General features: G+C 43.8%; 1 protein-coding gene across 2 annotated transcripts; it reads left to right on the top strand.

Annotated features, from left to right (window-relative positions):
- The first annotated feature begins 36,503 nt into the window (after positions 1-36,503).
- CDC23 (cell division cycle 23) lies at positions 36,504-68,320 on the top strand. Of its 2 annotated transcripts, none has more exons than XM_044280625.1 (16): positions 36,504-36,641; positions 38,557-38,629; positions 39,812-39,949; positions 40,933-40,975; positions 59,686-59,791; positions 59,875-60,007; positions 60,463-60,640; positions 60,722-60,819; positions 60,911-60,992; positions 61,073-61,226; positions 61,700-61,819; positions 65,031-65,106; positions 65,776-65,837; positions 66,430-66,508; positions 66,595-66,711; positions 67,827-68,320. In XM_044280625.1, exons 1-16 carry the CDS (start codon positions 36,532-36,534, stop codon positions 68,001-68,003), a joined length of 1,746 nt encoding a protein of 581 aa, XP_044136560.1. In that variant the 5' UTR covers positions 36,504-36,531; the 3' UTR covers positions 68,004-68,320. The 2 variants fall into 2 exon arrangements, with proteins under 2 accessions (XP_044136560.1, XP_044136559.1); XM_044280624.1 differs by having other exon boundaries at positions 66,592-66,711.
- The last annotated feature ends 3,769 nt before the right edge of the window (positions 68,321-72,089 follow it).

The following is a 72,089-nucleotide window of genomic DNA, read 5'->3' as shown; positions in this document are numbered from 1 at the left end:
AAGTTATCAAATCCCTGATGTTTACTGACCAGGGTGCGGAGGACATCTGGCAGTGATGTCAGCAAGATAATTCCTGGCCAGCATTTCCCCACAGAAATCCCCTCACTGAAAAAAAAACTGAGGCCCCCATAAAATGTGTGTGCAAAACGTGGAATTAGAAAAGACACAATCCACCAATGTGAAACATGCCCCCACAAAACCCAGCCTGTGCATTCATACTTCCTTGGATTTTTTTTTTTCTTTACTTTATATCCACCCCTTTTGTCACACATACTGACCATTTTTTATTTATTTAACTGACCAGCCCCATAGCTCAAATAATATATACTAGATGGAGGGCCTCTTTCACCTTGCTTGCAAAGCTGGGTGAGAGGAAGGAATATAGGAGAGATGATTTGCCTCAGCATTTTTTTTTATTTTTTTTTTGCTGATGCTTTTGATAAGCTTTTTATGGGCCTATATTTTTTGGAATGGTGGGTAGGCTGGTAGTGGGAACGGCCATTCCCCCGACCCCCAATGGGGGATTTACAAGTTTCCCTTAGTCACCTTACTGTAAATTCTCACAATACCCCTAGATGAATATCCCTAAGGTTGTCACCTCACAAACTAAAAATTCTCACTATACCCCTAGATAAATACCATGAGGGGTGTCACTTTCCACAAACTAAAAGTTCCTGCTATACCCCTAGATGAATTCCTTGAGGGTGTAGTCTCCAAAATGGGGACACTTTATGATGGTTTCTTTTTGGGGTTCACCTCAGAGCCTCTGCAATTGTCAACTAGTGCTGTATAAATGACTGAAGTAGGCCTCACATTTGCTTGCCACTCTTTCATACCCGAGACTTGTCTCAGTTCCAGGCAACAGCTTAGGGCCACATGTAGGGGTCATTACTTCAGAAGACTTATTTGAGCAGATGTGCATCTCCCCCTCAGCTGTTTTTAGAAACATATCAACCATATATAAGCTGCTGATACATCAACGCTCCTCGTACCCTCCTCCATTCCGTCAGGCCTGGGAACAGGACTTGGGTATTCCTTTCGCCCCAGTCCAATGGAATAGAAGTTTTCATCTATCTCAAAAAGCACTGATCTCTACTAAAGACCAAGAAACGAGTTACAAAATTATATCCAGATGGTACAGAGTACCTGCTTTGCTCCATAAATGGTTCCCACAGTGTCAGATCGCTGCTGGAGATGTCACACGGGGGATGATCTATATCTGGTGGCATTGTATTATTCTACGTCCTTTTTGGGGTCATTATTTCAGAAGACTTAAAGGTAGGCAGACAATGTCATAGAGCAGCAGGAAATGCTAGCAGAATTCTTGGGTGTATAGGGAGAGGCATTACCAGTAGAAAGAGGGAGGTGCTCATGCCGCTCTACAGAGCACTGGTGAGACCTAATTTGGAGTATTGTGTGCAGTACTGGAGACCATATCTCCAGAAGGATATTGATACTTTGGAGAGAGTTCTGAGAAGAGCTACTAAACTGGTACATGGATTGCAGGATAAAACTTACCAGGAAAGATTAAAGGACCTTAACATGTATAGCTTGGAAGAAAGACGAGACAGAGGGGATATAAACTTTTAAATACATAAAGGGAATCAACAAGGTAAAAGAGGAGAGAATATTTAAAAGAAGAAAAACGGCTACAAGAGGACATAGTTTTAAATTAGGGGGGCAAAGGTTTAAAAGTAATATCCGGAAGTATTACTTTACTGAGAGAGTAGTGGATGCATGGAATAGCCTTCCTGCAGAAGTGGTAGTTGCAAATACAGTGGAGGAGTTTAAGCATGCATGGGATAGGCATAAGGCCATCCTTCATATAAGATAGGGCCAGGGGCTATTCATAGTATTCAGTATATTGGGCAGACTAGATGGGCCAAATGGTTCTTATCTACCGACACATTCCATGTTTCTATGTTTATAAAATTAGAAAACACTGTAATAATTAGAGAGCTAATTTTTCACAGTGGCATAAATTGGGCACAACATTGGGCACAGCACCCCTAGATAAATTGCTTGAGGGGCGCAGTTTCCAAAATGGGGTCACTTTTGGGGGATTTTCACTGTACAGGTATCTCTGGGTCTCTGTAAATGTGTCCTAAAAGCATTCCTGCTAAATCTGCTCTCCAACAGCCTAATAGCTCTCCTTCTCTTTTGAGCCTTGCTGTGTGTTTATACAGCAGTTTATGACCACATATGGGGTGTTGCCCTATTCAGGAGCTAATGTGTAACAAAATGTGGGGTGCATTTTGTCCTGTTACCCCTTGTGAAACAGCAAAATATGGGGCTAAAACAACATTTCATTTGAAAAAAAAATATTTTTCATTTTCACATCCGAGTGTTGATAAATTCTGGGAAACACCTGTGGGGTCAAAACAATCACCACACTCCTAGATAAATTCCTTGAGGGATGCAGTTTTCAAAATGGGGTCACTTTTTGGGGGGTTTCATAGTACAGGTACCTCCAAAAACCAAATGGTGCTCCTTCCTATCAGAAACCTGAAATGTAGCTATAAAGAAGCTTACGACCACATATGTGTGTTTCTGTAAACTGCAGAATTAGGGTAATCAATCTTAAGATTTATTTTGCAGTTAACCCTTGATGCGTTACAGGAACAAATCTGGCAAAAAAGTGAAATTTTAAAATCATCTATTTATCCCCAAGACTGTGACTGTGACTGTGACGAGGTGACATCCTCTGAGTCTGGAGGAAAGAAGGTTTGTACACATAGAAGAGGATTCTTTACGGTAAGAGCAGTGAGACTATGGAACTCTGCTGTCACGGAATGTATACAGGTAACAAGGCAAAGCAACATGTATAAACGACTCGCTGGATCCAAAAACTAAGGAACCAAGGGAGACCCCTGCAGAAGACCTGGCACTTTCCCTGGCTGCTCAGCCTATGCAAAGATCCGAATGGTGGAGGTTTGCATATCCACGAACCTTGACTATAAAGCCCTGAGCACCCTACAATAGTGAGGGGACACGACCACCGGCTCCCTACACAAGACACGGAGGGAGTCAGGGTCACCTGGGATCCAGCAAACAGATATTAACAGATAAAGGTACACTTAGCTTTGAAGCAAACAGGAGGACAGATCAGCGTGCACACACACTCCAGGAAGTAATATAAGCCGCCCAGAAAAGCATTCTGGGGAGGCATTTAAAGGGAAGCAATTAACACATGACAGCTGAGAGAGGCTGACGAGAGGAGGAGCTGAATACCACAACACAGAAATTCAAGGAGGAGGTTCTGAAAGGCCTCTGTCAGAGCTTCTCAGCTGTCTGGTTGTGACAGTACCCCTCCCTCTACGAGTGGACTCCGGACACTCAGAACCCACCTTCTCAGGATGGGACCTATGGAAAGCCCTGATGAGACGAGAGGCCTTAATGTCCGTCACTGGGACCCACATCCTCTCCTCAGGACCATACCCCTCCCACTGAACAAGGTACTGAAGAGAACCACGGACAAGACGAGAATCCACAATCCTAGATACCTGAAATTCAAGATTCCCATCAACCATAATCGGAGGAGGAGGCAAAGGCGAGGGTACAATGGGTTGAACATAAGGTTTCAATAAGGACTTATGAAAAACATTATGGATCTTCCAAGTCTGAGGAAGATCAAGACGGTATGCAACAGGATTGATGACAGACAGGATTTTGTAAGGCCCAATAAACCTAGGACCCAACTTCCAGGAGGGAACCTTCAATTTGATATTCTTGGTAGACAACCACACCAGATCACCAACATTCAGGTCCGGACCAAGCACACGTCTCTTATCAGCCACACGCTTATATCTCTCACTCATGCTCTTTAGATTATCTTGAATCTTTTGCCAAATAGATGACAAAGACGAGGAGAATCTGTCCTCATCAGGTAAACCAGAAGACCCCTCTCCCGAGAAAGTCCCAAACTGTGGATGAAACCCATATGCACCAAAAAATGGTGACTTATCAGAGGACTCCTGACAACGGTTATTTAAAGCAAACTCAGCAAGGGACAAAAAAGAACACCAATCCTCTTGATTCTCCGCCACAAAACAACGCAGATATGTCTCCAGATTCTGATTGACGCACTCTGTCTGGCCATTCGACTGCGGGTGGAAAGCAGAAGAGAATGACAACCGAACCCCCAAGCGAGAACAGAAAGCCTTCCAGAATCTGGAAACAAACTGCGTGCCCCTATCAGAGACTATGTCTGAAGGAATACCGTGCAATTTGACAATGTGATCAACAAATGCCTGCGCCAGCGTCTTAGCATTGGGCAAACCAGGAAAAGGGATGAAATGCACCATTTTGCTAAAACGGTCCACCACCACCAGAATCACAGTCTTCCCCGAGGAACGAGGCAGGTCCGTGATAAAGTCCATGGACAGATGTGTCCAAGGACGGGAAGGAATGGGTAAGGGAAGGAGAGGACCTGATGGCCGTGAATGAGGGACTTTGGCACGAGCGCAAGTCTCGCAGGCTGCCACAAAACCCTCAACCGACTTACGAAGCGCAGGCCACCAGAATCTCCTAGCGATGAGATCCAGTGTGGCTCTTACCCCCGGGTGCCCAGCAAGGACCGTATCGTGGTGTTCTTTAAAAATCTTGTGTCTTAAAGCGAGAGGCACAAACAACCTCCCAGGAGGACAAAGATCAGGAGCCTCTGACTGGGCTGCCTGCACCTCTGCCTCCAATTCAGGAAAAAGAGCAGAGACCACCACACCTTTAGCCAAAATGGGACCCGGGTCTTCAAAATTCCCGCCTCCCGGAAAACAACGTGACAGGGCATCTGCCTTCACATTCTTAACTCCAGGGCGGAACGTGACAACAAAATTAAACCTAGAAAAGAACAACGACCATCTGGCCTGTCTCGGGTTCAGACGCTTGGCTGACTCCAAGTAGGCCAGATTTTTATGGTCAGTAAATACGGTAATAGGGTGTCTGGCTCCCTCTAGCCAATGGCGCCATTCCTCAAAAGCCAACTTGATGGCCAACAATTCCCTATCTCCCACATCGTAATTTCTCTCTGCGGAGGAGAGTTTTCTTGAGAAAAAGGCACACGGTCGCCAATTGGCAGGAGAGGAACCCTGAGACAAGACCGCCCCCACACCCACCTCAGAAGCATCAACCTCAACAATGAAGGGTAACGAAACATCAGGTTGCACCAAGATGGGAGCGGAAGCAAAACTCTCCTTGATATCAGAAAAAGCCTTACGCGCCTCTACTGACCAAGAAGAAAAATCTACCCCCTTTCTGGTCATATCAGTGAGTGGTTTAACAATAGAAGAATAATTCAAAATGAACTTCCTGTAATAATTGGCAAAGCCCAAAAAACGCATCAGCGCCTTTTGATTCTCAGGAAGCTCCCACTCAAGCACAGCGCGGACCTTCTCGGGGTCCATGCGAAAACCAGAAGCGGAGAGAAGAAACCCCAGAAATTGAATTTCCGGAACCGCAAACACACATTTTTCCAGTTTCGCATATAATTTATTCTCCCGCAGGATGAGCAAGACCTGACGTAAATGTTCCTTATGAGTTTTGAAATCGGGAGAAAAAATCAAAATGTCATCCAAATACACCAATACAAATTTTCCCATCAAATGATAAAAAATGCTGTTCACGAAATGCTGAAAAACGGCTGGGGCATTCATCAAACCAAAAGGCATAACCAAATTTTCAAAATGGCCCTCAGGGGTATTGAAGGCCGTCTTCCATTCGTCCCCTTCTCTGACCCTGACCAGGTTGTATGCCCCTCTTAAATCTAATTTGGAAAAGACTTTAGCCCCAACAACCTGGTTAAATAGGTCCGGGATCAGAGGAAGCGGATAAGGGTCACGAATTGTGATATTGTTCAGCTCCCTGAAATCCAGACAAGGTCTTAAAGAACCATCTTTTTTCTTAACAAAGAAAAAACCGGCGGCAACAGGTGACTTCGAGGGTCGTATGTGTCCCTTTCTCAGACTCTCAGAGATATAAGTACGCATAGCGATCCTCTCAGGTTGGGAAAGATTGTATAAACGAGATTTAGGCAGCTTGGCGTCTGGGATGAGATTAATAGGGCAATCGTACTCCCTGTGCGGGGGCAAATCCTGAACCCCACTCTCAGAGAAGACATCCGAAAATTCAGAGAGAAAAGATGGTACAGTCTTAGTAGCAACCTCAGAAACAGATGTCGTGAGGCAATTCTCTCTGCAAAAGTCACTCCAACCATTTATTTGCCTTGCTTGCCAATCAATGGTGGGGTTATGTTTAGTGAGCCAGGGTAGCCCCAACACTAGAGGAGTCGGCAAACCGCTAAGGACGAAACATGACACATCCTCAACATGAGCATCACTCACAATTAAACGGATATTGTGAACTATGCCCTTTAATGACTTCTGAGAAAGTGGAGCGGAATCGATAGCAAACACAGGAATATCCTTTCTCAAAGCGCACACCTGGAAACCATGAGTTATCGCAAAGTGATTATCAATGAGATTGACCGCTGCTCCACTATCCACAAAAATCTCACAAAAAATGTTCTTGCTCTCTAGCGCCACCCTAGCCGGCAGGACAAAACGGGAACTACAAGCAAACGGAAAATCTTCAATCTCCGGCTCAATCCTGCCAATAGTAACAGACGGAACATTTTTCAAAGATTTTTTCCTCTTTGTTTCTTTATTATACCCAGAGAACTGCCTGAATCTCCTAGAGGGACAAATATTTGCCAAATGATTAATACCTCCACAACAAAAACAAACCCTCCCATGCGGGCTGAATCTTCTATTGTCAGAAGCAATCAACCCCAGCTGCATGGACTCCTGCTCAGAAGGGGCTGACAGCGACTGAGACCCCTGCGCAGAGAATGGGACCACTGCACAGTCCTGGGACCGAGTATGACAGGAAGGAGAGATCTCTCCTCTCTCTCTAAGACGCCTGTCAATACGAACGGCCTGAGACATAGCAGAGTCCAAAGAAATAGGCCTTTCATGAAAGGCAAATGCATCTTTCAATCCCTCTGAAAGACCATGGCAAAATTGACTTCGGAGTGCAGCATCATTCCAACCAGTATCAGCTGCCCAACTCCGAAATTCTGAGCAGTATATTTCTGCGGATTGTTTACCCTGGCATAGGAGACGTAGTCTAGACTCCGCCAGAGCAATACGATCCGGATCATCATATATCTGACCCAGGGCTAAAAAGAATTCATCCACTGAACGGAGGGGCCGTGCCCCCTTCGGCAGCGAAAAGGCCCAGGACTGAGCGTTACCCCTGAGCAGCGATATAATGATCCCCACCCTCCGTTCCTCATCACCAGAAGAATGGGGAAGAAGGCGAAAATGGAGTTTGCAAGCCTCTCTAAAACGCACAAAATTCTCACTACCCCCGGAGAACGTATCCGGGAGCGAGATCTTAGGCTCAGAACAAGCTCCATGAACGCAAGCTGAACCGGTCACTTGAAGCTGAGAAAAAGTCTTACGGAGGTCAGCTACCTCCAATGAAAGACCCTGGAAGCGTTCAGCCAAAAGTGAAACCGGATCCATGCTTAAGACGGTTTTGGCGGCTTATAATGTCACGGAATGTATACAGGTAACAAGGCAAAGCAACATGTATAAAAGACTCGCTGGATCCAAAAACTAAGGAACCAAGGGAGACCCCTGCAGAAGACCTGGCACTTTCCCTGGCTGCTCAGCCTATGCAAAGATCCGAATGGTGGAGGTTTGCATATCCACGAACCTTGACTATAAAGCCCTGAGCACCCTACAATAGTGAGGGGACACGACCACCGGCTCCCTACACAAGACACGGAGGGAGTCAGGGTCACCTGGGATCCAGCAAACAGATATTAACAGATAAAGGTACACTTAGCTTTGAAGCAAACAGGAGGACAGATCAGCGTGCACACACACTCCAGGAAGTAATATAAGCCGCCCAGAAAAGCATTCTGGGGAGGCATTTAAAGGGAAGCAATTAACACATGACAGCTGAGAGAGGCTGACAAGAGGAGGAGCTGAATACCACAACACAGAAATTCAAGGAGGAGGTTCTGAAAGGCCTCTGTCAGAGCTTCTCAGCTGTCTGGTTGTGACATCTGCCTGAGGAGGTGGTGATGGTGAGTTCACTAAAAGAGTTCAAGATGGGCCTGGATGTATTTCTGGAGGGCAATAATATTACGGGTTACAGTTATTAGATATGGGTTGTTGATCCAGGGAGTTATTCTCATTGCCTGATTGGAGTCGGGAAGGAATTTTTTCCCCTTAAGTGAGGAAAATTGGCTTCTACCTCACAGAGGTTTTTTACCTTTCTCTAGATCAACTTGCAGGATAACAGGCTGAACTGGATGGACAGATGTCTTTTTTCAGCCTTATAAACTATGTTACTATGTTAGCTCAATTTTTCTTCAATTCTTGAGGAACATCTAAAGGGTCAACAAAGTTTGAAAAATCATATTTGAATAACTTGAGGGGTGTAATTTATTAAATAGGGTCAATTATGGGTAGTTTCCATTATATGAGCCCCTCAAAGTCACTTCAGAACTGAAATGGTCCTTAAAAAGTGGGTTTTAGAAATTTTCTTAAACATTCTAAGCCTTCTAACATCCAAACATAAAATGTATCAAACATAAATTGTCATTTACAAAATGATGCCAACGTAAAGAAGACATGTGGTGACTATTAACTAATAGCTATGGTATTTGGTGAGGTATCACTGTCTATTTTAACAGCAAAGAAATTCATTTTTTTTTTGCAAATGTTTGTTAAATTTCAGATTTTTTAATAAATAAAACTATAACATGTCGACTTACAAGAAGTACAATGTGTCATGAAAAAACTATTTCAGAATAGCTTGGATACGTTACAGTGTTCCATCTGCTTAGTACTGTTTCAATGTTTGAGTGTATGTTACAATTTCATGTTAAAATCTAATAAAAAGAGATTTGACACAAAATTATTACCACATAAAGTGACACATGCCAGATTTGAAAAATAGGGCTTCGGCATTTGGTCCAAACTGGCTTTTGCTGAAAGGGGTTAAAAGGGTTACTGGCCATCAACCTGTTTTCCCAGAGACACAAATAGCCAATAAAAAGCAGAATAGGATTTTTTTTAACAAATTGGAGAGCTTACAGTGCTTATATTTACTGGCAGCTACTTATACCCAGTGCTATTTAAATTGTCATAATTTAGTTATCAGTTATAAATGAACGACAGACAGGGGTCCAATCTCTGGGTTCACAATTACCATGGCTGAGGGACCCTATGTCCCTATTGCGACCCAGAAAATTGCCTGTGTTCGGGAGCTCTCCACAGAAGTCAATTGGATCCTTAGAAACAACAGACAATAAGTGCTTTGCGGAGTTAATAATAATGAAGTGGACAGTGGCTCAACCGGCTTAGGGACCAATACGGGGCACAACCCCATGGCACACCTACCGTGTGTATACTAGTAATAGGATATACAGTCATGTGAAAAAATTAGGACACCCTTTGAAAGCATGTGGTTTTTTGTAACATTTTTAATAAAAGGTTATTTCATCTCCGTTTCAACAATACAGAGAGATTAAAGTAATCCAACTAAACAAAGAAAACTGAAGAAAAGTCTTTTCAAGATCTTCTGTAAATGTCATTCTACAAAAATGCCTATTCTAACTGAGGAAAAAGATAGGACACCCTTGCCCCTAATAGCGAGTGTTACCTCCTTTGGCTGAAATAACTGCAGTGAGACGGTTCTTGTAGCCATCTACCAGTCTTCGACATCGGTCTGAGGAAATTTTACCCCACTCCTCAATGCAGAACTTTTTCAGCTGTGAGATGTTTGAGGGGTTTCTTGCACGTACAGCCCTTTTCAAGTCACCCCACAGCATCTCAATGGGATTCAAATCTGGACTTTGACTTGGCCATTCCAGGACTCTCCATTTCTTCTTTTTCAGCCAATCTTTGGTTGATTTACTAGTATGTTTTGGGTCATTGTCATGTTGCATGGTCCAGTTCCGCTTCAGCTTTAATTTTCTAACTGATGGTCTCACATGTTCTTCAAGCACCTTCTGATACACAGTAGAATTCATCGTGGATTCTATGATGGTGAGCTGACCAGGTCCTGCTGCAGCAAAGCAGCCCCAAACCATGACACTTCCACCTCCATGCTTCACAGTTGGTATGAGGTTCTTTTCTTGGAATGCTGTGTTTGGTTTACGCCAAACATGTCCTGTGCTGTTGTGTCCAAATAATTCAATTTTGGACTCATCTGTCCAAAGAACATTATTCCAGAAGTCCTGGTCTTTGTCAACTTTATCTCTGGCAAATGTCAGTCTGGCCTCGATGTTTCTCTTGGAAAGCAAAGGTTTCCTCCTTGCATACCTCCCATGCAAGTTAAACTTGTACAGTCTCTTTCTGATTGTAGAGGCATGTACTTCTACATCAACAGTAGCCAGAGCCTGCTGTAGTTCTCGAGATGACACTTTAGGGTTTTTGGAGACCTCTTTTAGCATCTTGCGGTCTGCTCTTGGGGTGAACTTGCTGGGGCGACCAGTCCTGGGCATGTTGGCAGTTGTTTTGAAAGCCCTCCACTTGTAGACTATCTTCCGGACAGTGGAATGGCTGATTTCAAAATCTTTTGAGATCTTTTTAAATCCCTTCCCAGACTCATAGGCTCACATTTATTCCCTCACATGTATTCCCTCTTAAATTGGCTCAGATCTCACACAGGTATATCACACCAGGTGCACATAATTAGTAGATCGTTACTCTGCATGTTGAATGAGGCTTGCCCTATTTAAACCTCAGACATTTAGTTTGGTGTGCTCCTGACTGTTGAAGTGAGAGTGAGCACCATGGTGAGAGCAAAAGAGCTGTCAGAGGACTTCAGAAAAAAGATTGTAGCAGCCTATGAGTCTGGGAAGGGATTTAAAAAGATCTCAAAAGATTTTGAAATCAGCCATTCCACTGTCCGGAAGATAGTCTACAAGTGGAGGGCTTTCAAAACAACTGCCAACATGCCCAGGACTGGTCGCCCCAGCAAGTTCACCCCAAGAGCAGACCGCAAGATGCTAAAAGAGGTCTCCAAAAACCCTAAAGTGTCATCTCGAGAACTACAGCAGGCTCTGGCTACTGTTGATGTAGAAGTACATGCCTCTACAATCAGAAAGAGACTGTACAAGTTTAACTTGCATGGGAGGTATGCAAGGAGGAAACCTTTGCTTTCCAAGAGAAACATCGAGGCCAGACTGACATTTGCCAGAGATAAAGTTGACAAAGACCAGGACTTCTGGAATAATGTTCTTTGGACAGATGAGTCCAAAATTGAATTATTTGGACACAACAGCACAGGACATGTTTGGCGTAAACCAAACACAGCATTCCAAGAAAAGAACCTCATACCAACTGTGAAGCATGGAGGTGGAAGTGTCATGGTTTGGGGCTGCTTTGCTGCAGCAGGACCTGGTCAGCTCACCATCATAGAATCCACGATGAATTCTACTGTGTATCAGAAGGTGCTTGAAGAACATGTGAGACCATCAGTTAGAAAATTAAAGCTGAAGCGGAACTGGACCATGCAACATGACAATGACCCAAAACATACTAGTAAATCAACCAAAGATTGGCTGAAAAAGAAGAAATGGAGAGTCCTGGAATGGCCAAGTCAAAGTCCAGATTTGAATCCCATTGAGATGCTGTGGGGTGACTTGAAAAGGGCTGTACGTGCAAGAAACCCCTCAAACATCTCACAGCTGAAAAAGTTCTGCATTGAGGAGTGGGGTAAAATTTCCTCAGACCGATGTCGAAGACTGGTAGATGGCTACAAGAACCGTCTCACTGCAGTTATTTCAGCCAAAGGAGGTAACACTCGCTATTAGGGGCAAGGGTGTCCTATCTTTTTCCTCAGTTAGAATAGGCATTTTTGTAGAATGACATTTACAGAAGATCTTGAAAAGACTTTTCTTCAGTTTTCTTTGTTTAGTTGGATTACTTTAATCTCTCTGTATTGTTGAAACGGAGATGAAATAACCTTTTATTAAAAATGTTACAAAAAACCACATGCTTTCAAAGGGTGTCCTAATTTTTTCACATGACTGTAGAAATAATCAGGGGGCACTCAGATATCTGATAAATGTAGATCCAATATAAATGGATATACCGGTATTTAATTATAAATGTAAAGTACAAATGCATAAAATAATTTAGTCATGTTAAGTCTCTAAAAGCGTCCAATCAATTTTAAGTTGATCAACTATAAATGTAGTGGAAAAAATATATAATAAACACAGTAAAAAATAAAGAAAATAAAAAATGTGACATATAAAAAATAAAATCAATAGTCCTATGATCCAATAATCTGATGGTATGAGTAATGAGTGATTATGACACACTTAGCCACAGGGCACTACTTTACCAATCCTGCAGATGGTGGCGTCGTATGGATTGTGCCGTTTCCCACTTAATCCTAGGTAAGTAGATTGACTGATGCTTTTTCTTATTTTTTTAAGAGATACTTGGCTTCCATGCCGGGGCTGACACGTCGGAACTGTAGTTTGGTTGCTAGTACCATGTGCCTTGGTGATATCTGCACTGACTGAATCTGTGGTGACGGAGTACTGCGGACAGTTTTCCAGCACCTCGATCTCCCCTCCCGGGTAGGCCCCCAGTCCCAGTCCAACTTTTACGTCAAGCAAATCTTCCTTTTCTGTCAAGTAATGTCATCTGTACGGGAGAGAAATAAAAAATAAAAAAAACATACAATGAGAAAAAAATATATAAGATCTATGAATATAAAAGGATAATTTTTTTCAATATAGTGACATAAATAATATATTGTATAAAAAACATAAAAAATAAAAAATATATTTTTAAATATAATTTATGTTTAAGATCCTGTGCATATCCTTTCCAGAAAAACGCAACAGAAATGCAGTAGTAACGCTGATGCGATTTTTGGAACAATGGACTATATAGCATTAAAGGGCGCCGCTGCCTTCTCAAACAGCTGATCGGCGGGGGTCCCGGGTATCAGACCCCCGCTGACCAGAAGCTGATAATCTATCCAGAGGATAGATCATCAGTTTAAAGGGAGTCTGTCACCTCCATATGGCCATATACAGTGCTTACATGGCTCTGTAGCACACCTACACAGGATTGTAATGGTACCTTTGTCTTTAGACTTGCACCAGCAGGAAAAACTAAGTTTAATTCATATGCAAATGAGCACTCGCAAGTGCCCAGGGGCGGCGTTCAGTATGTAGGTGCCCAGGCTGCTCTGCCTTCTTTTCACTTTACTCCTCCCCAGCCTCTGCCTTTGCCCGCCCTCCAAGTCTCTTGCCTCATCGATAGATCCGGACTTGGGGGTGGGCAAAGGCAGAGGCTGGGGAGGAGTAAAGTAAAAAGAAGGCAGAGCAGCCTGGGCACCTACATACTGAACGCCGCCCCTGGGCACTTGTGAGTGCTAATTTGCATATGAATTAAACTTCGTTTTTCCTGCTGGTGAAAGTCTAAAGACAAAGACAAAGGTACTGTTACAATCCTGTATAGGTGTGCTACAGAGCCATGTAAGCACTGTATATGGCCATATGGAGGTGACAGACTCCCTTTAAACAAAGTGCAGAACCCCTTTAAGAAATAATAAGACACTGCAATTAGATAGGATGTTTTATCAGAAACAACCATTTTTTATACTCAGGCCCTGTAGAGATCCCCTGATAGCTTTAAGTCCCGTTCCTGGTGAAAAGCTTTTTTTGCTGGGGTGGGTAGGACTTGTCTGGCCAGACATTTCCCCCATGGCAGCCACTAACTGCAAAGGATATTTAGTATTACATGTCGGTAGATGACTAGCCATCCAGGTAAAGCATTGACAGTCCATCAGAGTAAAGGTTGCTTGTATGGAGTGGCTCCATTCTGGCATACAGAGGGGAGTCCTCAGTGCGGTACACCCCTCTAACACCCTAATAGGGCATATGACAGGAGTTATCTTCAAGAGACAACCCCCTTAACAAGATTGTTTCAAACATTATACCCCTCTGATAACAGACACAATAATAGACGCAACCACGAATAATAGACACTATTGTTGTGCAGTTATGTACATTAGAAGTCATGTGGACTTCTTCAGTTTGTGCTGTATAGATTTCATGTTGTTAACGTCTGTATGCTGTTATACAGATTTACACACCAGCATTGTAAATAGAAGTTGCTTAGTATATAAGATCTTTCCAATCCCTAAATTGGCTCTTAAAGAAAATATAATGGTCTACCAAATAATCCTGTGCTGGAAAGCAGCAGACAGGCCAATATGTGGTTAGCTTTAGGTCAGGACTAAAAGGGTCTTTGGTGGAGCAGCGAGAGCCTGTCGTCTTTCTAATGATGTTATTAAGCTGTTTTCAATCAGGCAGTTCTCCTCTCTTCTTCTCCTCTGTCTATTATGAACCATCCCTAAGGGCCTGAGCCTGAAGAACACTGAAGCAAATGATTGGAAAATCAAACGATGCTGTCCATTACTCACGTTAACGGACTTTTATAATGGAGTGTACCCCTCTTATGCACAACTCCTGTTTACTCTTATTAGGAAATTCAGTAGGTCAAGAGAGACATACTTCCGTCTTAATTTATTTCTGAAACATGAGTAAAACATATTAGATACCACAAAGAACATGTAGAAGTAATCCAAACATGTACAGAGCATAAATCTTTCAGTGCTATAATACTATTACAGCTTTAATGGGTCTACTCCAGGCTGTGAATGAAGATATTAGTTGTTGAGAGTACTTAGAATATCTTATTCAGCTATCTTGTAACTACTTCCAATCTGCATGAGTGAACATGGTCCATATGGAAAACATTCACTTTCCTTGCAAGTTCTCCAAGTTATGTAAAGTGTAACTGTTGGGTCCGTTCATTTTTTTTTTTAAGTGTAGGGGGCAGGGATGTTAAATATTTTTATAACATACTTTATAGGGGGAAGATGTTTTCTTTGTACTAGAAAACAGGATGTAGAGTGTAAGCAAAGCTCTAAAGGCGAATTTACACATGCTGAGGAGCAGCCAATTGCTGGGAAGCGTTCCCTCCCGACAGTCGGCTTCTTGTTCTGTGCGGGTGAAACGCTGCATTTACATGTAGCAATCCCCTCTACAGTATGAGGACGAGGGATCGCTATTGTGGTCGCTCATCCTCATACAGATGGATTGTCTCTGGGCAGCTGACCCCTGTTTAGACAGCACGATCTGCTGCCCAGAAACGATCATTTAGATGCCTGCATGAACGACAGGATCAAGTTTTGCTTGTTCATCGGGTGAGCACATTTAGAGAGGCAGATTGTCAGCAACGAGTGTTCACAGGAACGTTTGTTCCCAATAATCTGCCCAATTATTGCCCTGTCTAAATCCACCTTAACTGAGCATTGCAAAGAAGAGGTTATCTTTAGTGTTTTACTGAATGCTGGAGTTGCCTGTCATATAGGTACAGTGTCATATAGGTACAGTGATGGCCTGTGATAGTTAGGGCACACGTACATAATCAGGGACTTCGGCGGTATACATTTCAAAAGTATAACTAAAGAGAAATGTTTGTGGGACTTCATGCCATTATACCTTACACTTTTGAAGTAGGTCACAAAACGACAAATCCAGGTAGGCAACGTACGGTCAAACCTTAAGGCTTATTCAGACAACCATAAATTTGTGTCCACATCCATTCCACAATTTTGCAGAATGGGTGCGAACCCATTCATTTCACAGAGGTAGAAAAGATATGTAGAGCACACTGTGTGCGGTCCACATCAGTACTACCGTTTTGTGGCCCCGCAAAAAAGATAGAGCGTTTCCTCTTCTTGTACGCAATTGCAGACAAGACTAGGCATTTCTATCATAGGGCTTGCCGTTTCATTCTGCATAATGCAGAACGCACATGGCCGATATATGTTTTTTTTAGCGTATCCTTATTTGTGGACTGCAAAACAGATACAATCATCTGAAGGAGCCATTATGATGGGTTTACACGGGGTGAGAAGCAGCACTGGGGTTCTGGTTTAAATCTGACGAAGGGTAACATATGCGCGGAGTATGTACAGTATGTTCTCCCTGTGTTTGCATGGGTTTCCTCCCACACACTAAAAATGTACCAATAGCTTAATTTGGAAGTTAGATTGTAAACCCTAATGGGGACAGTGAGCATTGCCAATCTGTGTACAGTGCTGTAGAATATATTGGTGCTATGTAAATGAGTAAAATAATAAAGAAATTCATATTCATGAAGCCAAAATGTTTTTCTGTTTTTAATGAGAGCACTGCATTTGAATCAGCAAAATGTAAAGCTTTGGCACACTTTCTAGACAACGCTCCGAAAGTACATATGTTAGCTATTAGAACTATCAAAGAATAGCTAAAAAAGAAATTGAGTGCAAATGGGTTTTAGTCAGATTACAAAACTGAGCTCTACTTACATACTTCAGTTATTAATATAGTAAGGATAGCCGTGGGAGGTTTCTAAATAAAATTAGAAAATCTGTAAATCTACTTTCCCACAGTTAAACTCAAATGGTTTAGAGAAAAAGAATCCCCAGATGTAGGGTCTTTTTATACAAGTTTAAAAGATATTAACTATTGGGTACTGAAACATAATAGTGATATACAAATACTGTATCAACTCAGTCTCACATAATGAAATTTTGATACATCCCTTTGCCTAGAAACAGGGTCAAAATGGTCCACCACGGTACCAGAGGATTCTTCGGTGGGTGAGCCTTTAGGATCATATCCACTGGTGAGCGCAAAGAACCCCAATCCAACACTGCTGATAAATTTGGTGTTCCTATTATGTTTGTATTGTATTTTTTTTTCAGTTGCGTAAAGATTGAATCTAATTTAAGCTTTACTTAGCCAAAAATTGTATAGGGCATCTGTCAGCAGATTTGTACCTATGACACTGGCTGATCTGTGTTGGTCCCATGTTGATATGTGCCCGCATTGCTGAGAAAAATGAAGAAGACCGCTGCAATTTCATGTGGCGGTCTCGTCCACAGAATCATTATTTGCCGGCAGTAGAGTGTGATTAGAGGGCACAATCTGCTGGCGGAAAACAATGATTTTTGTGACTGCATAAAAGATGCGATTACCAGATGAATGAGCATTTTGCTTGTTCATCAGACAATCGACGGTACCTTTACACTGGCAGATCATCGCAAAAAGTGTTCCTACAAATGCTTGTTATCGATGATCTGCCCGATCCTCAGCCAATGTAATACAGCTCAAATGTGTATGGCCAACTTAAAAGGAAGCAGTCATGTTGTGCATGCAGTCTTACCCTTGCGCAGCATGCTATAGAACAGGAGGAGCTGAACAGATAAATATATAGATGTGTGGGAAAAGAGCAGGCATAACCTGTATTTAAGTCATGATAATCTCTGCTATTTCTGAGTTTACCATGTACCATAAACAAGACTGCATATACAGTACAGACCAAAAGTTTGGACACACCTTCTCATTCAAAGAGTTTTCTTTATTTTCATGACTATGAAGGCATCAAAACTATGAATTAACACATGTGGAATTATATACATAACAAACAAGTGTGAAACAACTGCAAATATGTCATATTCTAGGTTCTTCAAAGTAGCCACCTTTTGCTTTGATTACTGCTTTGCACACTCTTGGCATTCTCTTGATGAGCTTCAAGAGGTAGTCACCTGAAATGGTCTTCCAACAGTCTTGAAGGAGTTCCCAGAGATGCTTAGCACTTGTTGGCCCTTTTGCCTTCACTCTGCGGTCCAGCTTACCCCAAACCATCTCGATTGGGTTCAGGTCCGGTGACTGTGGAGGCCAGGTCATCTGGCACAGCACCCCATCACTCTCCTTCATGGTCAAATAGCCCTTACTTTCAAAGTTTTCCCAATCTTTCGGCTGACTGACTGACCTTCATTTCTTAAAGTAATGATGGCCACTCGTTTTTCTTTACTTAGCTGCTTTTTTCTTGCCATAATGCAAATTCTAACAGTCTATTCAGTAGGACTATCAGCTGTGTATCCACCTGACTTCTTCTCAACGCAACTGATGGTCCCAACCCCATTTATAAGGCAAGAAATCCCACTTATTAAACCTGACAGGGCACACCTGTGAAGTGAAAACCATTTCAGGTGACTACCTCTTGAAGCTCATCAAGAGAATGCCAAGAGTGTGCAAAGCAGTCTACTTTGAAGAACCTAGAATATGACATATTTTCAGTTTTTCACACTTGTTTGTTATGTATATAATTCCACATGTGTTAATTCATAGTTTTGATGCCTTCAGTGTGAATCTACAATTTTCATAGTCATGAAAATAAAGAAAACTCTTTGAATGAGAAGGTGTGTCCAAACTTTTGGTCTGTACTGTACATACGTAATTATATACATTTACGTCAGTGCTTTGCAACCTGTGACACTTCAGCTGCTGAGTATGCTATTGAAAGAACACACTGCACAATTGTCACGACTATGATTATGGTCGTGACTCCTTGGGACCCGCATGCATTTGCCCGCGGTCTGGTATTGTTGTTAACCACAGGTGAGGGCTAGTATCTTGCCTCACGTGTGGTTGCCGCTGGCAACTTGTGGTTGTTGGGCAGTGGAGCAGCCTGAGCTGGTTGCTGGGCGGCTCGCTGTCCATTCATGCGGTTGTCTTTGGCAACGTGTGTTTATGTGTGCACTTTCCCTGTCTGGTGTGCATGGGGTTTATTGTGTGTTATTCCCCTTTTAGTTGCTGTCTTCCCTTCCCTGGTGTGTGAAGGGTTAATTCCCTTCCTAGTCTGTGAGCACTGGGTGTGTCTGTGGCTACATGGGCTATTTAACCTCAGTTGAGACCTGAGGTCTGAGGGGTACTCCAGCCTTGTAGTAAGCTGGAGGCACTCTCCTGGTCCCATATACCATCTGCCAGTGAGGGCCACCCTTGTGGTCATAAATTGTGATACAATATTTTTATGTGATGTTAAGTTTATGTCTCTGTGGTGTCTGTTATTATTGCAGCTATGGTTCTGGGTCCCTGTGTGTTTATGTGTGCTGTGTCCTTTTATGTTTGTGTGTGGACAGCCAGCACTTATGTCCAGGGATCCAGTCAGTGTGTCTGTGACAGGTAGAGGTGGAAGTCTTTCACTCTCCTGCCATATCCATAGTCTGTTTATGGTTATATCCCATTGCAGCTCGGCCAGTTTAGACTCGTGTTTTTCCGCATCCAGGAGGAACAGGTGGTCTACCCAGCTCCTAGTTCAGGGATCGGCGGAGGGTGAGTAGGGATCCGAGGTTCCTGAGCATGGGCCCTCCTACCTTCAAGGTCGGCTCATGCAGCTAGGAGTCAGGGTCGGATTAGGGATGCGTTAGGAGGTGACCTGCTCCCTTATTCTGTTGTCCTGGCCGAGCAGCGACTAACATCACGTGGCATCGCACGGCTGAGGGTTTTCCCCGTCCTCAGCCGTGACAACAATATACAGTATAGACATGTACTGCGAAAAATGCCAGTTAGCTAAGCATGCTGGGTAACATAGTTCAGAGATGACAGCACTGCGGGGTGACATAACCGCCTGATGCATGTGTAGATGAGTCCATTAATTAATCAGGGTCGTAATACATTCTTTCAAAACATTTTCAATGCAAAATATTCTTTTGTTCTAAATTTCTACTTTTCTCTTTTAACAAACATTAAGAGCAGAGATGATTCAGTTCAAGAGATAGTTCTGTCCATGTTTCGATAAGAGACCAAATGTTAAAGAAACTGAAAACAAGCCACCAAAAAGAATTAACAGGATGAAGATCAAAGATGGAGAAAGATCCTACTATTGATGTTGCTGGGGATTATATTAGACACTGGAGCCAGAATATACAGCAATTACTTTTTAAAAGAAAGCTGTGAATCAATAAAACAATCTCATATGGGCAGTACACAAGTCCCAGGAGATTTTCTTAGGTCATAAAAAAATAACTTTTCCAAATGGTGTAAGAACTACATGACTCAAGTCTGAAGGACTACTAAACTGTCTTGTCCATGCTATGGAGTGTGAAGGTTTGGTACTTTGCCATGTGAAGCTTTGGCAGTGGCACACAGAATAAATAGAGAGATAGGGTGTATGCCCAACCTACTGCTTCATTAGGATGGAGGAACAAGACGCCTGTTCTCGGGAATGGAAGGTTGTCAGATTCCCATCAATCAGTTAGATAGCCATTATTCTGCAGGTTTATTCCGTTATTTTATGCACCTATATAGCGCTGATATATTCCGCAGCACTTTACAGATATTAGCATCAAGCTAATGAAGCTCACAATCTAAGTTTCCTATCAGTATATATTTGTAGTGTGAGAAAAAAACGTAGTACCCGGAGGCAAGCCAAGCAAGTACCGGGAGAACATACAAACTCTATGCAGATGTTGTTCTTGGTCGATTTCGAACCTAGGACACCTGCTAGGCACCAGTGCTAACCACTGAGCTACTGTGCAGATATGGGATAACTTCAATACATGGAACAACCATAGTCATATTTGCAGAACAAGAGTATACTAAGCATTTGAAAATTTCCAGGGATTTGTTATCCACAATAAATCTGCCCCATGTAAACACAGGCTTCAAACAGATCTGTCATCATACTATGCAGTCCTATATGGGGACAGGTCAGATGCTCTATTATACCAAATAGACACTATTAAACAATACATCAGGCTCATACTTGTGGTATATCGCTAGGGTCTATTAGCCAAAAGGCACAATCATTTTTGTGACGTTTGGGTGAATAGTGTATCTGACCTGTCTGCATACTATGCTGCCATTAAAGTGACCCTCCAGTTCAAGAAAAAAAAATCACATTGACTGGGGAAAGAACAAAACACTAACATGGTGACCATTTCATCTTTTTAGCTGCAGATCTGCTAATTCTCTGGCTTCTTTTCTGCCATCCAAGATGGCTGCAATATTTCTCAGCCTATCTGAAGCACACTGTAAGTTTTTAGTGCAGCGAGCCCTTAAGGAGCAGGAACAGAGGATAGTAGTAGCTTTGACCATAAGATGTGTCACAGTGGTTTCCCTCAGGGCTGGTGAAGTAAATGGAGGGTGCACCCTTTCTTCCCTTGGAGCAGACCCTGTAGTTGGCACTCCTGCCTGATGGTAGTTTGGGGTGCTCTTGATGTTGGTGGTTGTATGAGTGCCTGGCAGAAGGTTTAGTAGTGTAATGGGCAGGAAATGGTGTGGTAGGAGTCAGTAAACCAGGCCAGAGATAGAAGAATAAACAAGTATTTTTACTTGAGTGCAAAACAGCAGTCGTAGTACATCCAACAATAATCTGTACACAGTGTAAATCCTTTTTATTAAATGGAGAGGTATGGAGGCTGGCAAAGTTGCAAATAAGGGCAGTCTTGGTATTATTTTATTTAAGTCTCTTCTAGAATCTCTGGCTAGTAAAGGCAATCTGGCAATTGTGGGATACAGGTCTTTAGAGGCATGTCTGGCCAGAAAGTGGTTAAGTGTGATGGGTATCTTAGCTGTAATCCCTCACAAGCAGCAAAGTCTGTATTAGCTGAAATTGCCGTTTACCTTGCTGACTCCTATGCTTAAGCCATGCAGATTTAACGTTCTTGTCTCTCCTTCTCTCTCTCTTGCTCTTTCTGTAGCAGAAGTAGTAACTCTCTCAGAGAACAGTCTCTGGATCTGAGGCATAAGGAGCAGGAGCACAAGCCTTGCTTTCTCTCTCCTGACTCACTGGACGCTATCTACTAGTCTCCACCTTTACACAGAAAGTCAGACCAGTCAAATGCTGCCAAAAAGGGAGTATCAGGGTGATTAACCCTCTCCCTGCCAACCATACCATGTCATGCTGGCTGTATATTACCTGACATAACATTACAAACCAAACATTTGCAGATACTCCCTGTACTGGAGCACTGCAGTAGCCCAAGACACTTCCTACTTGTCCAGCCCTGTTCTTGGATTGGCCAGCACTGTTCACTTGACAAGCGCTAGCCAATACAGGCAAAGCAGGAAGTGTCTTGGGCTACCAAACACACGATATGTATCTGGAAGTCTGAGAAGTGGTGCAGCCATCCTGGATGACAGAAAATGGGCCCGGGAAGTGGCAGATCTGAAGCAAAAAAAGATGAAAAAGAGGTCAACAGGTAAGTGTTCTGTTCAGATAATGTAAATTATTTTCCTTGAACCAGAGACAGCACACAGAAAAGAGTCCACTTTATTCATGAGCTTCCATGCTCCCAGCCAGGGGTGAGTGAGCTCAACTGGCAGTTTCTCACAATAACAGGTAGGTGGCAGAGCGCTCCATTTTCATAAACAGTAAGGGTCCCAGCATCAATATGCTATAAATGCCTTTAGACTAGCCAGGACAGTCTTTCTGGGCCCCTGTGAAATATAATAAGCACTGGTAGGGTCAATATAAAATAAATTATAAATTTAAGGGTCGGATGTTTTCTAATGTGTATGGCCAGCTTAAAACAAAAAAAAATATAAGTGGTGGTTTGCTGGATGGCATATTAGCTAGTTTTTAACAAATACAACCCTATTTGAAGACCATAAGACTTCACCCTGTAAATTGATTGGCAAAAGGCATCAGTGCTAATGAGGAAGAGGTGAAGAACTGCAGGGAAATAAAAAGGTTAATGTAGTGTTTTTACATTAAATTACTCTTCCATTTTATTTATAAATTAATATCTACTTTGATCACTTATAGGAAAACAATCCTCTTGATATTTTCAGAACTTTAGCCTGTATGAACAATAGATGAAACAAAGCCAGGTGCTAATACTTTTGAGAAATCTCTCTTCACATTGTGAATTTTTGGAAATGTTACAGACTTAATGTTTCCCATAACAATTATATGCCAGCAAAGTCATCACCATCAGAATGCAATGGGATTTTAATTAGGTTCAAAACTTCAATGTCAGCCCCTGGCGACTCCACAAAGCACCATTTATCATACAGTAGAATGACAGGATGAATAATGGGTTCCAATCAAGATGCCAGACTGAAGAAATTCTGTTACAGTACACAGGGCAATCACATTTCATTATGTTTCATGGGCCATGATTGGAGGAGAACAGTGCCACCTGCTGTCCGCTTAGTGGTGTATACCCAATAGCATTAGAAAACGAATATAAAGAAATGAATAAAAATACAAAGCAATTAATAGATTATGTGTAGGAATGAGCGAATCGACTTCGGATGAAACATCTGAAGTCGATTCGTATAAAATTTTGTTCCAATACTGTATGGATCAGATTAGACAGCATGATCTGCCGCCTGCAAATCGTGATCTTTCAGCATGCTGAAAGATCATAATTGTCTGATGAACAAGCGTTTGCTCATTCATCGGGCAATCGGCGGCAGTATTCAACTGCCAGATAATCACTTAAGATCGTTCCTATGAACGCTCATTAGTGATCATCTGGCAGAAAATCTGGCAGTGTAATACAGGCTTAAGTTATCGTGCCCTACTCAGCAGGAGAAATTCTGGATCTGCCCCCTCTGAAGAAGAGGGTATGTACTCTGACTGCATCAACAATTGCCTTGGTAACCAAATTCTGAGGAGCGGTATGGGTCTGTACAGTGTGTAGCCTACTACAAGGATTCTCCATCCCTACAGGCTAAGGACAAGTGACAAACCTTTGAGAGAAGGAACCTAAGAATCTATAGACATTTTAGGACCACAAGAGACAGTGAGTGACAGTAAAGGTAACACACGTCTTTGGTTTGGTACTTTACTGCTTGTAGAAGGGATGTATTGCTATGGCACACCCCACACTTTGGAGACAGACTGGTCATTTAATCGAAGATCTTTGGCAACCCCACACAAAAGTCACAAAATGTTATGCAAATGGTGGCTTGCACAAACATTTGCGCCATTTTGCCTGCAGAAAACTGGCATGGTGTTTGATAAGTGTGCTCCCCTTGATTTTAGCGCATTTATACTGCTCTACAGACTTCAGAGTAACAGTTAGTCACAAGGGTAAAAAACACTGTGAAAATGCTGTGAAAAACATGGAATATGTCTAAACCAGGCTTAAACAGGTTGTCCAGGATTTTAAATACATTTGACTGCAGGGAACATGCTAAATTAACCAAAAATATGCCAATGTTCACCCCTCAGGACCTTGCGATTTTCTGGTTTTGTGTTTGCGTTTTTCACTTCCTGCCTTCACTGCGCCTCATTTTAGTTTTCTGTTCACATAGCTATATGAGGGCTTGTTTTTTGCGGGACAAGTTGTATTTTCTAATACAGGGATGCTCAACCTGCGGCCCTCCAGCTGTTGCAAAACTACAATTCACAGCATACCCTAATAGCTTTACGCTGTTCAGGCATAATGGGAGTTGTAGTTTTGCAACAGCTGGAGGTCCACAGGTTGGGCATCCCTGTTCTAATACAACCATCTACTATTGCATACAATGTAATGGGAAGCTGGAAAGAAATTGGGAGGAATTTTATTTTTTATGCATTTTGTTTAGGCATTCCCTATGCGGTAAAACGTACTTGTTACCTTCATTCTTTGGGTCAGTACGATTACAGTGATACCACATTTATATAGTTTATCTTGTGTTTTAATACTTAAAAAAAATGTATCTTTTCTTTGCATCACCATATTCTGACACCCATACCTATGAGTGTGAGGGTTCATTTTTTGCAGGATGATATGTAGCTTTTTATTGATACTATTTGGAGTATGTATGACTTTTTGATCACTTTTTATTAAAAATTTTGGGGAGGTAAAGCACCCAAAAAAGTTGGATTAGCCATTTTGATCTAGTTTTTGTTTACTTTGCTGCAGCAATAATGTGCCATAAATCCGCATTTACCGCATAGTAAAAAGCAACCGACAGAGACCACCAGAGTGGTGGAATTGAAGCATCTGGGGATTTAACAGTTGAGAAATGGTTACTTTTCTTTTTAGCACATTCCGTGCTGTCAGAAAACCGTTTTTAAGGGGTTGTGTCAGCAAATAGCATTTATTATGTAGAGAAAGTTAATACAAGGCACTTACTAATGTATTGTGATTGTCCATATTGCTTCATTTGCTGGCTGGATTCATTTTACCATCACATTATACACTGCTTGTTTCCAATCCATCAGCAGTAGCCGTGCTTGTACACTATAGGAAAAAGCACCAGTTTATGTGAGCTCCCACGGTCCCGGCCACTAGAGAGGCCATCAATTTTTCCAATAGTGTGCAAGCACGACCACCACGGGCCAATGAGAAGGCTGCAATGTCTTTGTCTGAGCTTAGCAACATCCCTAGCAATTAATAGGAAAGTTGCCTACCCCTTACTATATAAGAACCTCCCCAGCAGCCGTTTTCTACAGTTTTTTGCAGTTCTGAGAGAGACAGCAATGTCATCAGGGGCGGACATAGAACCAGCTGCACAGGGGCCCAGCAAGGGAGGGGGCCCATCCCAGTGACAGCAGAGGCGTTTATTTTTAAATCCCATCATATTTTTCATTCCCTTTTTTTTTAGGGGGGGGGGGGCCTGATTAGCACTTACTGCGAATCTGCTGCCCATTTGTGTCCACACTCCATAGCTTAAGGTCCTTCGATGACATCATAGTCATGTGATCTTTTCAGCAGTGGAAGTGGAGGTAGGACCTGTGATGAGGTCACCGCCATGTGACCAGTGCAGAAAGAGGCAGCGCTAAGCAGGGGCGTAGCATGGGGGCGGCCGTTGCCCCGGGCGCAAAATTGCAGGGGGCGCCAGGCAGTAAACACTTCAATGAGGGTCATGGGAGCCTATGGCTCCCGTCCCCTCCGTTCTTCCTAATAGGTTTCAGGCTAGTGGCCTGAAGCCTATGAGGAAGTAGAGCGAGCATAGTGTCTAGAATGTAGTTGATCCTGGGAGGTCTGATGTCAAGGGAAGAGGCGGAGTCTCGTCATCCAGGGGGCGTGGCCTAACGATGTGCGAGAGATTCTACAGAGCAGGTCAGGAGCAGAGTCTGCAGGTAAGTATGTGGAGGAGAATAGTGAAATTTTTTTTTTTACCTGGAGGGCTTTTTGCAGGGGCTGAAGGGAGAAGGAATCATCTTTGTATTGGAGACTGTATGTTAGAGGGGTCTGAAGAGAAGGTAGGGGGGGGTGATATTATTTACATGAGACTGTATGCTGGAGAGGCTGAAGGCGGGGGGGGGGGTGATATTATTTTACATGGGACTGTATGCTGGAGGGGATAAGGCAGGGAAGTTATGTGTCTTACATGGGACTGTATGCTGGAGGGGCTGAAGGCAGGAGGGTGATATTATTTTACATGGGACTGTATGCTGGAGGGGCTAAGGCAGGGAAGTTATATGTCTTACATGGGACTGTATGCTGGAGGGGCTAAGGCAGGGAAGTTATGTGTCTTACATGGGACTGTATTCTGGAGGGGCTGAAGGCAGAGAGGGGGTTGTATCTTACATTGGACTGTATGCTGGAGGGGCTGAAGGCAGGGGGAGTGATGTATTTTACAAAGGACTGTATGCTGGAGGGGCTGAAGGCAGGGGGGGGGTGATATTATTTTACATGGGACTGTATGCTGGAGGGGCTAAGGCAGGGAAGTTATATGTCTTACATGGGACTGTATGCTGGAGGGGCTAAGGCAGGGAAGTTATGTGTCTTACATGAGACTGTATTCTGGAGGGGCTGAAGGCAGAGAGGGGGTTGTATCTTACATTGGACTGTATGCTGGAGGGGCTGAAGGCAGGGGGAGTGATGTATTTTACAAAGGACTGTATGCTGGAGGGGCTGAAGGCAGGGGGGGTGATATTATTTTACATGGGACTGTATGCTGGAGGGGCTAAGGCAGGGAAGTTATGTGTCTTACATGGAACTGTATGCTGGAGGGGCTGATGGCAGAGGGGGGGGTTGTATCTTACATTGTACTGTATGCTGGAGGGGCTGAAGGCAGGGGGAGTGATGTATTTTACAAAGGACTGTATGCTGGAGGGGCTGAAGGCAGGCCGAGTGATGCATTTTACATGGGACTGTGCAATAAGGGCTGGAAGGCAGGGGTGTGATGTATCTTATATGGGACTGTATGCTGGAGGGGCTTGAAGGCAGACGGCAAAGAGAGGGAGTGTGATATTATTTACATAGGACTGTATGTTGGAGGGGCTGAAGGCGGGGAGTGTTGTATTTTACATGAGACTGTATGCTGGAGGGGCTGAAGGCAGAAGAGTGATGTGTCTTACATGGGACTGTATGCTAGAGGGGCTGAAGGCAGGGGGAAGGTTGTATCTTTCATGGGACTGTATGCTGAAGGGGCTGAAGGGTGGGCATAATTATTACTATAATACTACAGAGGGGGCCATTATAATATTAATAATATTAATACAGAGGAGGAAATAATAATAATATAGAGGGGCCAGTATATATTATAATTATACAGAGGGCATTATAGTTATGGGCACTACGGGGGAGGTCTGTTATCTGAGGATGATAGTAAAGTGAGGAATCTAAAAAAAATTCTGTGAAACTCTGCAGAGGTGAGATGTGGCTGAAAGAAGTTATCATGACGGTTCTATCTCCGAATGAAGATGCTGAGGAAAGTCTACATCACAGGAGAGCAATGGCGCACCTACAGGGGGGGGGGGGGTCCCGCGGGTCTGGACCCCCCCTAGAACAACCAGGCCAATTATTATTATTTTTTATCCTTCAGGGCCGCACCGCCGATCACCACAGGTATGAGGTGCTATGTAGAAGAGGAGATGCTCCGGGTCCCCCCCCCTGCCATTTGCAGAAGGAGGATGCAGAACTGGGTGAGGACGGTCAAGGGGGGCAGAAGGCCACGGGCGGGTGGCAGATGGTGGGGGGAACCACAGGCCTTGAGCAGGATCTGGGGAGGGAGGAGAGCGGAGGAGCTTACTGGCTGTAGCCTGCTGTTTATTGTAATGTGAAGCAGGCAGTGCAGAAAGGACAGACCTCCCCCTCTCTCCGTATGATGTGTAGAGACAGACCGCAACTATAGAATGTCAGCTGTACAGTGTTTGTTGGGAGTGGCCTATTATATGTAGGAGGGGCTTTTAATAATGGGCAGGGCCCAAAAAATTAGCAGCGTGCTTCGCGCGCCACATTGTTTTCCTGAAGCGTTTTTAGAGTCGCCAGCAATACAGGCACATAAAAAGTACTTTCACGCTAGCGTATCATATACGGCATGTGACCACTGCAGCCAGTTCAGTGTCCAATCCCTTTAACCAACAGACTTGTCAATAATAAAGATGCAGGTTGGGGGAACTCCGGGAAATAGTAACCGCATTTCTGCCTTTCATTCAAAAATGTGTTTTGCTGGGGAGCTACAAAAAACGCTGAATTTCAGCATGGCAAAATTTTATCAGCTTAGGGATGCCTTTAAAGGGGTTATCTAGTAAATAATATTGATAAGCTATACTCTAGAAAGGTTTTCAATATTAGATTGTTGGGGTACGACACCCGGGACCCCTGCCGATCAGCTGTTTGAAGAGGCCGGCACTCCAGAAGCGCCATGGCCTCTTCCTAAGCCATGTGACCTCACCATACACTGGTCACATGGCCAAGTTGCAGCTCATCCACATTGAAGTGAATGGGGCTGAGCTGCAACACCAAGCACTGCTGCTGAACAATGTACGGAGCTGTTCTTGAAAATCTGGCGGGAGCCACTTTGCGTGGGAATAGCGGGACTGCAGATTATTTAAACCAATAATAAAACTGCTTCGTTGGCACTCAAAGTTAAAAGAGTATTAAAGAAGCTCTGTCACCAGGATCAACCCTTTTAAACTAGGCATATAGCCTGGTAGGGTTGATCTAGCTGAGTAAAATGATAGAAAAACTAACTCCACGGCACTTCCCAAAAAATGTGTTTATTCCCCAAAAATAATCCTCTCAATGGGACCTTTCTCAAGCAGTGACTGGTCCCATTGAGAGGACTGAAACTTTGCTGTTATTTGGTGAATAAACACACACAAGTGCCGCGGAGTTCGTTTTTTTATTCGCTATTAGGTTGGGGGACCATCTTTACAGCCACTGGCACCCCTCCTTACTCATCGTTTGCTGTGCTGCATGCAAGTTTTGTTTTTTTAGTAAAATGATACCCGTATTGTCTTTCTAGGTCCCGGCGTTGTAGAGAAATGTAGACTTTAATTTTTAAGCAAATCAGCCAGCATGGAGGGACTTTTTCTACTGTCTAAAATAATGGATCTGTGATGGAACTGACAAAACGGCGCCAAATTAGTACAACGGATGCTCAAAATAAAGGATAATTTTTTTGTTCTTCTGACCGATCAGAAGAAAGGAAACAGTCATGTGAACCCAGCTCAAAATGAGGACAATTGGCTTCTACGGGTTCTCCGGGAATTAAGAAAATAAAATTACTGAAAATACTTAAATATTACTTTATTATAAATATATTACCAAATACCTTTCATTAGTTATAATGGCTCGTTTTGTCTGGGGAGCAATTATCAAGAGAAATAAAATGGCCGTCGTCCTATTAGTCCACACAAAACCTGTCCTAATCATACAGGAGGACAAGTTTACAAGAGGTAAAGAGCTGCCTCGTCCTCTTCTCCTACTTGTCAGGGATAATGATCCTGAATACAGATGATAAGATCTTCAGCTGAATCTCTGTAGGAATGGAGTCCATGAGGAGGCTTCAAAACCCAGAATGAGAAGGAATTTCAATGAATAAATAACACGTTTTAGTGAATCAGTCTGCTCAGCTTCTCCTGATCACTACCATGCCTGCAGCTCAGACACCCTGTTAAATGTGACAGGTTCCCTTTAACCCCTTAAGGACGCAGGGCGTATAAGTACGCCCTATTTCCCGAGTCCTTAAGGACTCAGGGCGTACCGGTACGTCCTAACTTTAAATCGGGATTCCGGCGCGGCGGGGGTTAATCGCAACGGGATGCCGGCTGAAATCATTCAGCTGGCATCCTGTAACAACGCAGGGGGGGTTATTTGCCCCCCCGTATCGGCGATCGCAGAAAACCGCAGGTCAATTCAGACCTGCGGTTTTCTGCGTTTCCGGTCCATTCGGGTGTCCTGTGACCCGATGAACCGGAAAGAGTGCGATCGGTGGCGTAATTATACACCACCAATCGCAGTCCGAGGATTTGGAGAGGCGGTGCTGGCCCTGGTGCTGAACACTGCTGTCCAGGGTGCTGATTGGTGCAGGGGAGAGAGGCGCGAGAGTCAAACTTCCTGCGCTCCTCTCTCCCCTCCTCTTCCTGTTTTGCACAAGCACCCGGCAGCATCGTCCAGCACCAGCTCCTGTGTCCCCCTAATCAGACCCCAGACCCCCCCCCCTGCCACTTGCCCCCCCTACTGGAAAGAAGGGACGAACCCCAAAAAAGTGCAGAGTGTGTCGCAGGAGGGGGATACGGAAGGACACCACCACTCAGTGCGACACGTGCCCTGATCATCCGGGCCTCTGCGTTATCGATTGCTTCAGGGAGTATCACACTTCCATGGAGTACTAAATTTTTATAATCCCCAACAGTCCACTAGAGAACATAAAAAACTATGGCTCTCAGCCTTTGGAGACACGAAAACTATTTTTTTTTCCCAAAAAAATATTAGTTTTAGTGCAGGCATCCTCAAACTGCGGCCCTCCAGATGTTGTAAAACTATAACTCCCAGCATGCCCAGAAAAACCTACAGCCATCAGCAGGGCATGGTGGGAATTGTAGTTTTACAACATCTGGTCGGCCACAGATTTAGGATGCCTGCTTAGTGTCTCCAAAGTCTGAGAGCCATACATATTGGGCATCGTCGCATGCGTAAAAGTCGTCGCTATAAAAATAACTTTTGAGCAAACGCCTCGGATGAACAGCGTTAAAAATATAAAAAAAACTGTGCCAAAACAACAATTTTTGGGCAAAATTTCCATTTGAATCCTTTTTGCCGGTAATAAAGCAAGGGTTAACAGCCAAACAAAACTCAATATTTATTGCCCCGATTCTGTAGTTTTCAGAAACACCCCATATGTGGTCGTAAATGGCTATATAGACGCACGGCAGGGCATAGAACAAAGGGAACTGCATACGGTTTCTAGAAGGCAGATTTTGATGGACAGTTTTTTTTTTTGACACAATGTCCCATTAGAAGCCCCCCCAGTTGTAGCCTAGACTAGAAACTCCAAAAAAGTGACCCCATCTAAGAAACTACACCCCTCAAGGTATTCAAAAGTTACTTTACAAACTATGTTAACCCTTTAGGTGTTCCACAAAACTAAATAGCGAATGTAGAAACAATTTTAGAATTACATTTTTTTGTTACATTGCCTCAAAAAAGAGTAATATAGAGCAACCAAAAATCATATTTACCCCTAAAATTGTCCAAAAACAACAACCCCCGTATCCCGTAGTTTCCTAGATGGGGTTACTTTTATGGAGTTTCAACTCTAGGGGTGCATCAGGGGGCTTGAAAGGGTACATGGTGTAAATAAACCAGTCCAGCAAAATCTGCCTTCCAAAAACCATATGACGTTCCTCTTCTTCTATATGTCCTGCCGTTTAGCCAAATAGTAGTTTACGACCACATATGGGGTGTTTCTGCAAACTACAGAATCAGGGCAACCCATTTTTTTTGGGGCTGCTAACCCGTTTTTTCCAGTAATAAAGTAAGGGTTAAATTGGAAAATTTTCCAAAAAATAGAAATTTCGAAATTGTTTCTCCATCTGCCATTAACTCTTGTGGAACACCTAAAGGGTTAACAAAGTTTGTAAACCCAGCTTTGAATACCTTGAGGGGTGTACTTTCTTAGATGGAGTCACTTTTTTGAAATTTCTATTCTAGGGGTGCAACAGGGGGCTTGAAATGGGACATGGTATAAACAAAACCAGTCCTGCAAAATCTGCCTTCCAAAACCCATATGGTGTTCCCCTCCTTCTATGTGCTCCCATTCGGCCAAACAGTAGTTTACGACCACATATGGGGTGTTTCTGCAAACTACAGAATCAGGGCAACCCATTTTGAGTTTTGTTTGGCAGTTAACCCTTGTTTCACTCCTGGAAAAAAATTGATTATATTGGAAAATTTTCCAAAAAATAGAAATTTCGAAATTGTTTCTCAATCTGCCAATTACCTCTTGTGGAAGACCTAAGGGGTTAATAAAGTTTGAAAAAACAGTTTTGAATACCTTGAGGGGTGTAGTTTCTAGAATGGGGAGGTTTCATTTTTGGGAGGTTTCTATTATCTAAGCCTCACAATATGACTTCAAACCTGAACTGGTCCATAAAAAGTGGGATTTTGAAGATTTCTAAACAATTTCAAAATTTGCTTCTAAACTTCTAAGCCTTGTAACATCCCCAAAAAATAAAATATCATTCCCAAAATGCTACAAACATGAAGTAGTCATATGGGGAATGTAAAATCATGACAATTTTTGGGGGTATTACAGAAGTATAGAAACTGAAACTTTGAAATTTGCTAATTTTTCAAAATGTTTGGTAAAAATTTAATTTTTTTATGCAAAAAAATTACCTTTTTTGACCCAATTTTAGCAGTGTCATGAAGTACAATTTGTGACAAAAAAACAATCTCAGAACGGCCTGGGTAAGTCAAAGCGTTTTAAAGTTATGAGCACTTAAAGTGACACTGGTCAGATTTGCAAAAAATGGCCAAGTCCTTAAGGTGAAATAGGGCTGAGTCCTTAAGGGGTTAAAGGGCATCTGTCATCAGATTTGTACCTATGACACTGGCTGACCTGTTACATGTGCACTTAGCAGCTGAAGACATCTTTGCTGGACCCATGCTCATATGTGCCCGCACTGCTGAGAAAAATGATGTTTTCATATATGCAGATGAGCCTCTAGGAGCAATGGGGGAGTTGCCGTTACACCTAGAGGCTCAGCACTCTGCAACTGCCGCACCCTCTGCACTTTCACAGAGCCAGGCAATGTAAACGTGATCACGTCTGGCCCTGTGGCAGGTGTGACCAGGGCCGACGGTGTCTCAAGTGTGGTGACTTGGGGCGGTGATCTCATGAAGGGGTACAGTCCATAATAGTCCATAGAAATTTTTAAACAGTTCACAAGTGAAAACTGAAACTAGTCTTGTAACGAATCTCCTAGCACCCCGACCGGGTACCTTCGACGATAGATGCACCTAGTGCTTCCCGAGGGCTCCAAGCACTCAACTTGACACCATAACCACCACAGACCCCACGAACCGCCACATCTTGGTCGGGGTCTCACCGTCCTCCACCCACGCTGGACCCAAGACCGGCTTCAGCTTCCAGTGGGTGAACCTCTCCTAAATCCAGAGAGCAGGAACCATGAACAAGTTTTTACAAGAGCTTATACTCAGGGGAGTATTGTGATATAGCAATCCCCAAGACTGTAGTTATCCCATTCCCCAAACATGAGCCAAAACTTCATGAAGGGGTAAAGCAGGAACTCTTTAATGGGTTATTTTTCAGACTTTTATGCAGGTCTCCTAGCAAGGTACACTCCCCCTGGGACCCTTGTAGAACACTGTGACAGTTTATATTTTAGCCAATCACATGCATTTACAGTATTGAAACCTTCCCAGCAATTGTACACAAAAAAACCCTTCCCTCTGTCTGTAAGGCCTCATGCACACGACCGTTGTGTGCATCCGTGGCTGTTGTGCCGTTTTCCGTATTTTTTTCGCGGACCCATTGACTTTCAATGGGTCCGTGGAAAAATCAGAAAATGCACCGTTTGGCAGCCGCATCCGTGATCCGTGTTTCCTGGCCGTGAAAAAAATAGGACCTGTCCTATTTTTTTCACTGCCAACGGTTCACGGACCCATTCAAGTCAATGGGTCCGTGAAAAATCACGGATGCACACAAGATTTTCATCCGCGTCCGTGATCCGTGTCCGTGTCCAATGGCAAAATTAACTTTTTATTTTTTCATTTTTCATGTCCGTGGATCCTCCAAAAAAACCCGTTTTTGCGGACCTTAAAAAAAAAAACGGTCGTGTGCATGAGGCCTTACGCAATCAACAAAATACAATGAGCATTGTCTTTGACGCAATTAACTAACACACTGGCATTGTCTGAGACGCAATTAACTAACACACTGGCATTGTCTGAGACGCAATCAACAAAATACCATTACCAATAACACAAAGGCTACAACCCACATAGAATGTGCCTGTGATATAATCATGGTACACCATGGTTAACATAATCATCACAGGCAGGAGAAAACACAATGTCCTCTGTCCTGGAGACAACCGAGTTGTAATTCAATTATTTCTCAGGACAGAGGGCAATCGCCAATACACACAGAGAGATAATGGAACAGACCTCACTACTCAACGTATACAATGTCCCACCCTTTACAATACCCATAGACATTTAACATCCCAACATAACACAAATTAGTTGTCAAAGTCTCTTGGGCCTGGCTGTACTCATGGCTTTTCTGTCCAAAACAGTTCCACAGATGTAAGCTGTGCGACGGTCTGTCTTCTCCTTCAAAGTTAGTATGGGCCATAATCCTGGGGCAAGAGGCTGGCAACCAGGCCCCTCCAAAACCCAGTCGCGAGGTTGGTTTCGCCACAAGTCTGTTCTGTATGCTTCTATGAGGTCTGATCCCAAAACCATTAGTAAGCAGTTTTCTACTAGTCTGTTGAGTAAGCAGTGTAGAAGCTGATGGAGAGTGAGCAGTAGCCTATGTGCTGAGAATGAAGCATTTAAAGAAGATCATTTAAAGGGACGGTGGGACAAGAAACAATGCACGTGTAAGGCTGTGGTCTTCACTGCACGTGGATTGGGTCATATGTCTCAGGTGCCCTTCCACATTATAAAGCCAGATTGGCCATCTGTTGAAGGGCTTCACCCTGCAGTTGGACGTTGCAGATGTATAAATAGAAACTGCATGCTCTCCGTTCTGGCCCTCGACTGTTACAAATGCAGCAGTCCTGACTGTGTATTTCAGGGCATCTCTGAGCACTGACAACAGGGGAACTGGCAGTGGCGAGTTTTGACAAAAAATGTCCGACACCTGGCACTCATGCTGGAAACCAGTTGGATCACCGCCAGATCCCATTATAATCACTACGTGTGGCTGTATGGCATGCTCACATAGTGGATTAGTTACAAGGATGTTGATGCATTTGCAAACTATAAAACCACCTAAAAAAAGCCTTGGTTTTCCAGGCTTTTAATATTGAGGACCTATCCCCAGGGTGGGTCATCAATATAAGAATGGAGGGGGGCCGACACCTGGCAACCCCACCTATCAGCTGTGCGCTTGTGCCGTCTTCTGTCTCTCTTCCCTTCCTGATTGCTGCTGCTATGTCTATGGCAAGTGTGAAGAGACAGAACACGTGGACGGCACAAGCCTTCTCTTCATGCAGCTGATCAGTGGGGTGTCGGGTGTGGGACCCCCGCCGATCTGATATTGATGACTTATCCTAAGGATAGATCCTAAATATTAAGAGTCTGGAAGACTCCTTTAAAGTGAATCTACTGTGTAACAAGTAGAAAATCTGGTAGACACGTGGAAGGGGTGTGTTCCCAGTTTTATTTAAGAGCAGATAATCCTGGCACTCACTTTCTGCAATATGCTTTCAAAATGGATCTTTCACACTAACTGGGGGCACAAATGGGGGCCATTATTCTTACCGGGGCACACTATTGGGGGGCAGCATTCTTACTGGGTGGAACTAATGGGAGCAGCATTCTTGCTGGGGGCACAAATGGAGGCGTTATTCTTCCTGGGGGGCACTAATGGGGCATTATTCTTCCTATGGGCACAAATGGGGCATTATTCTTCCTGGGGGCACAAATGGGGGCCATTATTCTTGCTGGGGGCACACTATTGGGGGCAGCATTCTTACTGGGTGGAACTAATGGGAGCAGCATTCTTGCTGGGGCATTATTCTTCCTGGGGGCACAAATGGGGGGCATTATTCTTACAGGGTGGTACTAATGTGGGCATTATTCTTACAGGAGAGCACTAATGGGGGGAATTATTCTTACTGGGGCACAAATAGGGGCATTATTCTTACGGGGAAATTATTTTTACTGGGGGCACTAATGGGCCATTACTTACTGTGGGGGGGGGGGGGCATTCATTCTGGGGTGCACTAATAGGGGAATTACTGTGGGCATTAATATTATTGGGTGCCACAGTATGACAGCGACTGCCACGCCCCTACAGCTTTTTTGCTGGAAAAGGTGGCAGCCCTACTCCATACCCGTTTTTTAGATCAGTGTTATGAAAAAGACAATTGCCATGTGCTCTAGGAGCGAGGTTTGCCTGCAGATTGCAGCTAGAAAACGCAAACTGTTATCCAGTTTTTTTTTGTGTTAAAAAACACATGACAGAACCAAATTCCTGTGTAAGGACGCGTATAGCCTTATCACAGGTGATATAACCGTATAGTGCGCCACTACCACACTACGAGCATTCGTTACCAGCCAGCAGGCTGGTGGGCGCAGACTGGCACCACCGGACACCTTCTTCCGCTACTCGTAATTGGCGCCCACACAGAGCGACCCAGCACAGCAGCCAACCAATCAGTATTTGCCTACTATCCATCGCCGCTGGCGTGACGACGTGAGTATCTCTGACGCACAAGCAGCAAGCTGACTGCTGATTGGTGGACGGTAGCCAGCTGTCGCTGACGCTCGGAGAGCATGATGGCGGCGACAAGCAGTCTGTTTTCCGACCTGCGGGAGATAAAGAAACAGCTGCTGAGTATAAGCTGGCTGTGCCGGGAGCGCGGGCTCATGCACAGCGTTAAATGGTGAGAGCCGGCTCTGCATGTAGAACGTAGGCTTCGTGTAATATGTAGGCCTGCAGCCATTGACAGCTCTTGTTGAGGTGTGCAGTGCAGGCAGATACAGGCTGTTTCCATGAGTCCTAGCTGGATAACTGTCCGCATCAGTGTCCTTGTTCCACTTTCTGGCCAAAAAGCTAAAACGTCCTTTTTCTGTCCATTTCACAGACAAGATTAGGCATTTTTAATATAGGGCGGGATGTGCTGAATGGGAAAATGTGTGATACACATCGCCTGTGACTGTATTTTGCAGACCTCGAAACAAATATGGCCGTGTGCATGGGGCGTTAAAGGGGTATGCCCATCCTGGACATATGCACATCCTTAGAAAAGAGCCCGCAAAGTGCTGGAGGATGCACCAAACATTCATTCCTATGGGATCGCTGAAAATAGTCATGCTGGCTCAGCTGTTTCTGTAAGCCTCATAAAAGTGAATGGAGCGGTGGCTGCGCCTCCCGTTCATTTCAATGGGACTTCTCAAACTAGCCAAGCATGCCACTCGGTTATTTTCAGTGCCCCCTGGGACTTTGCAGGCTTCATTCTAAGGCTACTTTCACATCTGCGGTTTTGCTGGATCCGTCATGTATCAGCAAAACCGCTTCCATCATGATAATACAACCGTCTGCATCTGTTATGAACAGATCCGGTTGTATATCTAAAAAAGCCATGAGGGATCCGTCTCTAAAACCAGGGATGCTTAACCTGCAGCCCCCCAGCTTTTGCCAAATTCCAACTCCCAGCATACCCAGACAGCCTACAGCAGGGCATGGTGGGAGCTGTAGTTTTACAACAGCTGGAGGGCCACAGTGAGCATCCCTTTCTAAAACCTTTGTAAGTTAATGGGGGACGGATCCATTTTCTTTTGTCAGAGAAAACGTATCCGTCACCATTGACTTACATTGTGAGTCATGACGGATCCGTCTTGCTCCACATCCAAGGATGCACTTAAAAACGCTGCTTAGGAACGCAATGAAATGGACCAGAAGGCATTCTGGCGCACTCCGTTGCCTTCAGTTCAGTTTTGTCCCCACTGACAATGAATGGGGACAAAACTAAAGCGTTTTCCTCCGATATTGAGATCATATGACGGATCTCAATAGTGAAAAGGGAAAGTGCAGATGTGAAAGTAGCCAAAATATATGTGTGGGACCATCCATCTATCAGACATTGGGGGCATATCCTAGTGATATGGTCCCAATGTCCAAGATGGGAATATCCCTTTAAGCTCTCTATTTGAGGCTGGTAGCTGAGGAATCTTCTAGCTCAGCTCACTTTTTACTTAAAAAGTGTACACCCCTGGTCTAAGGACCTTCACCTATAACGTGCTTTAGTAGGAATGGGTTGACAGGACTATCATTGACCGTGTACATAGAGCCAAAAATTGCACATGTGACATTTGTTTATTATATTGCCAACCTATTCCAGCATTAGAGCATTACATAGATTGTAATTACCCCTATCCATCCCTACTGATGTGAGACTCGCATCTACTTTGCATCTCTCACACATTGGGGCTAGTCAGTGCAGAAAACCCATTGAGAACATACACCTCCATGCTGATGTTGTTCTCCTTTGATAGATTTATAACAAACCCCCTGCACAGCCAGGCTACAGTGCCTGTCAGTATGGAGAGAACCAGCCTGGAAATGGGCATGAAGCAGCGTGAGGCTGGATTCAAAGGGAACGCAGGTCTGCCTCCATACTACTCCTCTTAAATCCAAGCAAGCACTGCACTGCCAGGCTGCAGTTTTACAGTGAGGTAGATCCAGTCAGATTGGTCAGCTGCTCCACCTTCCTTTTTTCTCCAGTTTTAATGAATTCCCCAATGTGACTAGAGTAACATGTAAAATATGCACATCATCTTTGTTTCTTCCCCACCCAGGGCATCTGAATTGGCTTTTTCTTTGGAATCTATCCCTTTAAACGAGCTGCCGTCCACACCGGCACTAACAGAGGTAGGTTGAAAAGCACTCAGGGGGTCATTTATCAAACTGGTGTAAAGTAAAACTGGCTTAGTTACCCATAGGAACCAATCAAATTACTCCTTTCATTTTGGACAGCTCCTTTGGAAAATGAAAGATGGAATCTGATTGGTTGCAATGGGCAACTTAGGCTACTTTCACACTTGCGTTAGGTGCGGATCCGTCTGGTATCACCTGCGGATCTGCACCTATACATGCAAACGATGGTATCCGTTCAGTGCGGATCCATCTGCATAACAGCTTTTTCAGATCTGACTTTTCACGATCGTGAAAACTCAGATCCGACAGTATATTCTAACACAGAGCTGTTCCCATGGTGATGGGGACGCTTCAAGTTATAATATACTAAGAACTTGTTTGCCTGTGGCCACTGCCACCAATGCTTTTAGGACTAGGGAGGGAGGGCGGGGGTGGCCGCACTGGCCACCAATGCTTTTAATACTAGGGAGGGGGAGGCCGTACTGGCCACCAATGCTTTTAATACGAGGGGGGCGCACTACATTGTAAATCAGGACGGATCCGTTTGGCTCCGTACGGCCAGGCGGACACGAAAATGCTGCAAGCTGCGTTTGGGTGTCCGCCTCCTGAGCGGAATGGAGGCGGAACAGAGCCAAACTGATGCATTCTAAACGGATCCTTGTCCATTCAGAATGCATTGGGGATGAACGGATCAGTTCGGGGCCGCTTGTGAGAGCTCTCAAACGGATCTCGCAAGCGGAACCCCAAATGCAAGTGTGAAAGTGGCCTAAGCCAGTTCTACTTTACACCAGTTTAATAAATGACCCCTGATCCATAAGCAATTAGGGCTCTTTCACACGAGCGGACGCCGTGCGGGTAATCTGCTGCGTGAGAGAGAGCCAAGCCCCGTTCCAGACAGCAGAGACATGGAGCATTAACATGATTGATAATGCTCCATGCCTCTCGTCCAGCCATCTGATGTGTAAAGGGGCAACTCATCGGTCACTACAGGATGGCAGACAGGTGATTGGTTTTTTTTTTCCCCCCCTTTGGCCACAGCAGTCACAGGGTCAAGTCATGTTTGGCAGGGACTGGGAGCATTGTACAAGTATTGACCATTGGTGTTGCTGACTCCTAGGCTGGACAATGCTCCAGGACATTCTGCTTATTAATAATTTATATGTATTTGTATTTCAGGAAGATGCACAAGATCTGGATGCATACACACTGGCAAAGTCTTACTTTGACTTAAAAGAATATGACAGAGCTGCATATTTCCTTCGAGGGTGTAAGAGTCAGAAAGCCTACTTTTTGTATATGTACTCCAGGTATTTGGTAAGTGAGCAGTTAAATAAATCCCTGGCTTTGAATAATTTCTAAAATTTTATTTTTTATGTTACAAGCAATTGTATTTAAATTAGACTGGATTTTCAAAGGGGTATTTTAGCAAAAGCAAGCGATCCCCTATCTGCTGGCACCCTACAGATCCTGAAAATAGCGTCTCTCCCATATGAATGGAATGACAGTTGGCCATGTGCACCACTGCTCCAGTCATTTCCATTGGACTGCTGGAGATGTCCTGCAGTTCTGTAGCATTACAGTGGTGGAGTAGAGTGCATGCTCAGATGGCGAGGTCTCATATTGGTCAGACCTTCACCGATATAAGCTATTCCCAATTCTAGTTGTAAACCTAAATACCACTATAAAGGTGTTCTCCGGGCTATTTATGAAAACAGTTCTTTCTAATTTCCTGTGGAAGGAAGATCCTTGGGTTAATACTTACCAATCCCTCGCTCCGCCGATGACCCTGCTGTGCTCACACAGGGTTCAGGCTCTTCTGCCTGAGTCTTGACTGGATGTGTACGCTTCTGTACCTGTGTATCTAAGTAAATGCAGCTGAACAGGAAAAGAAGTGCACACATCCGGGCACGACCCTGACAGATGAGCCCACAGCCTGTGTGAGCGCAGCAGGGTCATCGGCGGAGGGAGGGATCGGTAAGTATTAACCTTACGATCTTCCTTCCACAGGAAATTAGAAAGAACAGTTTTTATATATTGCCTGGAGAACACCTTTTATTATTGTAATGCGATGTGAGATGCTCCCTGCAGCTAGTGTGCCGTATCTACAAGGAATTATGATTAATGGATTTCTTTATGCTTGATATAATTCTGTCACATGTAACTGTTATGTTTTTTAGCCCTTTTTTACATTTGTCCTGTTTATGTGGGTTTCTGATATAATGGTATGGTCTACATAGAATTAAAGAATTCAGAAACATTCTTTTATATCGTAAATAAATTACTATTTTGCCTTTCAGTCTGGAGAAAAGAGGAAAGATGATGAGACTGTAGATAGCTTGGGTGAGTACAGAATTTAAAATTCATAACCTCCAGAAATGCAGGGGAGATTTTGGGTGGATTGGCGTGTGGCAGAATACTTGCAGAAATTTCTACAGCTAGAAAATTTATTCTGTACATTAGAATGAGGTTTTTTTTTCAGCTCATCCCTCATGACAGCACAACAGGAGGTTGTTCCCCTTTGACCTTCTTGGGACAGGAAACAGAGAGGTTAAAAGGTCCCTCTCACCTCCACCCACCAGTGTTCTTCCTATCCCTACAGGGGATAGACGCAGAGAGGTTCCCCGCTCTAGGGTTGAAGAGATTCTACAAGAACTTTTAGGGCCTAAGGCTGGGTCTAGGATTGGGGGTTGTCCGGCCTCTCCTTTCAGGTCTGAAATAGCCTTGCTAACACCTCTCGGGGTAGAGGTCCTTTAGCAGCCTGGAACCCACCTGGCGGAGTACGAGCCTATAGGTGGGTTCTCTGATGGCCTGGGTTCGATCGTTGGGTTCATCCTCATCCTTTCTATCCTATAAGTGGCGGTGCCAGTACCTCTTATGTGGAAGTCCCCTGGCTTGTTCCTAACCCTGATGAAGTGGGTAATGCAGCTGGTGGTTACCTCACCTTACCTAGATCCGCGATTCCTTAATGGAGTTCAGCAGGATCGCGCCTCAGTGTGCCTGAAACAGTCAGCAGCTGGAATGGGGCCTTTTCTTTTCTCCTTACCAACGCTCTGTATGCAAGTGTTGGCAGAAGCTGCATGACAATATTGGTGCTTGCTTTGGCAGCACATACTCCAAGATTGGTAAGTAAACCATGCATGTGTTTAACCAGCTGAGTTGCCTCAACAGTTCTAATTACTTTAATTGAGAATCTGTGTGTGGATCTATATGGGAACTCAGATGATAGTAGCATCACCTGTTTCTTTAATGAGGACTGAATGTGGATTAAAAATTTTCATCTTGTTGCTTCTGTGTCTGTACAGGGCCTACCACTTACTTTTAAATGACAGACCGCTGAAATCAACTCACCTGTCTCTACTTTATTCTTCCGTTAGTATGGGCAGCATAAGGTTGATGACAGGTTCCCTTTAAAGGAAATTGTATGTAATTCAAGGAGTGCAAGACATATATGTTTACCGGTCATGTGATTTATAGGGTATAGTATACTCTGAATCAGGGGTCATTTATTAAACTGGTGTAAAGTAGAACTGGCTTAGGCCACTTTCACACTACCTGGAGATAGTATGAGTCAGCCTGAAGTTAAAGGAACATTAGTGTGACCAGATCACTGAAATTTAGTAAAGATCCTACCCAGACCTGTTATGATGGGAGGCAGCACCATCCTGGCTGGGAATTCATCTTGTATGGATTACAGCTATCACTTCTATGGCAATAAATTGGTATAGCTACCTCAAGACAAGGGATTTTCAGTAAATGTCAACTTATGCCCAACTAAACTCTTCTCTATGTTGTTCTATCTATTTGCTTCTAAGGGTGCTGATGTCACGAACATTAGGGACCCTGCCTTCATTGCACCTAATACCCATAACCTCAAGGGCACCTCTGTCGCCTCCGGGAAGAAAACTCCCCTCACTGCACGCCAATCAGGGAGCTACAAAACGGCAATATAGACTGTGCACTCCTCTGTCCACATTCACACTTACAGCCATGCTCACACATATAAGCTGTGGCTATGTACACAACACAGGCCCTGTAACCTTTTGCCACCCCTCAGTCCCTGTGTCTCCGGGCTAGTGCCATGTAAAGATCTCGTGAAACCCTTAAGACTGCCTCTGACCCTGAAGCTATGCGGGCAGGTGGGTTCTAGGTTGGCCTGGTTTCATTGGGAGGGTTCTTTCTCCTTTCTTCTCCCTTGAGTTCATACCAACACCCCCCTGGTATGGGATCCCATCTTGTCCTGCACCGGTATGAAGTTAATGGTACAGTTTCGATTACCTAATCGTTGATGTCCATGCCTGCCGTGTGCCAGTGCTGTCAGCTTGGCTCGGTTTCTTACATATACCTTGTAGACTTTCCAGAGTTAGTTGTTTATCAGATTATAACAATTAAGCTCCGGGGAATGAACTGCAATGGGGGTCTACAGTAAATTTTTACTCTGTGTAGTGGTTATATATGATGTTACAATATTTTAACTGGTTTTAGAGCAAGTGGCTTTTACACATTGGTACTTGCCATATAGACTAGGCTTAGAGGTAAAGGGCATCCTTTTTATGGCCAATGTCTAATAAGACAATTTATTCTTCCTCTAATTAAGTATTTAAGTCTATAAACAGAAGTAGTACCTTAAAATTATAAATATAAATAATAAAATATGGAGAAACACAATTTGTTATACTGATAAGGAATTGGTCACTTAAGATTAGTATTGTGTCCTTATAGAGGCTGCAATTTTGTTCTTATGGGTGTTGCAACATTGTTCCCAACGTTAAATGTCTCAGTTATCACTGGTATATCCGTGAGTGTAGTTAACCAGAAGTACTCACTGTTTGGGGTCCGGCTCGTGTGTAACTGTCCGTGGTGGCGTCCCACCGTGGGTCAGTGCACTCACCCGATGTGGCGTTTTTGGAGTATCTTCCGATATTCACGGTCCGCGGTGTTGTTACGGTAATCCTGCTCCCCAAGAAACCGCTGTGCGTCCCACGTGTAGCTGGCGTCCTGCTTTTTTTGCTGACACTACACGTGATCAGGGCGCCGGGGAGGTCTTTACCCGATGCAAGGTTATGGGATATCTCCCGATGTTCAAAGTCTGCGGTTACGGTAATCCTGCTTCCAGGTAGCCGCTGTGTGTCCCACGTGTGGCTGGCGTCCTGCGCTTTTTGCCGGCACTCCACGTGATCAGGGCGCCGATGAAGTCTCTACCTGTGATTGGTTCAAGACTCCTGTGATGAATTAGGAATAGTTTCGATCACCGTCTATGCGGTCGTGTCCGTGGTTACGTGTGCTGATCAGCTCCGATGGGTTAAAGTGTCCAGTCGTCTATAAGGATCCCAACCGCTATACGCGTTTCAAGGTCTCTGACCTCTTCCTCAGTAGCTGGTTATGGGATCCAAAGGTACTTCCTTATATATCCTGGACGGGTTACACCTTGTTTGCTTAATTAGGGATCATTGCAAAATCTGGTTTGGAGTCAGATGATTTAAAATACCTCCTTATGTTTTTAAATAAAGACATTCATCATTATATAATGCTCCTTATACCTTGATATTAAATTGACCTGACTAAAATTCATTATAAATTATTTCACAATCCTTAATGTATTTAGCATAAATTCATATATATTTATAATCAATGCATGTTAAAATTGATAAATAATAATATAATAATCATGGTAAAACTATACAATTGCGCTTCCTCTCTGTCTATACTGTTAAAATATACATAGTGATATTTATTCGATTAAAATATTAATTTAAAACCAATATATATTCATCTGTATTTTCTTATTTGTAGTGATGTAAAGGAAGTGGGGGCTCCCAACTAAGGGGAGATCGGGGTGCTGATTTTACCGCTATACCACCGATGTCCCGTCCGCTGAGAGCACCCACCTCTTGATCTACAAAAAGCCAAATATTTCAAAATCTGCATTAAGACCCTCTGGTAATAAAGTGTTAAAATCATATATACGTCTCGCCTCCTGTCTTGACATATTAGAGATGTGATCACCTCCTCTCCAATGTATATCTATTTTTTTGGGACGCCACCACGGACAGTTACACACGAGCCGGACCCCAAACAGTGAGTACTTCTGGTTAACGACACTCACGGATATACCAGTGATAACTGAGACATTTAACGTTGGGAACAATGTTGCAACACCCATAAGAACAAAATTGCAGCCTCTATAAGGACACAATACTAATCTTAAGTGACCAATTCCTTATCAGTATAACAAATTGTGTTTCTCCATATTTTATTATTTATATTTATAATTTTAAGGTACTATATTTTATATTTTATATTGTCTTATCTATTGTATGCATAATTTCATGATCTAATAAAGTAGTTATATTAACAAACCTGATATATGACCACAGATATTGAGTGCTCACTATAATTTACATATTTCTTTACTGTTAACCCCTTATGTGGTTGGGGTGAACCACATCATAGTTAGAGCACCGAACCTGGTAAGCAGAAGGGTGAGCCACTATAAATTTATATTAATCACTTTGTACAATCACCTGATAGTTGAGCTCCCCTTCTGAAAACCATGGATATCTGGAGTTATATTGAGGGCCAAAAGCTATGGATGGAGAATTATTCATTTGAGGAGTCAAACATGAGGGAAAACACAGCAGACAGACCCATAACGGAAACTTTTAGAGAACTTGAGTTCCTACTTATTAAACAACTAAAACAAAGATGGGAAATTAAGGCCCTGAACCGTCATTTGGAACAGGGCATTGTACCAAGAGGACTGAGACTCTCTAAGGTACCAGCACAGGATCTCTGCAATGCTAGTTTTGACAAAGAATGGGAAGATCTGCTTAAGTCTCAATCTATACTACTTGTGCAACTTATTATTAAAAGGAGGACAACAATATTAGAGGAAGTATCCGGTAAAATAGAAGTATTAAAAGAAGTTGTTGATAAATTCCCAAAAAATGAAATATTCAAAAACTGGCAAGATAGAATATGCAAACAGTTGGGCACAGTAGAACAAGAAATTATCTCAAAAAAAAGTAAAAAAATTCAGAATCTGCTGAAAAATGATAGACAAACTGACAGATATAATACAACAGAAGATCACCTGAATATTATTAGAACACCAAATCAAAGAGAAAGAGATATAAATGAAGAAAGACCGGTACAATACAATATCCCAATCACCAATAGATACGAGACACTTAATAATCCCCTTTTTTTAGACCGCACACCCCCACACCACAGGATCCGCACAAGATCATTTCAACAATCACCTCGGGATCACCAACACATGACACCAGTCACAGGACACAATTACAACCTAAGACACAGAGAGGATATACAGAAGAACAATCAAAACCAATATCCCCAGAGAGCACATCAAACAAGGAACCAATATGCATCCCACAACAACAGGGAGACCTATGTAGGGAAACACCACAAACATCAGCACAATCCAAATATAGAAACCAGAAGACACGAAGAGGTAAGAGAAGGAAAAGAGAGGACACACCACAGGAGACACTAATAGAGGAGGTTAACTGCATAATCAATTTAAGTTCAGTCACTCTAACCAAAGCACAACAAGCACTATTGAATAAAGGATTAAAATTCGCACCTACGGCACCATTAAGTAAATTTGACACTTATATTGGGATAGAAAAATTTATACGTAAATTATGTTTAAAAAAATATTTTTTGAAGAACCCTATAAATACAATAGGGGCAACACAAGGAACATACGTACATACGGATCTTAAGGTAAAAAGCAAGACATACCCAAGACATGAAATGGGACAGGATATTATCACATTTAAGAAAAATGTAGAGGCGGATTTAAGGAAAATTAAAAAAGACCCAAGGAAATTCAATAATTTAAAACCTCATGAGATTCATGCAATCAAACAATTGCAACAAAATGATAATATAACTATACGCCCAGCCGATAAAGAGGGGGCAATTGTTATTTTAGATACATGGAAATACAATACAGAATGTAGAAGACAACTGGAAGATAAAGACACATATTTAAAATTGCAAAAAGACCCAATGACAGGATTTGTTGAAGCTCTGGAAGTATATGTAAAACAGGGCTTAGATAAAGGATTTTTGAATATACAGGAATCAAAATTTATTATGAGCACTCCTAAACGTACACCTGTTTTTTATACTATTCCAAAGGTCCACAAAAACCCATTGGACCCTCCGGGGAGACCCATCATCTCCGGAATAGGATCATATACAGCAAATCTATCCCAGTATTTGGATAGATTACTACAACCAGTAGTAAGGAAGACAGCTGCGTATATTAGGGATACCACACAAATAGTTCAAATCATTGAAAATCTTGAATATGAATCAAATTGGACTCTTGGAACCCTTGATGTCAACTCCTTATACACTATAATCAAACATGATCAGGGGTTGGAGGCCTTAACACAACAATTGACATCATATGGAGAATATCTACCAGACCAAGTGGAATATATAGTGAAGGGGGTACAACACATTCTTAGCCATAATTACTTTGTATATGACTCTGATTTCTTTCTCCAGTTGATGGGCACCGCCATGGGCACCAGGTTCGCCCCCAGTTATGCCAACCTCTTTATGGCACAGTGGGAGGAACAATTTATAGCACCCACACTGGGGACGAACCTGGTGCTCTGGCGTAGGTTCATTGACGATGTAATTTTCATCTGGAGAGGAACGGAGGAAGATCTAAAAACATTCCTAAATTATATAAATCAGAATGATAATAATATAAAATTCAGTTCAAAGATACATAAAGAACAGATAGAGTTTTTGGATCTGACTATTAAGGTGGAGGAGAATAAATTAATTTGTCAAACATACCAAAAAGAGATAAAAAATAGCCAAAAATAGCTATATCCTTTATACAAGCTGCCATCTACCAAGATGGCTGCTAAATATACCTAAGGGGCAATTTAGGAGGCTACGGCGCAATTGTACAAAAGAAGAGGACTATATGAAAGAAGCTATATCCATGAAGGGACAATTCTTGATGAAAAAATATCCTTCACAACAGGTAGAGAAAGCCCTAGTAGAAGTAAAAAATATGGATAGGAAAACCTTCTTTGAAGAAAAAACAAGGACCAGAACAGAAACTGACCCCAAAATGGTGGATCAAATTAGGATTATTTTACCCTATAATGCCCAATATAGGAAGATTGAAGCCATAATCCGAAACCATTGGCATCATATTACAAATGATAAACTAATAGGACCATATTTGACCAATGGCCCACAAATAGTATATACAAAAGCACCGAATTTGGCTATCAAAGTAGCACCAACTGTAAAAAACAAAAAGGAAAATGTTTACAAAAATTATTTTAATTTAAAGGGATTTTATAGGTGTAACACTTGTAGCAATTGTAGAAACACGAAATTCCCAAAAAAAACCAATTTAATTTCTTCCACATCAAACTCATTTTCGTATGTTATTGATACATTTTTATCATGTAACACAGCAAACGTCTTATACATGATTGAGTGTCCCTGCAAAAAACAATATATAGGGCGAACGAAGAGACTATTAAAAGTCAGAATTGCAGAACACATGACTAAAATTAGAACAGGATACGAGAAACACTCACTATCTAAGCATTTTAAATATCACCACAATCAGGATCCCTCCCTATTAAAGTTTACGGCATTTGAAAAAATAGATATACATTGGAGAGGAGGTGATCACATCTCTAATATGTCAAGACAGGAGGCGAGACGTATATATGATTTTAACACTTTATTACCAGAGGGTCTTAATGCAGATTTTGAAATATTTGGCTTTTTGTAGATCAAGAGGTGGGTGCTCTCAGCGGACGGGACATCGGTGGTATAGCGGTAAAATCAGCACCCCGATCTCCCCTTAGTTGGGAGCCCCCACTTCCTTTACATCACTACAAATAAGAAAATACAGATGAATATATATTGGTTTTAAATTAATATTTTAATCGAATAAATATCACTATGTATATTTTAACAGTATAGACAGAGAGGAAGCGCAATTGTATAGTTTTACCATGATTATTATATTATTATTTATCAATTTTAACATGCATTGATTATAAATATATATGAATTTATGCTAAATACATTAAGGATTGTGAAATAATTTATAATGAATTTTAGTCAGGTCAATTTAATATCAAGGTATAAGGAGCATTATATAATGATGAATGTCTTTATTTAAAAACATAAGGAGGTATTTTAAATCATCTGACTCCAAACCAGATTTTGCAATGATCCCTAATTAAGCAAACAAGGTGTAACCCGTCCAGGATATATAAGGAAGTACCTTTGGATCCCATAACCAGCTACTGAGGAAGAGGTCAGAGACCTTGAAACGCGTATAGCGGTTGGGATCCTTATAGACGACTGGACACTTTAACCCATCGGAGCTGATCAGCACACGTAACCACGGACACGACCGCATAGACGGTGATCGAAACTATTCCTAATTCATCACAGGAGTCTTGAACCAATCACAGGTAGAGACTTCATCGGCGCCCTGATCACGTGGAGTGCCGGCAAAAAGCGCAGGACGCCAGCCACACGTGGGACACACAGCGGCTACCTGGAAGCAGGATTACCGTAACCGCAGACTTTGAACATCGGGAGATATCCCATAACCTTGCATCGGGTAAAGACCTCCCCGGCGCCCTGATCACGTGTAGTGTCAGCAAAAAAAGCAGGACGCCAGCTACACGTGGGACGCACAGCGGTTTCTTGGGGAGCAGGATTACCGTAACAACACCGCGGACCGTGAATATCGGAAGATACTCCAAAAACGCCACATCGGGTGAGTGCACTGACCCACGGTGGGACGCCACCACGGACAGTTACACACGAGCCGGACCCCAAACAGTGAGTACTTCTGGTTAACGACACTCACGGATATACCAGTGATAACTGAGACATTTAACGTTGGGAACAATGTTGCAACACCCATAAGAACAAAATTGCAGCCTCTATAAGGACACAATACTAATCTTAAGTGACCAATTCCTTATCAGTATAACAAATTGTGTTTCTCCATATTTTATTATTTATATTTATAATTTTAAGGTACTATATTTTATATTGTCTTATCTATTGTATGCATAATTTCATGATCTAATAAAGTAGTTATATTAACAAACCTGATATATGACCACAGATATTGAGTGCTCACTATAATTTACATATTTCTTTACTGTTAACCCCTTATGTGGTTGGGGTGAACCACATCATAGTTAGAGCACCGAACCTGGTAAGCAGAAGGGTGAGCCACTATAAATTTATATTAATCACTATAAACAGAAGTAGGTCTGTTGATCAAGGAAGCAAATAGAGACCTTTCAGAGTTACGACTGGTTTCACACGGTTCATTCCTGATTCTATGAAATTGTATTTTTATCTAATGATAAATATCTGAGATATGTTGTTTCTCCCCCCCCCCAAAAAAATTATAATTTGGTACGTCTTCTGTTGTGCTGTCATGAGGGATGAGCTGGAAAATAGGAATTAGACTTACTGGGAATTCGGTTTCCAGAGATTCCCTCATGACAGCACCCGTACATTCTTTCCCTTACTACTATGTAAATATTGCATATACGATTTTCTTATGACTTTAATAAATCAGTTATATCCATCCTGGTGTAGTAATCTGGAAAAACACTGGTGGGTGGAGGCGAGAGGGACCCCTTTTAACCTCTCTGCTTTCTGTCCCAAGAAGGTCAAAGGGGAACAACCTCCTGTTGTGCTTTCATAAGGGAATCTCTGGAAACTGAGATACCGGTAAGTAGAGTTGTTGCGATACCAATTTTTTTTTATTCGGTTTCGATACCATGAAAAAGTATTGCGATACTCGATACCATTCAATACCACGCAAAAAAGAAATAAACCAAAAAAGCCACGTGCATTCCACATAAAAAAAAATGGTGAATCGCACTGTTTTTATTTATTTTTTTCAATTATTTTTTTTATATACCGTATTTTTCGCCCCATAAGACGCACTTTCCCCCCCCAAAATATCGGGGGGAAATGCCCCTGCGTCTTTTGGGGCGAATGCTGACAATTTAACATCGCTGGATGCGATGTAGCGTGAGCTGGGGCCGGGGGAGGGACTGGGAGGAGGAGCTGGGTGCCGGGAATAGCGGCGGGGCGGTGCAATCAATGTACTATAGCCCCGCCGCTCCGGTATACTAATATTAAATGTCTTATTCAATTAAATTGTATTATATATGCCCCCTCACTCCTATATTGCTAATTGTGCCTTAAATCCTATTCCTAGGTGCTGTAATGCAGGCTGGGCGGGCGGCAGCGTAACTCCTTGATGTCACGTGCCTGCGCCGCCTACTTTAGGAATGAAGCAGGCGGCGCAGGCAAGTGACGTCAGCGAGTGACGCGCCGGCCGCCCGGCCTGCATTACAGCACCTAGGAATAGGATTTAAGGTTCGATTAGCAATATAGGAGTGAGGGGGCATATATAATACAATTTAATTGAATAAGACATTTAATATTAGTATACTGGGGGCGGCGGGGGGGGGGGGGGGGGCGTCTGGTTGATCGAGCTGATCCGTGGATGGCACAGTTAAGGGGGGGGGGTCTGTGGATGCCACTGTTATGGCCTGGGGGGCTGTGGATGGCACTGTTATGGGGTGGGGGGTCTGTGGATGGCACATATATAACAGTGCCACCCACAGATCCCCCCCCCCCCCCTGTAACAGTGCCATCCACAGATCCCCCCCCCCCCTGTAACAGTGCCATCCACAGATCCCCCCCCCCCTGTAACAGTGCCATCCACAGATCCCCCCCCCCCCCCTGTAACAGTGCTATCCACAGATCCCCCCCCTGTAACAGTGCTATCCACAGATCCCCCCCTGTAACAGTGCATCCACAGATCCCCCCCCCCCTGTAACAGTGCCATCCACAGATCCCCCCCTGTAACAGTGTGTCAGTCATCCACAGATGCCCCATAACAGTGTCCGTCATCCACAGATGCCCCCATAACAGTGTCCGTCATCCACAGATGCCCCCATAACAGTGTCCGTCATCCACAGATGCCCCCATAACAGTGTCCGTCATCCACAGATGCCCCCATAAGTGTCCGTCATCCACAGATGCCCCATAAGTGTCCGTCATCCACAGATGCCCCCATAAGTGTCCGTCATCCACAGATGCCCCCATAAGTGTCCGTCATCCACAGATGCCCCCATAAGTGTCCGTCATCCACAGATGCCCCCATAAGTGTCCGTCATCCACAGATGCCCCCATAAGTGTCCGTCATCCACAGATGCCCCCATAAGTGTCCGTCATCCACAGATGCCCCCATAAGTGTCCGTCATCCACAGATGCCCCCATAAGTGTCCGTCATCCACAGATGCCCCCATAAGTGTCCGTCATCCACAGATGCCCCCATAAGTGTCCGTCATCCACAGATGCCCCCATAAGTGTCCGTCATCCACAGATGCCCCCATAAGTGTCCGTCATCCACAGATGCCCCCATAAGTGTCCGTCATCCACAGATGCCCCCATAAGTGTCCGTCATCCACAGATGCCCCCATAAGTGTCCCGTCATCCACAGATGCCCCCATAAGTGTCCGTCATCCACAGATGCCCCCATAAGTGTCCGTCATCCACAGATGCCCCCATAACAGTGTCCGTCATCCACAGATGCCCCCATAACAGTGTCCGTCATCCACAGATGCCCCCATAACAGTGTCCGCCATCCACAGATGCCCCCATAACAGTGTCCGCCATCCACAGATGCCCCATAACAGTGTCCGCCATCCACAGATGCCCCATACAGTGTCCGCCATCCACAGATGCCCCCATAACAGTGTCCGCCATCCACAGATGCCCCCATAACAGTGTCCGCCATCCACAGATGCCCCCATAACAGTGTCCGCCATCCACAGATGCCCCCATAACAGTGTCCGCCATCCACAGATGCCCCCATAACAGTGTCCGCCATCCACAGATGCCCCCATAACAGTGTCCGCCATCCACAGATGCCCCCATAACAGTGTCCGCCATCCACAGATGCCCCCATAACAGTGTCCGCCATCCACAGATGCCCCCATAACAGTGTCCGCCATCCACAGATGCCCCCATAACAGTGTCCGCCATCCACAGATGCCCCCATAACAGTGTCCGCCATCCACAGATGCCCCCATAACAGTGTCCGCCATCCACAGATGCCCCCATAACAGTGTCCGCCATCCACAGATGCCCCCATAACAGTGTCCGCCATCCACAGATGCCCCCATAACAGTGTCCGCCATCCACAGATGCCCCCATAACAGTGTCCGCCATCCACAGATGCCCCCATAACAGTGTCCGCCATCCACAGATGCCCCCATAACAGTGTCCGCCATCCACAGATGCCCCCATAACAGTGTCCGCCATCCACAGATGCCCCCATAACAGTGTCCGCCATCCACAGATGCCCCCATAACAGTGTCCGCATCCACAGATGCCCCATAACAGTGTCCGCCATCCACAGATGCCCCATAACAGTGTCCGCCATCCACAGATGCCCCCATAACAGTGTCCGCCATCCACAGATGCCCCCATAACAGTGTCCGCCATCCACAGATGCCCCCATAACAGTGTCCGCCATCCACAGATGCCCCCATAACAGTGTCCGCCATCCACAGATGCCCCCATAACAGTGTCCGCCATCCACAGATGCCCCCATAACAGTGTCCGCCATCCACAGATGCCCCCATAACAGTGTCCGCCATCCACAGATGCCCCCATAACAGTGTCCGCCATCCACAGATGCCCCCATAACAGTGTCCGCCATCCACAGATGCCCCCATAACAGTGTCCGCCATCCACAGATGCCCCCATAACAGTGTCCGCCATCCACAGATGCCCCCATAACAGTGTCCGCCATCCACAGATGCCCCCATAACAGTGTCCGCCATCCACAGATGCCCCATAACAGTGTCCCGCCATCCACAGATGCCCCCATAACAGTGTCCGCCATCCACAGATGCCCCCATAACAGTGTCCGCCATCCACAGATGCCCCCATAACAGTGTCCGCCATCCACAGATGCCCCCATAACAGTGTCCGCCATCCACAGATGCCCCCATAACAGTGTCCGCCATCCACAGATGCCCCCATAACAGTGTCCGCCATCCACAGATGCCCCCATAACAGTGTCCGCCATCCACAGATGCCCCCATAACAGTGTCCGCCATCCACAGATGCCCCCATAACAGTGTCCGCCATCCACAGATGCCCCATAACAGTGTCCGCCATCCACAGATGCCCCCATAACAGTGTCCGCCATCCACAGATGCCCCCATAACAGTGTCCGCCATCCACAGATGCCCCCATAAACAGTGTCCGCCATCCACAGATGCCCCCATAACAGTGTCCGCCATCCACAGATGCCCCCATAACAGTGTCCGCCATCCACAGATGCCCCCATAACAGTGTCCGCCATCCACAGATGCCCCCATAACAGTGTCCGCCATCCACAGATGCCCCCATAACAGTGTCCGCCATCCACAGATGCCCCCATAACAGTGTCCGCCATCCACAGATGCCCCCATAACAGTGTCCGCCATCCACAGATGCCCCCATAACAGTGTCCGCCATCCACAGATGCCCCCATAACAGTGTCCGCCATCCACAGATGCCCCCATAACAGTGTCCGCCATCCACAGATGCCCCCATAACAGTGTCCGCCATCCACAGATGCCCCCATAACAGTGTCCGCCATCCACAGATGCCCCCATAACAGTGTCCGCCATCCACAGATGCCCCCATAACAGTGTCCGCCATCCACAGATGCCCCCATAACAGTGTCCGCCATCCACAGATGCCCCCATAACAGTGTCCGCCATCCACAGATGCCCCCATAACAGTGTCCGCCATCCACAGATGCCCCCATAACAGTGTCCGCCATCCACAGATGCCCCCATAACAGTGTCCGCCATCCACAGATGCCCCCATAACAGTGTCCCGCCATCCACAGATGCCCCCATAACAGTGTCCGCCATACCATGCCCATACGTGTCCGCCTCCACGATGCCCCATAACAGTGTCCGCCATCCACAGATGCCCCCATAACAGTGTCCGCCATCCACAGATGCCCCCATAACAGTGTCCGCCATCCACAGATGCCCCACATAACAGTGTCCGCCATCCACAGATGCCCCCATAACAGTGTCCGCCATCCACAGATGCCCCCATAACAGTGTCCGCCATCCACAGATGCCCCCATAACAGTGTCCGCCATCCACAGATGCCCCCATAACAGTGTCCGCCATCCACAGATGCCCCCATAACAGTGTCCGCCATCCACAGATGCCCCCATACAGTGTCCGCCATCCACAGATGCCCCATAACAGTGTCCGCCATCCACAGATGCCCCCATAACAGTGTCCGCCATCCACAGATGCCCCCATAACAGTGTCCGCCATCCACAGATGCCCCCATAACAGTGTCCGCCATCCACAGATGCCCCCATAACAGTGTCCGCCATCCACAGATGCCCCCATAACAGTGTCCGCCATCCACAGATGCCCCCATACAGTGTCCGCCATCCACAGATGCCCCCATAACAGTGTCCGCCATCCACAGATGCCCCCATAACAGTGTCCGCCATCCACAGATGCCCCCATAACAGTGTCCGCCATCCACAGATGCCCCCATAACAGTGTCCGCCATCCACAGATGCCCCCATAACAGTGTCCGCCATCCACAGATGCCCCCATAACAGTGTCCGCCATCCACAGATGCCCCCATAACAGTGTCCGCCATCCACAGATGCCCCCATAACAGTGTCCGCCATCCACAGATGCCCCCATAACAGTGTCCGCCATCCACAGATGCCCCCATAACAGTGTCCGCCATCCACAGATGCCCCCATAACAGTGTCCGCCATCCACAGATCCCCCCCCCATAACAGTGTCCGTCATCCACAGATCCCCCCCCCATAACAGTGTCCGTCATCCACAGATCCCCCCCCCATAACAGTGTCCGTCATCCACAGATCCCCCCCCATAACAGTGTCCGTCATCCACAGATCCCCCCCCATAACAGTGTCCGTCATCCACAGATCCCCCCCATAACAGTGTCCGTCATCCACAGATCCCCCCCCATAACAGTGTCCGTCATCCACAGATCCCCCCCCCCCCCATAACAGTGTCCGTCATCCACAGATCCCCCCCCCCATAACAGTGTCCGTCATTCACAGATCCCCCCCCCCATAAGTGTCCGTCATTCACAGATCCCCCCCCCATAAGTGTCCGTCATCCACAGATCCCCCCCCCCATAACAGTGTCCGTCATCCACAGATCCCCCCCCCCATAACAGTGTCCGTCATCCACAGATCCCCCCCCCCATAACAGTGTCCGTCATCCACAGATCCCCCCCCCCATAACAGTGTCCGTCATCCACAGATCCCCCCCCCATAACAGTGTCCGTCATCCACAGATCCCCCCCCATAACAGTGTCCGTCATTCACAGATCCCCCCCCCCATAAGTGTCCGTCATCCACAGATCCCCCCCCCCATAACAGTGTCCGTCATCCACAGATCCCCCCCCCCATAACAGTGTCCGTCATCCACAGATCCCCCCCCCCCATAACAGTGTCCGTCATCCACAGATCCCCCCCCATAAGTGTCCGTCATCCACAGATCCCCCCCCATAACAGTGTCCGTCATCCACAGATCCCCCCCCCCCCATAACAGTGTCCGTCATCCACAGATCCCCCCCCCCATAACAGTGTCCGTCATCCACAGATCCCCCCCCCCCATAACAGTGTCCGTCATCCACAGATCCCCCCCCCATAACAGTGTCCGTCATCCACAGATCCCCCCCCCCCATAACAGTGTCCGTCATCCACAGATTCCCCCCCCCTCCATAACAGTGTCCGTCATCCACAGATCCCCCCCCCCCCCATAACAGTGTCCGTCATCCACAGATCCCCCCCCATAACAGTGTCCGTCATCCACAGATCCCCCCCATAACAGTGTCCTTCACAGATCCCCAGTAATAGTGCCACCCACAGACCACCATTAGTTCCAAACCCACCAAAAGCACACCTTTTGGTTAAAAATAATTTTTTTCTTATTTTCCTCCCCAAAAACCTAGGTGCGTCTTATGGGCCGGTGCGTCCTATAGGGCGAAAAATACGGTATTTTAATAGTTTGGACTTTTCTGATGTGGCAATATGTAATATGTTTATTATTTATATATTTTATATGTGAAATTGGGACAAGGGGGTGATTTATACTTCATATTTTGGTGGTTTTTTATGTTTATTTTTTTATAAATTTTTTTGTAACACTTTTTATTTAATAACTATTTCCCCCCATAGGGGCTAGAACCTGGGATCTTTCATCCCTTGTCCTATTCACCCTGATAGATCTCTATCAGGGTGAATAGGACTTCACACTGTCCCTGCTGCTCTGTGCTTTGTGCACACAGCATCAGGGATGTTACCATAGCAGCCAGGGCTTCAGTAGCGTCCTGGCTGCCATGGTAACCGATCGGAGCCCCAGGCTTACACAGCTGGGGCTCCGATCAGAAGCTGCCACTGCACCACCAATGAGGGGGAGGGGAGAGGACCCTGTGGCCACTGCCACCAATGATTTTATTACTGGGGGGTTGAGAGGGGCCAGCGCACTGTGCCACCAATGATTTTAATGGGATGGGGGGTGTTGAGGGGGGGCACACTGCACCACCAATGATAATCACCCCTTAATACAGGAGGCGGGTACTGGCAGATCAGCGGCAGTTAACTCCTCAGGTGCCGCACCTGAGGGGCTAACTGCCGCTGATCGCAGATCCCTGTCAGGGGCAGGGTGCTGGCAATGCGATTCTGCTGCCGGCACCCGCCTCCTGTATTATGTGTTAAAGACTGACTGACTACTTTTCCTGGGTCCAGACTAAGTATCAGGCTACACAGAGCGGCGCCCAGGGATGTCCCAGCACTCACCATTATTCCTGGGCGCCGCTCCGTTCGCCCGCTGTGCCCCATTACTGTCTCCTCTCCTGCTCCATATGCTGATTACTATCGGAGCGATGGGGAGGAGACATCAGCTTCACTAGTGGACGTTCCTTCTCCCTGGCTGTAGCGCTGTCCAATCGCAGCGCAGGGAGAAGGAACGCCCACTAGTGAAGCTGATGTCTCCTCCCCATCGCTCCGATAGTAATCAGCATGTGGAGCAGGAGAGGAGACAGTAATGGGGCACTGCGGGTGAACGGAGCGGCGCCCAGGAATAATGGTGAGTGCTGTGGGACATCGCTGGGCGCCGCTCTGTGTGGAAATAGTCCTATCATTGGTGGAGCAGTGCGCCCGCCCCTCCTCCGTCCCTCTCTTCTCATTGGTGGCAGCGGCGGCAGCACAGGGGGAGGGAGGACAGCTTCCTTCTCCCCGTGCTGCTGAGAGAACATGAGTGCGCCGATAGCAGCACGCTCATGTTCAGAGATACTAGACTGCGCAGCCCAGTATCGAAAAAACGGAAATCCCGGTATCCTATCGATACCGGGACAAAAGTATCGATTGGGTATCGAAATTCTGATACCCGCAACAACCCTACCAGTAAGTCTAATTCTTATTTTTCTTCTGCAGCATTTGCATGGATTTTTGCAGTGGACCAGTTGCAGAAATTTCTCCCAACAAATCTGCCATGTTTGAACACGCCCTTTTAAAAACTAGTGAAAACATTGCTTTGGTTCCTAGGAACTGGAGATTGAAAGTGGCACTAAATATTAACAATGTATTGAAATGTTGCAAACATTTTGCATGTTTTCTTGTGTTTTTTATGAGCTATTACCTTTGATTACGTTCAAATAATGGAAGTCTTTAAAGGGGTTACATTACAAGCACATTTTCAAGGTTGCCTCCAGTGTCTGATTCAGCAGCTAAAGCTTGTGTATCGTAGGTATTGTGGGCAGATTTTCGGCTGTGTAGTGTGGCTGCCAGGCCCCATAGGCATTGATTGGATTGGCACAGTGTGTGCATCACCACACCTCCATTGCTCAAATGCAGTAAGGAAAGTACTTTGGTGACTACTTAATTGCTGCTTTATTTCAGCACATTACTTAGCATCTGGGGTGATAATTGATACTTGGTTCATTCAAAGCAGTCGGCACAAATTATATGACTATATAGATAGATATATATATATATATATATATATATATATATATATATATATATATATCTCTATTAGAGATCTATGTAATTTAATTTGTAGAATTAAAGGGGTATTCCGGTAGGTCCAAGTTATCCCCTATCCAGGCCCTTTGGTGCTCCCCTAAAATGACCGGAGCGGCCGGTCACACATGCGTGGCCACTCCTTTAATTTCTATGGGAGTTCCGGAGATAGCCGAGCACTCTACTCGGCTTTCTCTGGAACTCCCATACAAATAAATGCCGTTCTGGTCATTTTAGGGTTTTGGTATAACGGCCACTCTTCGCTATACTGAGGAGGAAATCGCTGCATGTAATAGTAGCAGTCTTCTCTGCTAGTGAGTAGGCGATTGTCGGGAAAGAAACACTTCCTTCCTGACAGTTGTCGGCAGTAATGGGCTGTCTGATACAGCCTTGAGACTGTATTAGACCTGCAGATTTTGCAAGTGATTGTCGAGAAGGAAGCGTTCCTTCCCAGCAATCACCTGCTCATTAGTGGAGGAGACGGCTGCTATTACATGCAGCGATCTCCTCCTCCATATAGGGAAGAGCGGTCACTAATGCCATCACTCGTCCCCATACAAAATTACTATTTGCCAGCAGCAGATCGTGATTAGACACAATGCCACAGGAAAACAATGATTTTATTAACCTGCTGAAATATTGCGATTGCCCAATGAATGAGTTTGCTCGTTCATTAGTTAATCATTATCAGTATTACACAGGCAAATCTTTGTTGACAAGCGTTACTACGAATGCTTGTTAGCGATGATCTGCCTGATTATCGCTAGGTGTAATACAGCCTTTAAGCAGTCCAAAAAGGAAGTGGGAGCCAGGACAGAAGGCAGAATACATGTTACTCAGAGTTTATTATGTAATATTGCTCTCTTTCTAGGTCCACTTGAGAAAGGACAGGTAAAGAATGAGGCCTTGCGTGAGTTGCGAGTGGAACTCAGTAAGAAGCATAAGGCCAGAGAGTTGGATGGATTTGGTCTTTACCTGTGAGTTGCTGAGATGTTTTTCTGTTTTTATTAATATCCGCAGACTTTGTTTTACGAACCTTGTACTTTTTCCTGTTTTACAGATATGGGGTAGTTTTACGAAAATTGGACCTGGTGAAGGAGGCTTTGGATGTTTTTGTGGAGGCAACACACATCTTGCCCTTACATTGGGGAACATGGTTGGAACTATGTAACTTAATTACAGACAAGGAAATGGTGAGATTAATTAGATAACTGTATTAGTTGTGTAGACTGTTACAAATATTCATCTATTAAGACTGCATATGTGTTGCTGCACATCTGAGTGTGGGTCCCCTAGTCTGGAGCCCCATCGATGATCTGTCTAAGATCATCAAAAATTGCAGCAAAGTCAGGCATTGGTATAAAATAAAGAAATCGCTGTAGCCCAGAAAAAAAGGACCAGTGGGTGATTCAGCAGGAAAATACATCTTTTTTATTTTATACCAGTGCCTGCCTTTGCCCCAGTTCTCTGATTTTAGGAAACCCTTTAAAAAAAAACGGTCTCCATTTTTAAATTGGTGAAATCGGCCAGTTTGTAACAGATCGTAACAGATCCTTCATATCCATCTTGAATCCTATTAAATAGCAGTGTGTATATATAGCGTGTAGTGTTTATTTCCAGGAAAATCACCATACAACTTTCTTTGTAGCTAAAGTTCTTATCCCTGCCAGACTGCTGGATAAAGGAGTTTTTCCTGGCGCATATATACACAGAGCAGCAATTGATCGAGGAAGCTTTACAAAAATATCAGAGTCTCATTGATGCCGGATTCTCCAAAAGTACCTACATTATTTCTCAGATAGCAGTTGCTTACCATAATATTAGAGGTAGGTTTGCAGGGTTCTGAATATTTTCTGCTTCACAACTCTTGTCTACCCCATGACCTAATGGTTATTTGCTTTTGACAGATATCGATAAAGCCCTTTCTATTTTCAATGAGTTACGAAAACAAGACCCTTACAGAATAGAAAACATGGACACTTTTTCTAACCTGCTGTATGTCAGAGTAAGGAACAACATTTTTTGGCTTTAATTTGTCTATTTATGCAGTTCCTTTCAAATACATGATATGATGTTATCCCATTCTAATTTCCAAGGGTCTTAAACCAGAGTTGAGTTACTTGGCACATAACCTGTGTGATATAGACAAGTATCGTGTAGAAACCTGCTGTGTGATTGGTAAGTGAATAGTCTGGATTTCTAGGCAATAATGTCATTTGGGTCTGTGCTTACCTGAAAGTATTGTCTGTTACTTGTAGGGAATTATTACAGCTTACGCTCTCAGCATGAGAAGGCAGCGCTGTATTTTCAAAGAGCCTTGAAACTAAACCCCAGATATCTTGGTGCATGGACCCTAATGGGTCATGAGTATATGGAAATGAAGAACACCTCTGCAGCCATACAGGCTTACAGGTATGAAATGTACTGCCTCAGCTCTTCTATATGTTCTGTGTATCTTTGTAAAGGGGTGTTCTTACCTTATTAGCTCTTATGGACTTGATAAAGGTTGGGATTTTGCATTCAGGACCCGCCCAAAATGTCCCAGAATGGAAAGCTACTCCCATTCTGGCAGCCATTCATAGACTGGAACACTAAAGTATTGTGAGTGATATAAGCAATAAAGCGATAGGGGGACTAAAAATAAAAGTTAAAAAAAAAAAACTTAAAATTCAGATCGCCCTCCTTTCCCAATTTTACATATACAAATAACAATAAATAGCAAAATTGGTATTGCAACTGTCTGAAAATGTCTATGCTAGACATATTAGATGCCCCCCCCCCCCACCATGTGCTTAGTTTGAACAGTTGTCTAGATTCAGTAGCTTGTGTCAGTGTTTAATATGTACTGCTGTCAAATATAGATTAGCAAATTTTTTTTCTTACAGGCATGCGATTGAGGTCAATAAGAGAGATTATCGAGCATGGTATGGGTTGGGACAGACCTACGAGATCCTAAAGATGCCATTTTACTGCCTGTATTATTATAGGCGTGCCCACCAGCTACGGTAATGCATGATCTGGATCTGTTCTCTCATCTTGAGATACACAGTAATAAATCTGAATTCTAAAATAAAAAAATCATATTATACCCCTAAAATCATATGCAACCCCAATTCCAAAGATGTTGGGATGCTGTGTAAAAGGTAAATAAATGTAAACAGAAACCAAACGCAATGATTTAGCAAATCTCGTAGACCCATATTTTATTCAAAATAGATCATAGAACACATATCAGATGTTGAAAGTTAGAGATTTTACCAATTCATGGGGAAAAAAAACTCATTTAGAACTTGATGACAGAAACGCATCTCAAAAAAGTTTGGACATGGACATGTCTACCATGTCTACATTCTGTAAATGTTTTGGAAATGAGGAGACCAATTGCTGGAGATTTGTGATGTAGGATTCTACCTGATCAACAATCTTGGGTCTTCTTTGCCAAATTTTAATTTCATGATGTGCCAAATATTGTCTGTTGGTAAAAGTTCTGGAGCACCCAGACTCGTCTTCTGCAAAGCCATGGTGTTGTGATGGATGCAGTATGTGGTTAGCATTGTCTTGCCGAAATATGAAAAAGACATCTCGATAGGAGAATGTTGTTCTAAAACCTCCATACACAGTTCATTATTGATTGTGCCTTTCCAGATGTGTAAGCTGCCCATGCCATAGGCACTAATGCAACCCCATACCATCAGTCTGCAAGGCATGGCATCCATGGTTTTTAATTTGATTAAGCGGACTACAAAACAGTTTTCCATTTTGCATCCGTACATTTTAAATAGGCTTTGGCCCAGAGAAGACGGCAATGTTTCTGGATCGTGTTGACATGGTTTCTTCTTTGCATGATACAGCTTTAACTTACATTTGTGGCCACGTGAAAGAGTGTTCAAAGATTTCTGGAAGCGTTCCTGAGCCCATGCAGTGATTTCCAGTACAGAACCATGCTTGTTTTTATTGCAATGCTGCCTGAGGGTCCATAGATCACTAGCAGCCAATATTTAGCCTTGTCCTTTTGAGTTCATGGATTTTTCCAGATTTTTTAAAATCTTTAGATTTTATGTACTGTAGATGGTGGAAAATTTAAAGTCTTCACAATTTTACGCTGAGGAACATTTTTCTGAAATTGTTCCACAATTTTTAGATGCAGTTTTTTGTAGACTGATGAACCATCTGCCCATCTCTGCTTGTAAGAGACTCTGCTTCTCTAACAAATTCTCTTTATACCCAGTCATGTGACTTAGTAAAAAATTGCTCCTCCAACAGTTTTTTATTGGTATCACTTAATTTTCCAGCCTTTTGTTTCCCCCTGGCCCCAATTTTTTGAGATGTGTTGATGCCAAGTTCTAAGTGAGTTAATTTATTTCTAACTTTTAACTTAACTGATATGTGCACTATGATCTATTTTGAATAAAATGTGTCTGAGGTTTGCAAATGATTGCATTCTGTTTTTATACATCTATTTACATCCCAACTGTTTTGGAGCTGAGGTTGTACTTATTGGAATGTAGACATGTGGTATGTTGTCTGTCATGTATGCCAATAATGGGCACCTTCATCCCTGTGTAACCCTGTGTTTGTCAAAAATGCATAAAAACGCATAAATGTAGCTAAATGTTGGACCAAAAAAGAGCCTGAGTATCATCTGAAACCTATCTCTTGTAGCTAGGACAATACAATTTTAGCACTTTCAAAATGTACACCTAGAAACCCCCCAATACTTATATTCATTGTCAAAATGCCACTCAGTAGTTTATATGCACATGCACCTTCATGGGGTTTTGTGTCAAAGTGTAAAAATGGCTTACATGTTTATATTAGGCTGGGTTAACATGTTTTTGTGCTACATATACGTTTAAAAAAAAATAATACAAATCATGTAGAGTTACATTGGAAGTCTGGTGACTAGTGTTGAGCGAACTTTAGTTTTAAGTTCAGCGTCTAACGTTCGGGTTTGCGTTATCGAAGAATCGCGTTATGGATTCCGCTACCACGGACATGGTCCGTGGTAGCAGAATCCTTAACGCGATTTTTCGATAACCTGAACTTTAGACGCCGAACTTAAAACAAAAGTTCGCTCAACACTACTGGTGGCAAATGCCACTGTATGACATCCGTTTAACGTATATGTTTTCTGTAGACTAAAGTGTAAAACGCCATGTGAACCCAACCTTAGTAAATAACAGTGTGACCCAAGTAGAAAGTTGTAAACATCGCACTTCTTAAAAATGAAAGTTTTACATTTGCAGAGTTGATACATTCCACTTAGGCCTATATTTGCATGCAGAACTGGAAAAAATAAAAACCTGGTTTTAAAGAGAATCAGTCACCAGTTTTATGCTGTCCTATCTGCAAAGTCCTAAATGCTCCCGGCTCTCTTTGCCCCACTGCCACCGATTAACAGTTTTTTCCAACTGCAGTCAGCACAAGGAGGGCGTGGAGACCTAGGCGCTCATGAATATGCAGGACTCGATGGCATGTGATGGAGCTGTTCAATACGTGATTTAAAGAGGTCCTTTCATATGTTTTACTTATAGGAGCTAAATACCTGTACTTGCGGGGTACCCTTTTTTTATATTTTATTTTAGCATCACTTTTACGCCCCGCTGCGCCTTCCTGAATTTTTCACGCTCAGTATGCTAATACCGAGTATCGATACAGAGAGGAGGAGGTTTTTCCTCCCTGGCTGTGACGCTCTCCGATGTGATTGGATAGGTCATCAATATCTGATCATCAGGGGTCTGACACCTGGCACACCTATCGATCAGCTGTTTGAAGAGGCGGAACTCCATGCTGTTCATCATACTATGCGTTATCTCGAGTGAATGGAGCAAGTACTTTTTTCCAAGATGATGGGCAGTGTATTGAAAAAGAAGTGATGCTTGCATATGCCAGAATGTGGTCTGTCCACAAAAGTTTGTCTGCACCAAAATATAACTGTGTAGTTTTAAATTGGCACATTTTTGACTGATGGAAGTGTGTTTAGGCCATGCCCCTTTTTCAGTGAACCCAGGCTTCCTTGACAGACAAGGTGTAAAATGCGTAGAAAAAAATAAATGTAAAGCATGGACCCCAGTTTTATGGCACAAAATGCATCCAAAAACCTACAGTTACTGTCTTCCCTACATTCTTTATTGCAGAAAAGGATGAAATAGGATCTCGGTAGAAGCAGCCAAGTAAAAAAAAATTATAAAATAAAACCTTTCCTTCTCCTTTCAGACCGAACGACTCTCGGATGCTTGTTGCCTTAGGTGAATGTTATGAAAAGCTCAACCAACTTGTGGAAGCCAAAAAGGTATGTTTTGAAGGTTTATGCAATAAATTAGACCATGGGCTCCACATTGATGTTATACAGTAATCTGTTACTTCTAAGCAAGATGTATAAACCTGAATGGTTTACTTTCTAAACTTCTTAGGATCAGTTTATATGGGCACAATATAGAAAGTTGAATGGCACTAGTATTCTTCCATATTAATGGTGCAATCATCTGTATGTTGACACAAGGGATCATCCATACATTTATATATCCTTATACATCTTGAATTAATGTCACACCACAATATGCTGTCTGCTGGCAGGCAATGTTTTCGCTGTCCGAATGAAAGATGCAATCCAAAACATTAGTGGACATGTTTACATGGGGCAATGATCGTGAAAGAGCTTTCATACAGATGATTATTTGGGCAGTCATGTCCCCGTGTAAAAGGGCCCTATAGGTCCAGTTTATCTTTTACACAGATAATTTGGCTGGTCCAGTGGGGTGAGATGTATCAAAACTGGGGCAAAGGAAAAAAGTAAAGTATTGGTTGTCCATTCCACCTTTCATTTGATGAGACCTTTTGGAAAATGAAAGCAGCAAACTACTTTATTTTTTCTTTGCACCAGTTCAAATTGTGGTAACTAAACATTGATGCTCCTGCCAGTCCGTGACAGACAAATGTTGCTTTTGTTCTTCCATGACAGTGCTACTGGAGAGCTTACGCTGTTGGTGATGTGGAAAAAATGGCTTTAGTTAAACTGGCAAAGTAAGTTGTTGTGTTTTTTGTGTTTTTTTTTATATAAAATTTGTTATTTTGATTGTTTAGAATTGACTATTTGTTTGAGATCATGATTTAGGAAATTACACATTTCTTTATAAATTATTGTACTTTTCAGATTTTTGATGACTGATGCTAAATGTCGCCCCAAGTAATAAACAGGTGTAGAAGTGGCTCATTCTTTTTTTTTTCAACCCAAATGCTTAGTTTTCTCAGCTGTAGTACCTATTAGAGGCAGATCTGTGAGAATTCCTGTTATGGAGCCATAACGAGGTCCCCATTCTCATGATTGGTGGGGTCCCAGCAGTAGAACCCCCACCTATCTAATAGTTATTCCCTAACCTGTGGATCGGGGATAACATCTAACAACTGGAAAACCCCTTTCAAAAGCAGGAGAATAACATTTTTTTGTTATAAGTCTGGTACATATATGGGTATATAATGGGAATTGGAGACGCTAGTGCCTTGTTGCATTGCTGCTAAAGGAGATCCAACCAAACTGATTTTTTGTGTCGTTTATTTCTAAACACTCAATTCATTATCAGCTGCCCACAATTTATTTATATATTTTTCCTTTAAGACTCCATGAACAACTGAATGAGTCTGAGCAGGCTGCACAGTGCTACATTAAATATATACAGGATATATACTCTTGTGGGGTAAGTGTTCAGTTGAAAAAAAAAGTCTCTTTAGTCAACCGGTGTGAACCACCTCACAGCAGTTGACATTGTTTTTTTTCCAGGAGATAGTGGAACATCAAGAAGTGAGCACTGCATTCAGATACCTGGCTCAGTATTACTTCAAGTGTAAACTTTGGGATGAGGCCTCAGCGTGTGCCCAGAAGTGTTTTAATTTCAACGACGTAAGTACTTAATTGATTCTCAACCTTGTAGATGCCTGGTGGCGGTATCGGGACCCTTAGTGTCTAGTTGAGTAAGATGAATAGGACATTTTTATTTATTTTTTTCTTGTGCTCCCATGATACTTACAACTCACAAATGTCTGATATAGAAAATTGCTGATTCTCATTTGTTGATGAGCAAAACAGCAGTGTTCCCTGTAGCCAATCTGTATAAATCTTTATAATGTTATAGATAAGTAATACTGGATTATAAGACAATTAGTGGCTTTGCTGAACAATGGGGGAGGTTTATGAAAAACATGTCTTTGCTATTATGATCTTGTCACTGCTGACTCCAAAACCTAAATCCAGGCTTTCCCTAGATAATGGTGGTTAATTGCATCTCGATGGGTTAAAGGGGTTGTAAGGTTTTCTAATATTGATGGACCCATACTCGGGATAGGTCATCAGTATGAGGCCTCATGCACACAGCCGTGTTCCGCGGCCGAGAGCGGACCGTGGAAACCCGGGCCAGGATTCCTCCTGACAGCATGAGCGCACAGCGTCATTGGTTGCTATGACGCCATGCGCTTCATGTAGCCGCTCCTGTACAGTAATGCACTCGTATAATGTATTACTGTACAGGAGCGGCTGCATGAAGCGCACGGCGTCATAGCAACCAATGACGCCGTGCGCTCATGCTGTCAGGAGGAATCCCGGCCAGGTTTCCACTGTCCGCTCTCGGCCGCGGAACACGGCCGTGTGCATGACTCCTGAGATTGGTGGGGGGTTCTGACTTCCAGCACTCCTGCTTATCAGCTGTTTGAAGAGGATGCAGGGGTGCTAGGAGTCTGACACCTGCGTATCTGATATTGATTTATGATGAGAAAAAATCATCAATATCAGAAAACTGGACAACCCCTTTAAGAAACTCGATCAATTTAATTGGTGCCATGTTTTCTTTTTACTAGTTGTAGATGTCAGCCATACGTCCACTTTAAAATGCTTGTAATCTTGAAAGAAGATTTTGCTGACCAATGTTGGAATTAATGGGTTGCATTTGAGGAGCTTGTCTAGAAATGCCCTCAGCCATCCTACTGTTGCTGAGGTGCTGACATATAGCTTTACTGTTTCAGACAAGAGAAGAAGGCAAAGCACTTTTGCGCCAGATTCTGCAGCTTCGTAATCAGAATGAAAGCCCCTCTGCTGACCTTCCAACCAGTGCTCCATTTTTATTCCCACAATCTGTGTCTGCCAGCAACACACCAACAAGAAGAGTATCTCCTCTGAACCTTTCCTCAGTGACGCCATAGTAGCATCCTCCAGGAGGATCCTTGGTGCTATGCCTGCAGTAAAAACAGTGCAATAACTATGGAGTAATGTTGCTTCTATTGAAGTGCACACAGTTTCCACTCGGAGCTCGTCTGTTGAGAAAAGAAATCATGCTGCCAAACAGATATTGGACTGGTCAGGTTTGTGCTGGCACAGACAGAGCTTTAGAGAGTCATGTGAGAGGCAGATTTCTTACTTTAAGATTGTCTGCATTACTCATTTATTGTCAATAAACTTTTTATACTGTGTCATGGTAGGATTTAAATATGATCTATAAACAAGAGAGATCTTTCCTTTTTGTCTGTAAAATCTTATTTTAAATCTTAAAATCCCCTCTAGGGGTAAGAGAATGAGAAGGCATGACTCTAGATGGTATTTCAGTTGTCTTCTGCTCAACTGCCAGAAGGTTCTTTATTCTAAGGCTCCATTCAGACGTCCGGATCCGTTCCGCAATTATGCAGAATGGGTGTGGACCCATTCATTTTTCAATGGGGCCAGAAAAGATGCGGACAGCACACAGTGTGCAGTCCCCATCCGCACTTCCGTTTCGCGGCCCTGAACTTCCGGTCCGCGGCTCCGCAAAAAAAAATAGAACAAGTCCTATTCTTGTCCGCAATAGCAGACAAGAATAGGCATTTTCTATTATAGTACCGGCCATGTGCACTTGGCCGGTGTCAGTGTTTTGAGGATTCGCAAAACACTTACGGACATGTGAATGAACCCTTATAGGAAAATCCCTGGGAGTTACCCCTTACACATTACCATCCAGTAGAGTTGTGACATGTCTTGAACCTATATGTCTGTTCAGCATACAACTAAGAATCTCTTTGTCTGAATAAATGAGGCTGTATGTAGCCATCTGACTTATATATACCAGACATTACAGATTAACTATATGATTGCAAAGAATATATAATTCAGAGATTTACCAAACAGTCCATCAGGTACATCTTACATAAGGAACATAATTGTAATTATGTTCAACCCCTTCACAACCTTGCAATTTTGCCTTTTTCTCTCCCAGCCTTCCCAGAGCCCTAGCTTTATTTTTCTCGTCAGATAGTTGTATTTAGTTTTTGCAGGAAAAGCTGTACCTTCTAATGGCACCATTTAATACTGCATACAATGTAGAAAGAAGCTGTAATTGGGAAGAAAACGATTCCACAACAGTTTTATGTTTTTTTTTTTCTAGAGTCTTCCCTATGTAGTAAAACTGACCTGTTACCTTCATTCTGCGGGCCAATACAGTTACAGTGATACTAATAATAAAGTTTCCCCCCCAAAAAAATTAAGTTTCAAATAAAAATAAACAAAAATGTCATTTTCTCCAAATAAAGTGAAAAAAAAAAATGGTAAAAAATAGGGGAGGGAGTAGACATATTGGGTATCGCCACGTCCTAACCCCTCAGATAAACACAATAAAAAAATAAAAACTGTGCTAAATAAACATTTTTTTTGTCACCTTACATCACAAAAAGTACAACAGCAAGCGATCAAAAAGGCACATGCCCACCAAAATAGTACCAATCTAACCGTCACCTTATCCCGCAAAAAATGAGCCCTTACCTGAGACAATCGGCCCCAAAAAAAAAAATATGGCTCAGAATATGGAGACACTAAAACATATAATTTTTTTTGTTTAAAAAAAGCTGTTATTGTGTAAAACTTACATAAATAAAAAAAAGGATACATATTAGGTATCGCCACGTCCGTATCGACCGGCTATATAAAAATATCGAATGATCTAACCCCTCAGATGAACTCATAAAAAAATAAAAACTGTGCTTAATAAACAATTTTTGTCACCTTACATCACAAAAAGTGTAATAGCAAGCAATCAAAAAGTCATACGCACCCCAAAATAGTGCCAATCAAACTGTCATCTCATCCCGCAAAAATCATACCCTACCCAAGATAATCGCCCCAAAACTGAAAAAACTATGGCTCTCAGACTATGGAAACACTAAAACATTATTTTTTTGTTTCAAAAATGAAATCATTGTGTAAAACCTACATAAATAAAAAGAGTACATATTAGGTATCGCCACGTCCGTGACAACCTGGTCTATAAAAATACCACATGGTCTAACCTGTCAGATGAATGTTGTAAAAAAAAAAAAAAATAAATTCAAACTGTGCCAAAACAGCTTTCTTGTTACCCTGCCTCACAAAAAGTGTAATATAGAGCAACCAAAAATCATATGTACCCTAAAATAGTGCCAACAAAACTGCCGCCCTATCCCGTATTTTCTCAAATGGGGTCACTTTTTTGAAGTTTCTACTCTAGGGGTGTATCAGGGGGGCTTCAAATGGGACATGGTGTCAAAAAAAACAGTCCAGCAAAATCTGCCTTCCAAAAACCATATGGCATTCCTTTCCTTCTGCGCCCTGTCGTGTGCCCGTACAGTGGTTTACGACCACATATGGGGTGTTTCTGTAAACTATAGAATCAGAGCCATAAATTATTAAAATGGAAAATCTGCCAAAAAAGTGAAATTTAGAAATTGTATCTCTATTTTCCATTAATTCTTGTGGAACACCTAAAGGGTTAACAAAGTTTGTAAAATCAGTTTTGAATACCTTGAGGGGTGTAGTTTCTAGAATGGGGTCATATTTGGGTGGTTTCTATTATGTAAGCCTGACAAAGTGACTTCAGATCTGAACTGGTCCTTGAAAAGTGGGTTTTTAAAAATTTCAGAAAAATTTCAAGATTTGCTTCTAAACTTCTAAGCCTTGTAACATCCCCAAAAAATAAAATGTCATTCCCAAAATGATCCAAACATGAAGTAGACATATGAGGAATGAAAGTAATAACTATTTTTGGAGGTATTACTATGTATTATAGAAGTAGAGAAATTGAAACTTGGAAATTTGCTAATTTTTCGGCAAATTTTTTATTTTTTTTATAAATAAAAATGAATTTTTCCTGACTCCTCCACAACGGCACTACGTGGAGGAATTACCCCGCCTTCTCCAGGGACAGGAAACAGCTTTTGAGCCCAGCCAATAAAGGGCCCCCTCCCTCTTACCTTGCCAGTTGTCTCCTGTCCCTCAGAAGGATCGGGATCTCGAGCACCAGCATTATCCACGTGGCCTTTGGTTTGTTGTCCCGGCGCTGCCGGAGGGCCGTCGCAGGGGAGAGGGTCGCGGGACCGGGTATCTTGGTCCTTCCTCCCCTTGGTGAAACGCCAGCTGCGCTGGTCACCCCGGGCTGTTTTTTCTGCATTCTGTGAGAACCGGCATCTCTGTGCGGCTTGAGGGGGCGTGCCTGGGCCGGGGCACGCCCCCATATTCCTCCCATAGCGCTGGCCTCTATGACGTGAAGGATCACGTCATCAGAAGGGGCTGGCATGACGCATAGGAGAGGGCGGAGCTTCATGCATAAGGCGGAAGTAGAAGCAGTCGGTGGCGTTCTAACCAGATTTCCTGGTCCTGCAGTTGAAGTGCCTAACTGCCTACCTGAAGAACGAACCGACGATGCATGCCGAAGATGACTCCCCCCAAAAAGCCCACAGATTCCTCCAGGCCTTCTAGCCCGGTAAGCCTCCTCCCTACTCAATGTATGAGAGGTGTTTTGTTTGTCCATGCACCCGTGTATACTTGCACTGGGTTTTCTTCTGGTGGTGGTTCCTAAAAAGCAAAAGAAAGGGAGATAGATAAAACTATTCTTGCTGTTGTGTCTCCTAGGGAAGAGAATCTTCTAAAAAGGAGCCATCCATCAGAAGAAAATTTGCTATGTGCAAAAAAACGCTGTCTGGCTCTCATAAAAAATCTTTATGCCAAAAATGCTGTGACAAAGTGGTCTCAGAAGAAACCCCTTCCTTGGTGGAGACTCTGAGAAATATCATTAAAGAAGAAGTTGGGTCCGCAGTAGAAGCAAAGCTATCTACCATACAGCCCAGACCCTCTACCTCTAACGCCTCCGTTGTGGAGCAAGTTTCCGACTTGGATGAAGGAGAAATTTCATCGGGTCCAGACTCTGACATTTCGGTAGACACCTATGGTCGACCCATGTGTTCGGTAGAAGAGACAGAAGTCTTGCTAAAAAATATCAGAGCTACAATTAA

The sequence above is a fragment of the Bufo gargarizans genome, chromosome 2 (assembly GCF_014858855.1).
Source record: "Bufo gargarizans isolate SCDJY-AF-19 chromosome 2, ASM1485885v1, whole genome shotgun sequence".
NCBI classification, from domain to species: Eukaryota; Metazoa; Chordata; class Amphibia; order Anura; family Bufonidae; genus Bufo; species Bufo gargarizans.
Note: the sequence above shows the minus strand (reverse complement) of the source record. Positions and strands in the feature narration are given on the sequence as shown.

Bases quoted from the DNA above. Each gene is read 5' to 3' on its own strand.
- CDC23 (XM_044280624.1), top strand. From the start codon at position 36,532: ATGATGGCGGCGACAAGCAGTCTGTTTTCCGACCTGCGGGAGATAAAG. The intron at 36,642-38,556 runs GTGAGAGCCGGC...TTCCCCACCCAG, and splicing joins CTCATGCACAGCGTTAAATG to GGCATCTGAATTGGCTTTTT. The intron at 65,838-66,429 runs GTAAGTTGTTGT...TTTTCCTTTAAG, and splicing joins GCTTTAGTTAAACTGGCAAA to ACTCCATGAACAACTGAATG.